The 53301-nt window shown below is 47.3% G+C and overlaps 1 pseudogene across 1 annotated transcript; it reads left to right on the forward strand.

Moving 5' to 3' along the window:
• The first annotated feature begins 1435 nt into the window (after positions 1-1435).
• Positions 1436-52539, forward strand: LOC309858493 (cingulin-like protein 1 pseudogene; annotated as a pseudogene). The gene is made up of 3 exons (XR_014316648.1): positions 1436-1648; positions 51024-51230; positions 52078-52539. The product of XR_014316648.1 is annotated as a cingulin-like protein 1 pseudogene (transcript).
• Positions 52540-53301: the final 762 nt, after the last annotated feature.

Here is a 53301-nt window from a genome sequence, read left to right on the forward strand (position 1 = left end):
AGAAGAAATTGTGGTAGAAGCGGCAGCCTGAGGGAAGAGAACAGGCACGGACTGTCTTTGAACTGCAACGCCAAAGAGAATTTTAAGGAGATGGCGTGCAGGGGGGTGGGTCAAAGAAGGGTCGAGAAGAATGAGGACTGGGATGAAGCCTGGATGTGGTGATTAAGAGGTCACTATGACCTTGGAGGGGGCAGTCTTAGTGCATTAGGATCCAAAGCCATATAGCAAGAGATGGAGGAGTGACTCGGTGGTCAAGAAGTATAGTGAACAGAAATTACACTTTCAGGAAGTTTCATGGAAAAGCTTGTTTTTGTTTTGTTTTGTTGCCTTTGACCCAGGGGATTCTTATGCCCTGAGGAAAAGGACATAGATCCAAGAAACAGAGGAGAACAGAATGACAGAAGAAAGATCACTGATGGGGGCGCCTGGGTGGCTCAGTCAGTTGAGCTGCCTTCAGCTCAGGTCATGATCCCAGGGTCCTGGGATCGAGCCCTGCATGGGGCTCCCTGCTCGGCAGGAAGCCTGCTTCTCCCTCTCCCACTTCCCCTGCTTGTGTTCCCTCTCTCGCTGCATCTCTCTCTGTCTAATGAATAAATAAACATCTTTAAAAAAAAATCACTGATGGAGGAAAGCCTTGGAGCAGGCTGGCGAGAGGCAGCTATGTGTGCGTGAAGTGGCTGTGGGTGGAGAGGGCCTGGCGTGCACAGGAGAGCCCGGGTGCCGAGGGAGCTGAGGCAGCTGTGTTGGAGTCCCCGCCCGCAGGAAGAGAGGGTGTCTGGGGCTTGACGAGAGCTCAGTGGGTCTGGGACAAAGATGGTGAAGTAAAAGGAATGCTGAGCTTCTGGCAGGACACACTTGGGTTTAGCTAATGTGATTTGTAGTGGAACTTGTTGCCCCAGTTTTGTGACTTTCTTCGGAAACTCTTGGCAGTTAAGGAGAAGATGGGAGTGTTGCACCTGCTCAGAGCAGGGAGTGGGACAGGGGGAGAAGGGGCGGAGTCAGCCCCAGTCCCAGGACCGTGGGTCGCCGGGGTGGTGTGGAGGCAGGGAGGCCGGCCCGTCAGCATGGCCCCCACTGAAGCGACAGCACGCAAAAGCCCATGGACTGCAAGGGCGACAGACCTTTCACTGCACAGGAAGGAAAGGAGGTGGAGAAGGCATACGTGCCCCTTCAAAATAATGAAAATGGAATCATTTTCCCTTTTTCTCTCTCAAATTAAATCAAACTCAAAAAGCCATGACAGACAAATCGAGGGCATGATGGCCTCAAAGGAGTGAAAGGGAGAGGGGGCGATGGTCCAGAGTGCTGGGTGGTGTGGGGAGGAGAGAGTCGGAGGATGGCTAGGGAGTAGGGCAGCCCAGGCTGGGGAGGACCTGCATGGCCCTCAGCGAAGAGGTTTAATCCTCACCTCCCCTTCCATGCTTCCTCTCTCCAGGAACTCCTACAGGCAAAACAGGATCTTCAGGATCTGCTCATCGCCAAGGAGGAGCAGGAGGAGCTCTTGAGGAAGCGGGAGCGGGAGCTCACCGCCCTGAAGGGAGCCCTGAAGGAAGAGGTCTCCAGCCACGACCTGGAGATGGACAAGCTGAAGGAGCAGTACGACGCAGAGCTGCAGGCCCTGAGGGAGAGCGTCGAAGAAGCCACCAAGGTGAGGCACCACGCCAGGTCTGGCCAGACCCCGGGCATCAGCTTGGGGACAGACAAAGGGGCAAGACCACCTCGCCCACACCCGTGCCAGTCGTTTTCCATTACACAGTGAAGCTCAGTTTCATCAGATCATGGAAACAGAGCTTGGCAGGGCTGCTGTTGACCATCTTGAGTCTGTGAATCTAAAAATTGTTACATGGGTGATGCTTTCACTCGAGGTGAGATTTGGAGGCCCATGCGCCAGCCTCTCGCAGAACCCAGAGCTGGACCCCTCCGGCTGCGCCTCAGGGTCAGCGACCCGGGGCACCGTGTGGCTTTGCTAATGGGGCAGGGTGGCAGGCTGGGCCCAGATTTCTGGACTCCATCCCTGCCCCTGCCTTGGCCGGTTCCTTTTGACACGGGACGCCTCCCGTTGCACAGTTCAGGTTCTTTTCTCAGCAGAGTTCCATGAGGGCTAATGGGCTGAATTGTCCAAACCCTCGCAAGATAATTCTTCTCTTAATTGAATTCTTGGCTCCTGCGAATAGATTGAAAAATTATGTTGAGGTCTTTTGAAGGGGAATATGCTCCGAAATACCATGCCGTCTTAAAGGAACGAGAGAAATGACAGAGCATGAAGTTTTTAGAGTCTTTGCAATGCACAGGTTAGAGATGTGAGGAAAGAACTCTTGATGTTGTTGCTGTGTCCTCCTGTGACGGTGACAGCAACAGCTCTGAGGGAGTAGGGCCCCCTCTCTCCCTGAAGTTCCATAGTGATTCACTGGTTTTCAATTACGGCATGGTAATTGCAAATGACAAGAAGTGAAAGATGGTTTTGTTTGTTATAACAATAAAAAGTCTGGGAAATAGTCTGTTTGGGGTTGTTATAACCGAGACTGTTTTTTTAAAGCTCTTCTCGGTGATTTGCCTTAGTTTTTGTTTTTTTGGTTCTTGTTTTGTTTTGTTTTGTTCTTTTGCTTTTTCTGAGATATGCTTTAGTTTGGGGGAGAAGATGGAAACTGATTTAATTTTTTGTTGCTTTGAGAGGATGTGTGTGTGTTTTCCCATCTTCAGTTCTTTCTGGGCAGCCGCCTGGTGTCCTCACTCCAGGCTTTTCTGGGCTGTTGTTTCTTGGGGGACATGCTAGGAGGCTACTGAGTAAGATGATTCTTCTTTGAACCCGGCGTGTGTCCACCACCTCCAGACCTTGCATCAAAGCTCAAGTTAACATGGGTGATAATGAAGGGTATTTGAGGAGGGAGTTTGGGGCATGTTTATAGTGATTTAAATATAAGGATAGTTAAGCTTGTGCCACACCTGGGAGGCAAGGGGTTTTGTTAGAAGCTTCTGCGTCCTCTCAGAGACACTGGAAGTGGGGAAGGGAAGCAGGGTAGGTGAGTGGAACGGAGATAATCTGTAGAAACCTTGCCTGTTGCATTTTTACCCTTCCAAAGGTCAGTACTGGATGTTAATTTACAGCATTTTCATTATGTCTGTTCGAGAAAGATAACTTCATTGACCTGTACCGGTCTGTGAAAGAAGTAACAGGTGAGTTCACCAAGATGCCTGTCGTGGGCAGAGAACATAGGGTTTCTGAGCGCCTGGAAACCCACACAAAGGGGTTCCCTGTAGCATCCAAAGGGGTGCATGCCAGCTTTGCCCCAGGTCATTTTCTACAAGGTTTTTGGCATCTTTTCCTGAAAGGACAAATCTGATCATGTCAGCCTTTGCCCAAAAGCTCTCTTGGCTCACCATTGCCCCAGACATAAGTTCAAAATTGTTAGTGTAGTAGGTCCTTTCTCTGCCTAACCCTGCCTCCAGAAAACTCCATATTATTTTAGTCCTTTCAACTCTGTGCACATGTGGACTGACTTCCTTCCAATTTTCTGCCTGACCATCTTCTCATCCCTTAAGACCCTCCCCAAGTGTCCTTTCCCCTGTGATGGTGACTGGGTACCTCCCTCCTCTCGGTGGGGTTAGTGGCACCCTTCCATAGGGTTTTGGTAGCTCCCTGCTTATTCCTCTGCTGTAGTTTATAACATACCATGTTGTAATTCATCCTGTCTACTGACTTTACTAGACTCTGAGCTTCTTCAGCCAGGGGTCATTTTTATCCCCTCTATTTTTTTCTCTAGAGTGGGAGTGGCAAACCCAAGTACCTCAGGGCCCAAAAGGGACATAAATAAGTGGGCCTCTGGGTGTGTTGTTGGGGTAATAGTAGGGCACGGTGGAGACCTTGGCAAACTAGGAAGTGTGTAGGGTCTTTGCTATAGGGTCAGTTGCTTCTACGCTGCTGTTGAAAGTTGTTAGTCAAGGGATCCTGGGCCCATGTTGCAATCTCTCTCTCTCTCTCTCTTTTAAAGAAGCCAGATATCTGGATGTTGATGTGAGATTTCCTGGCTTTTAAATCAGTAGGAAGAGAATGATAGGGGCCAAGCTCAACCCATCAGCACATTGACTGCATGTGTGTGATCCTTGTCTCTTGAGTTTAGCACAGTGACTGGCACACAGCTACATCTGTGTGATGTCTGATGAGTGAAAGTAAATGGAAGACAAATTCTCCTCTTAAGTAGATTATCAGTCCCTGTGGCATGGTTCCTGTTGGGTTTTCTTCAATGGTGATGTGGAAGGTCTTTTAAGAAACCCTGCTATGACTCTGTGAATCTCTGTACCTTGCTTTTGTGTTTCCATGCAGTTTCTTAAAGAGCATCACGATTGTCTCTTTGCGGCAGTTAGCGTTTACTTCTGAAGGTGGTTGCTGAACAAATGTGACAGAATCATATCTAATGGAAAAAATTACGTCAGTCTAGTGGACAGAAGCTGCCTTTTTATTAAATGATTTACATGTGGGTATCTAGAATAGAATTTTAAGATTATTTTATAACAGAATTTTAAGATTATTCTATTAACTACTTGGAGGAGAGTGAATTAAATATATTCTTAAATATATTTTTAAACTTGGTAGAGTGTCTCTTAAATGTGTGTGTGCACAAGCCTTTAACCTTTTCTTGCCCTAGGTGAGGGACTCCTACCACCACTGTGACTAAAAGACTTACTTGGTAAGTCTTAGGAGGCAGCCCGACTGTCTGGCATTAGTGTTTCTGATTTTTGCCAATGTCCTGGGGCCTAAAACCCCTTAAGTGCTATCTTATAGTTGTCAAATAACAAATATTTCATCCTGGCCTGAGCTTGAGCACTTAAAGTTTTACATTACTGTGACAATTGGTGAAAACTGTTAGGTTCTGTTACAGACATTTTACAGGTATTCCAAATAGGTACTCTGTAAGAGTGGTTTGTGTAGACTTAAGCAGCTACGCCTTTTTAAGAACAGGTTGACTGCTTCCCGGACGAGAACTCACAAGTGCTGTGGTTTGGGGGGATTTCCTCAAGCAGAATGAAGCAGATCTTTCCCTCCAAGCCGTGGTGGTCTGGGTCCCTGGGTGAGCTACTTGAGTTCTCCTCCCGTAGGGAGCTGGATCTTCATGTCTGTTGGAAAGGTGGGTTCTGTCAAAGGACATTCTTTCAAAGGACCTTTAAGGACTTTGACACCATATTTCCTGACATACTCTTTGGGTTATAAGGCTTGTTCTAGTTTTGAAAAGGAGATGTCCTTTCTGTCCTTGAGTCTGTGGCCTTGGCTGGGACCGAAGCGAAGAAACGGGCAGGGAGTGGGGTTGGGAGTGACTGCTGTCTGAGAGAAAAATGAAGCGCGTCTAGCGCATTAGTTTCTCCTTCCCACCTGCAACTCCTTGTGCAAAAGAGAAGGGCAAATGGTTTAGTGCTTTCAGGTTTTCTAGAGAGTGGGCTCCGCTCAAATGTCCAGTTCCTCCACGAAAGGCCCCTGGTTGCTTCTTGGGCCTTACCATTTCCAGGGACCTGTGAATGCTGGACATTTTGTCCTGGGTTTTATCTCCCCCGTCATACTCAGGACTGTCGTCATTTCCCATTTGGCATTCCTCATGTGTGTGGCATTTACTTGGAGGTCAGTAAACGTTTGTGGATCACAGGAATAAACAGACAAAAGGGGAGATTCCCTTTGAGTCCTGACAGTCCTAAGATGTTAGAGTGTTTTGGGGTCTCATGGATGAATTCGAATGGTTTCTTGTGGAAATGACTAAATCTTGTCTGTGGGGAGCACTGTCATCATGTTAGTGTCGATCTTCGAAGGACTAATATGTGTCTAAAAGACACAAGGCTTTTGAGGGTGTTGAAGGAGCCACTTTTAATTTTTTATTTTTTATAAAGGTTTTTTTTTTTTTTTTTAAGATTTTGTTTATTCATTTGACAGGAAGAGATCACAAGTAGGCAGAGAGGCAGGCAGAGAGAGAGAGGAGGAAGCAGGCTCCCCGCTGAGCAGAGAGCACGACATGGGGCTCGATCCCAGGACCCTGAGATCATGACCAGAGCCAAAGGCAGAGGCTTTAACTCACTGAGCCACCCAGGCGCCCTGCCACTTTTATTTTTGTATTGTATGGTATGACTTCTGGGCCAGGAGGCTGTTTTATGACCCCAACAGACAGGTTAAGCGACAGCTACCTCACTTGTGAGTGGATGAGTGGATGAGGGGAAGCGGAGGGACGATGAAGATGTGTGGCCGACTGCCACCGTCCTTCACTTATCCATTTGTATCATTTGTAAATCGAGCATTTACAGATTTACTTACCGAACCATGGCCAAGTGCAAGGTGTTATGAAGGTTATGAAGATAAATCAGATAAATGTACCTTCCAGAAGACTGTAGGGGGGAGGAGTAACACTCGAGCTGACTACAGAGGAGGAAAGAGCAGATGCCCCAGACATCAAGTGCAGTAGGAGGTGGCCTGTGCTCAGGAGAGGCAGCGTGTAGGGGAACGTGAGTGGTGTTCGAGTGTGGAGGCCAAGCACGCCCGAGGTACTGAGTCCAGCATATTCAGCACCTCGTAGGTGGGAAAATGCAACGCGGGTTTGGGCTGGAACCTTGTGGAACAATGCAAGTTAAGATGGGTACGGATTAAAAGAGACTTTGGAGAGGCAGAGTCCCAGATCCAACACGTGGACCATATTTGGATCCCAATTCAAACAAACCAATAGCAAATACACACACACACACACACACACACACACACACACACTTGAAATCATTGGAGTTGGGGCGCCTGGGTGGCTCATTGGGTTAAAGCTTCTGCCTCCGGCTCGGGTCATGATCCCAGGGTGGAGTCCCGCATCAGGCTCTCTGCTCAGCAGGGAGCCTGCTTCCCCCTCTCTCTGCCTGCCTCTCTGTCTTCTTGTGATCTCCGTCTGTCAAATAAATAAATAAAATCTTAAAAAAAAAAAAGAAAGGAAATCACTGGAGTCATTTAAACACTGTTTCTTTATTTAAGGATTTCAAGAAATAAAGTAACCAAAAGTTTTAGGGGTGACAATAGTGTTATTCTTTTTAAGAGTCCATTATCTTTTAAGGAAATTTACCAAAGTATTTTTAGGTGCGATGGTAGGCTGTCTGGAGAATTTGCTTTAAAATAATCCACTTGGGGAAAAGTACGTGGAGGTGTGGAGGAAACAAGATTAGTCGTGTGTTGCTATGTATCAAAGCTGCGTGATGGGTAAGGAGCTAATTCTACTATGTGCTCTACTTTTGCTAATGTTTAAAATTTTTTATAATAACACACATTTTTGGGTTTGTGTGTGTGTGTGTGTGTGTGTGTGTGTTTTAAGAACACAAAAAGACTTTAAGATAGAAAAGGTGAGGTGGAGAGGGATAGGAGAACTCATTGAATGCCTCAATGCCATGACACCTGAGTGGTTTTCAGTTGGGGAGGGCACATTTACTTGGTGTTTGTTCTAGGGACCTAGGACAGGCTTTCCTAGCCACTCCACGAGGGTGGGGGCCACTCCTGGCAGACCGGGAAGGCTTCGGGTAGGAGAGGTGGGGGATGACGCAAGTGCAGAGACGTGAGGACAAGCAGCCAGGTCCAGGAACAGGAGAGCAGGCACAAGAGCACTGGATTTGGTTTAATGAATGATATATTTGAGAAACTTCTAGAAACAACCTGTTTTTGCATTTACATATTTATATACAGATCTCTGTGCTTTCATTTTGTTTCGCTCCCTAGAGTGTCTGTCATTCTAACATTAAGTCCACGTTTTAAATTTTATAACGCTTACATCAATTTTATTCAAACTCAGTAATGTCGCAACTTTTTCTCGCCTCCAAAGCTGCCCTCAAATTATGACTTCGTGTTTGTGTTTCACCGAACAATCTGGAAATGTCGCTCAGTCTTACAAAAAGGAAGACATGCTTCAGTGCCTTTCCTGTGTCATTTCTAGATTTTTATTCCCTCTTTTCTTACAACCTGTAAACTGTTTCTTTGAAAGCAAAAGGTTGGGCCCCCTGGGTGCTTCAGTGGGTTGAGCATCTGCCTTCTGCTCAGGTCATGATATCAGGTTCCTGGGATCGAGCCCCGCATTGGGCTCTTTGCTGGGTGGGGAACCTGCTTCTCCCTCTCTCTCTGCCTACTTGTGATCTCTCTCTCTCTCTCTGAGAAGTAAAGAAAGAAATAAATAAATAATAAAATAAAAGCAAAAGGTCAGCAGAGGGTCAGATGGCAAAACCACTGCTAATCTCAGGATCAATGGAATTGCCTCCCTTAAAGATAGGGTTGTTTCAGGGGAAAATCTCATTTCTGTTTTCTCCATGGGAGTCAGGATAGTGAGAGAACCTGTAAAAAATCCCTATTTCCTCAGCCTGCTCCCTTCAGGTACTCCGCTCATTCTGCATGACCGCTGTTGAGAACAGAAGTGGCAGGGCTGCACTTGGCTGGGTAAAGGGAAGTATCTCTTTTCCACCGACTCACGTGTGCCCAGGGTGGCCTAGAACTCTCCATCGGCAAAAGTGAAATGGGGAAGATTCAAGGTTATTAAAGGTTAAACAAGATTCAAGTTTAAAGATAAAGATAAAGGTTAAAGATTCAAGGTTAAACAAGGTCTCCTTTCATTTCTCTTCTCTCCAGTTCTTTTTCCTGAAGAAACTACTCTCTTTGTCATTGCATTGCTCTTTTACATTCTGTATTGATTAAAAAGTAGTTGAATAGGGGTGCCTGGGTGTCTCAGTCAGTTAAAAGCCTTCGGCACAGGTCATGATGCCAGGGTCGTGGGATCGAGCCCCGCATCAGCAGGGAGCCTGCTTCCCTCTCTCTCTCTGCCTGCTTGTGATCTCTGTCTCTGCCAAATAAATAAATAAAATCTTAAAAAAAAAAAAAGCTACATAGGAGGCATGGTGTGATGTTCTAGCATGTTTGTTTGGGAACCACGGTGTAAGCCCTAGATGTGCCCCCTCCCCACTGCGATTCTGACCCCAAGTGTGGGGGTCCTTGGTGAACAGGACATCTCTGCACTTCACTCCTGGTGCTTTAACCGAGCTGCCAGATTCACTTGCTGTGTTTGTGCAAGACAGAGTAAGAGTTCCAGAGACAGCCATTCCCTTCTCATCAAACGTGGGAGTATGCTTTTGCGGTGTCAGTCACTGAGAGTTCAGAGGTGGGCGCACCATGGTCTCTAGCTTCGAAGATCGTTTACAGTCTTGTAGGAAGAAAGCCTTGCAGGTAAGAGGATGATGTTTTGGTGCTGTGGTGGAGTCGCAGGCAGGTGGGGCGAGCAGGAAAGTTTTACTGCTTTGGGTGGCAAAATTCAGGAGAGAAGTGGCACGTCCATCCATTCTGTACCTGGACACCCTAAGTGTCTCCTGCGTACCAAATACTTAAGAATTAGAAGTGAAAAAGAGAACTTGCCTCCCCCAGGACCTTTTCAAGCCTTTCTGGACATTAGCATCCCTTAAAGCTGCTATCTTTGTACACAGCAACTTTTAATAAACTCACAGTTGACAATTAGAAATCCTGGACATTTAAATGCCCTAAATGCAAGACCAAGAAAGAACGTTGACCTGGGAGAGGAGCTAAAATAGATTGCATTTATTTAAGGAGTCAATTAGATTCCAGTTGCAGTTAAGATTTCCAGAGGGGAGGACCTCATAAAATAAAGTGGTGGGGCGCCCGAGTGATTAAGTCTCTGCCTTTCGCTTGGGTCACGATCTCAGGGTCCTGGGATTGAGCCCCACATCAGGCTCTCTGCTCAGTGAAGAGTCTGCTGCCCCCCCCCGCCCCGCCCCCTGTCTCTCTGTCTACTTGTGATCTCTCTCTCTGTCAAATAAATAAATAAACAAATAATCTTTAAAAAAAATAAAGTGGTTACAAGGAGGACCTCGATTTCCTGGTTCGGACAGCAGCAGTAACGGAGCTCTTCTCTCGGGAATCACGGGGGGATTTGGCTGCTGCTGTTCTGTGGAGAGCATCCCAGAGCAGGAGGAAGAAATGATGCCAGATTGCATTAGGAAGGTTCCTCACACAGGGATGGGTAGGACATCGGCCAGGCTTTAATGATGATACCTCGAGGCTTCATGGGTGTGGTTAAGCAGGAGGGCGTTTTCCTGCAGCTCCAGTGGGAGGGGTGGTGGAGGTTTCAGGACACCCAGAGCCCTCCGATGACCCAGAAAATCGCAGTGAATTCTCATGCAGTGTGAAGAGAAAGTGTTGAACCTTAATTGGGTGGGGAAGGCAGTAAAAAAAACCTTACCCTGGCCTCAGGAAGGGTGACACAACAGCCTAGTCTACAAGTCATGCTGTCCCTGTCTTGCCTGCCTTGTCCATTTCCCACGTGTACTGAGGCTTGACCAGAGGACGAGGCTCAAGTGATTCAGGAGATGTGACGTTGGCCTCAGTTCCTATACTTGGGAGTGGGTTGTTGATCTAGCCACCCAAGTGTCCCTACAGTTGCATTTTTAATGGGGTTTTTACCTTCCCCTCTCTCTGCTGAGGGGCAGAAAGGGAAAGGAGTAAGATTGTGAGGGCCCCACTTTTGGGGGGGGCGGGTGAGGTTTTGCTCTTTGCCAGTACTAGTTGCTTGGATTTATAGTCTGTGTGTATGAGCAAGTGCATGAGGGTGGATAGGGACCCTGGATTGAAGGGAGAAGTTTGCTCCATGGGTGGTGAGGTTTGTAGGAGGAAAGTTGTCATTTGTTTCTTGTCTGCTAAGGTGGTTGAATGTCTCAGTGCTGGAAATGCCTTCATGCATTTATAGAAGTAGTGAGAATTTCTCTGTGGTGTGCTTGCCTGTCTCCCCAAATGGAAGGAATATTTTGAGGTCTCCGAGGCATCCATAGACGCTACTCGGAGCTCAGGTATGTGAGTGAGACAGGAGCAGTAGCCTCTCACTGAGGGCCAGTAACCAGATGCGTGCCCGGGCATGAATACGGTCAGCCCACGGACTGGGCTGTGTAATGAGAGGGTCTCTTTTCAATAGCAGGGACTGTCGCAGCCACTAGAATATTGCAAGTAGTTAAATCCTTAACATCTGAAAGTAAAAACACTTTAATTTTATTACCAGAAATCCTACTTAATCTGTGTTATACTTTCCCTGATCCTCTATACTCTCTCTGACCCTCTAAACTCTGCCTGATGAACATTTTTCTAAAGACCTGCCAAGATCATTAAGTAGATTTCTACTTGGTGGAAAAATTTGGCACTATTATTTGATCACATTAAGCAGAAAACGGAACATGTCATAAGCTTTAAGTCCATTAGAGAAGGAGCAGTGTGGACACAGAAATAGGTACAACATCCAAACAAACCCGGATATACAAGGCCGTAGTGGTAGCCAGCCTCTGAGATGACCCCCGGTGACCTGGGCTTCCTGGTACTCTTGCCCCTTCGATGTCCCCTCCTGTGTTGAATAGGGGTGATCTGGGTGACCAGTAGGAAATGGTAGAGTCTGACTTCCAAGGCCAGGTTATAAAAGACACTGTAGTTTCTTCCTTGCTTCCTTTTGTGTCACTTTCTCTGGGGGAAGCCAGCAACCATGTTGTCAGGACCCACAGGCAGCCTGTGGGAAGTCCCTTGTGGTAAAGGACTGAGACCCCATCAACAGTCATGTGAGTGCGCCATCTTGGAGCTGGATCCTCTGGCCCCACTCCAGCCTTCAGATGACTGCAGTTTTGGCTAGCATCTTGACTACAATTTCTTTTTCTTTTTTTTTTAAGATTTTATTTATTTATTTGACAGAGAGAGAGAGAGATCACAAGTAGGCAGAGAGGCAGGCAGAGAGAGGGGGAAGCAGGCTCACTGCTGAGCAGAGAGCCCGATGCGGGGCTCGATCCCACGACCCTGAGATCATGACCTGAGCCAAAGACAGAGGCTTAATCCACTGAGCCACCCAGGCGCCCCTTGAATACAATTTCATCAGACAACCCAAGCCAGAGCTCCCCAACCAAGTCACTTCGAGATTCCTTACCTTCAGAAACTCTGTGAGCTAGTAAATGGTTAGTGTTATTTTAGGCTGCTGAGTTCGGGGACAGTGTGGTGTCTAGTAAAAGATACCTAATACCACAGTTTGACAAAGCCATCTCTTCTGTGTCGCTTTTCCTAATAGCTTACTGACTCCAGCAGAAATACAGCACCCTGCCACACTGCTACTCTAATTCTTGTGTCCTTGGACCGTTCCTGTTAAGTCATAGGTCATTCTCTTCAACTGGAAGGAGGGACCATCTTAAACGCTTTATATTTCTGACACTTTGTGGAGTGCTCACTAAGTAGTCTCTGTGTGAATGAATCAGAATGTACCACAGCGAAACAGAATATCAGCTTAAGGAGAGGTCGGGGTTCTCAGTCTGGGTCTGCGATGGACTTCCAGAAGTTTTCTGGTCCTTGTTTTTAATTCCTTTTTATTGTAAATGGAATACCGATCGTATTAATAGAAACAAGCCCAAAATGAATGCATATGTGTATATGCTTGTGCAGGTAGGTATTCAACTTGTCAGGTATTCAATTGCTCAGGAAGGATACAGAGCAGTAAATGGTGATTGCCTTTGGGAACAAGCAGGCGGATGGATTGAGAGGAAAACTCTTTAAAAATTGTGTATAAAACCTTTCATACCGTTTGAGTTGATCCCATGTACAATGAAATGGGGGTACAGATCTGTGCCTCTGCTAGGTGGGACACAGGAACCCCTGAGTTTAGTGGGAAATGATTACTTTTTGTCCCTGGAGTCTCTGTCTCTGCCTTGTCCTTCACCTTCCGTCTGCTGCCAGGGTCCGTGGCTTCGGCGCCCGCGGCTTCCCTTCCATTGGCCCATCTCCTTCTCCGTGGCTGCCGCCGCAGTTCAGCCTCCTTAAGGTCAGCCTGGGTGGTTGGTGATGCTCTTCCTGTTTCCCCTCCTGACTCCGCCCCTCCCCATCACTCCCTCCTGCTGCAGGTGCAGCTGCCCCCCCGCAACCCCCCCCCACGGCTTCCCTCCTGCTACAGAGTGCTGCGTAAGCTGCCTCTCGCCTGCCTTTTACGCCCTGGTCCTCACTTCACCCTTTCTGTGGTGAACCCGGCACCGGTCACACTAAAGCATCTCTGTTGCCTCCAGAAAACTGTGTGTTTCTGTCAAACTCCCGTGCCCCCAGTAGCATTGCTTGCTGCCTCTGGGCCTTTGCTTTGAGGTCCCCTTCAGTAGACAGAGTCGAGACATGGGCTTGGTCTCCACTGCTTAGCAGCAGGGAGATCCTTTTTTGGGGTACCATATTTTATTTTGTAGAGTAACATTGCATTTTTTAAAAAATTCAGTTTCTGTGCACCAGTCAGCAAAATACCCTCAATTTTTCTCCTCCTCTCTATCCTTGTAATTCCTGACCTCTTTGGGAGGTAGTCTGTGTTGGGGGTTCTTAGCTGGGCATGATTCTGCCCACATGCCCTGGGGGACATTTGACTGCGTCTGGAGACAATTTTGGTTGTCACAACCAGGGCAAAGCTGCTGGCATCTGGTGGGTGGAGGCCGAGGATGCTGCTAACCATGTTGCAGTGCTCTGGACAGGCGCCTTCACCATGTGTTACTGTTGAGAGACTGGAATCTGCATGTCTAGTATGGGTGTATGAGTGTGCGCGTGTATAGATTCTTTGCTTTTTACACAGATGAAGGCTGTGTGACCTTAAGCATGGCAGGTGAGTGATGACTGCATCCTTTGGGGCAGACCACATCTGTCATCCCCAGAATCCTCCTCTCTCTATGGGGAAAGCAGTACTAACAGAGCCTGTCTCCCAGAGTCATATGTAGTCTGGCGTCAGTCTGTCTTTTCTGATTTGCTTTCCTTTGTCCTCCTCCTGGACTTGCCCTGTGTCCCCTTGGCCAACCCTTGCCATATGTCCCCTGTTTCAGGTCATGTTAGTTGTCTGTCTCCAATGCCTCTCCTGCCCCAGACCCCCTCCCTGTCTCGGCCAGTTAGAACCCCGCTGTCCCTTTGGACTGAGTTCATATGTCCTCTTCCTGTGGTCTTGTAGCTGCTGCCCTTTTTTTTAAGACCCCCAGAGCCTCTGTCCCTCCGGGAACATGTATCGTTTCGCCTTGCCCATAGCTGTGTATTCACTAGGCATCATGAGAAGTGAAGGCATCCAGCATTTTATTCAGAAATACAAAGGGGCTGACTTTGTCCCATGTAGGTGGGCCAGGAAAAGGGACTTCCCCAAGAGGGCATGAGACATGGACATGTCTTGGGAGCATGAAAGTCAGTGAGGTGACTTCCAGGTGGGAAAGGGCATTCCGGACGGAGGGAACATCCTGAGCTGGAGATAGGACACTCTGCGTTGTTGCCTCCTGAGACTTTTAGGGATACCCGTTTTCCCTGTTTATTTTGGTATCCTCCATGGTCTCACCCTAGGCAACTGATAGATGTGTTTGCGTGTTCACGTACTTCCTTACTCAACAAAATATTTTTGAGGGCTTCTATATTTGCCGTGAATGGATTGAGGCGCATCGTCGGTGGCAGATGGATCCCAGGAGAAAGCCATTGGAGGGGTAGGTGTCCTCTGCAGCGATGAGACGTGACCTAGTGAGTTCTGAGCTACCGATAAAGTCATGTGTTCGTGGTGACCACACGCTCGGATCCTGGAAGTGTGTGTAAGCACAAGTCAGAGGCAGATGTAATGGAAAACTCCTCCTGCCCCAGGGATCACTGGGGAACAGAACTTGTTGCAGCCAGCATTGTTCGGCTGGTTTCATGAGAGACCAAATAAAGGGCAAGATGTCCGTTCCACAGGGTGATTGCAGCAGTTTTCGTCGTGAAGAACAAAGTTAATGCTGTGTTGTCGGCAGCGGGTAGGAGTTGGGTGGGAGAAGGGACTGGGGAGAGGTTGGTTCCTTTCCTGAGAAATTCCAAAGTCGCAGATGGGCCTTATCCTCAGGGAATTACAGACGGAGGGGAAAATATAGCCAAGGGCACATATTTCCCCTTTGAACACTTCTCCTCGTCTTCTTTCTTTTTGTTAAGATTTTTTGTTAAATTTCTGCATATGTTTCTCAAGTGTGTGGTCCAGAGAAGGAATATTGGCTGTGTCTGGATTTAGGGAAACTCTGAGTCCACTTGCGGTTAGAAAAAAGGGCTGGATGTGCATCAGAGACTTTTGGGAACAAGACAGGAGAAAGTCAGGCAAGTAAATGGCAGAGCCCCGAAGAGGTGGCGTTGAGAAGGATCTGAAAGTATGTGGGCAGATGTGGCATAAGAGGATGTGAAAACTTTGTCTTTTCCATCCCTGCGTTGCCCAAGAGCCTAAAGATGTGTGTCCTGCACCAGGAGAAGTGTGGCCAGATGACTAGGCCTCTGATGCCTGCAAATCCAGTTGGAAAGCATGGAGTTCTTCATGGCTTTGGAGCAATAGCCAAAGCATTAAAAAGCTCTGGAAAGTAGGCATCAGGGTTGTCCTCCAGAGTCTGTTCAGGGAAGTCTCTAGAGCCAGCTGGGTTTATAAATAGGACTCCGGACTTGAGTCCAGCATGTGCCAACTCCAAAGGAGCGGTACGCCGTTGGAATCCCACCCGCTCTCTGATCTGCAGGGTCCTCTCTGCCTGGCCAGGTGTTTTCCTTCTTTGTCTTCCTGACTTTGTGCGAGGAGCAGATTCCCACTGCTGCTTTGGGACTTTGTGTCTTGAGGCTCCAAGCTGCTGGGCGCTGATCTGGCCTGCTCAGCTTCCTGCTCCCCATCCTGTTACGACCGGTATCCCTTATAGCCCCAGCTCGCTGCCCTTCCCCGTCTCCGTCTCAGTGCCCTTCCGGGCAGAGGCAGATGCGTGCACTGTGTACCGTGAACTATCTGCTGCTGAACTGGGGAGAAAACGTGGCTGGCAGGTGGTGACCTCTGTGGCTGGCTTGGGCCCCGTGGAGAACCAGGGTTAATGATTTACTGTACCTCTTTGCAGCCACCGATGTTGACCTTGACACAACTCTGGTGGAAGTGAGTCAGAGCCTGGCCTGGCACTGAGCTAACAAAATAATATGACTCAGAAATAACTTCTTGTTGAGAGGTGGCTGCTGTCTCCGTGTTTACAGTGGACATTCATCTACATCGGTCATGACTGTGTCCAGCAGGGGACAACTGTTTGCTCACCATATTCATGGTGTCCATGAGATAAAGATGTCATCCCAGGTCAGGAGACCTGGCTTCATGTGGAGCCACTCCTCCTGCTAAAGAACAAGAGCTACATTGAGAGCTCGGTGGCAAGGCAGGGGGACAGGCTCCCGGCCAGCCTACACCACACAGCCTTCATTTTAAATTCATAGCCCCTTTTCTTCCTTTCTTTTTCCTTCCTTTGTTCCTCCCTCCTCCCTTCCCTTCTTCCTTCCTACCTACCTTTCTTCCCTCCTTTCCTCTTTCCCTTCCTTTTTTAAGATTCCATTTATTTATTTGTCAGAGAGAGAGAGAGAGAGAAAGAGCACAAGCAGAGGGAGAAGCAGGCTCCCCTCCCCACTGAGCAGGGAGCCTGGTGCAGGCTTGAGCCCAGGACTCTGGGACTATGGCCTGAGCTGAAAGTCAACCCTCTGAGCCCTCAGGCGTCCCCAGCCCCATTTCTTGAGCAGGTCTTAATCTTTTACCACAGGTGCTAGGTGAAGGTAGAAATGCGTAAACTTCCTAATGTCAAGTCAAAAAAGCATGCCTGCTTCTAGAGGCACTTTGTTTGGGAGTGGGGGAGCTCTCACTGTAGAATTTGCTCTCTCCCCTCCCTGAAATGAAAGCAACCCAAAGCAATAAAGAAAGTGGGATTAGAAGTTCTAGTTAGCTCTTGGATAAGCCTAGGCTGCTAGCAAATACACGGGGAGCCAGAGGCAGCCTTACGTGTCAGGGAGTGGTCCAAATGACCACGTGTTGGGTCGCACATGGCTCTCTGAAGTAGGAATGCAGTCATTTCCCTATCCAGAGCTGCACGATGCCCTAGACGGTCAGCTGCCCTTCTCCTTCCCCTAGACCTCCAGGAAGGCACCATGATTCGGTTAGAGATGGTCCAAGCACATAGTGTTTGGTTCCTGGTCATACTTTTTCTAGCACACTGGCCAGCAGTCGTCGGCAGCCAACCCACACGGACTCTGTAAATACACATGGACTTCTGGGGAAGGCAGCTGGGCCAAGACGGGAGCGTGTGGAGGATTGGACTGACAAACACAGCAAGCCAGAAAGGAGGAGAGGAGGAAGAGGAAGGACAGGAGCTAGAAGGGGCAGGACCGGGGATGGGGCCAGTGCCCAGCTACAGGGAAAATCAGCATTAGAAACGGGCAAGAGGGACAGTTGTCAGTTGGAAGTGTGATGGGCGCAGTGAGGTGCGGTAGAGGTGGGAAGGAAGAAGGATGGCAGGGGGAGGGGGAGGGGGTGGCGGTGGTGTGGATAGGAAGCTGGGGGCCTGGGAACATCAGGACACGAGAGACAGAGGAGTCGGGAGTTTGAGCCGTGGTCTAGAGGGTAAAGGGAGGAAAAATGGCTCTGAGAGATCCAAGCAGGGCGGCAGAGGATGGAGCCTAAATGAGCTCGGTGCCATCCCGGGCAGGGTTTCTGCCGCAGGGGTACTGGCCCACAGTGATCCTAGGTGCAGAACAGCCGTGTTGGCTGCACTGCTGTGTTAAAAACATGTGGTTACTAAATAAAGGGCTTTGAAAATAAAATGGGAGGTGTGAGAAGCTAGAAGAGGATAAATGGACCTTTTGTCACCCAAGATGGATGACCTCTGCCTCCCGATTGTAGGGACTGTCGGTAGCATTGAGCCTAGGTGTGAAAATGTGCATTGGATTTAAGGTTTTAAAGAGTTCCAAGTGGCATTCATGGGTCTGATGAAGCTAGGCCTGTAGTCCAATAAGTGGTAGCAGTCTCTTTTGGTCTTTGAGCAGGTGTTTAAAGAGACACCCCTGGAAAGATGTCAAAAGAAGAATTTTAATGATTCACACTTAAATAGTCACTTTTAAAAAATTTACACTCCAGCCGAGAATTCATACAGCCTTTTCAAAAGGAGGAGGACACATTCTTGGTTACCAGTGGTCTGTCTGTGAGCTTGAGGCATTGCTCCGTGGGTCTAGGAGCTTGTTCCTACCAGCTGGCTTACGCCCATTTCCCTTCCTCATGAAACCAACTTTCTTTGATATGTTCTCAGAGATTTTTTCTTCCTTCCAAGTCATTTCTTGATGAACAATATTGTAACAGCTTTCCTTTTGTATCTAGACATTATCAGATCAACCAATAGTATCTTATTAGTTCTAAATTTTGCGGGATGGGGCAGTGGATTCCTTGGGATTTTCTTTTTTCTTTTTTTTTTTTTTTAAGATTTTATTTATTTATTTATTTGAGAGAGAGACAGTGAGAGAGAGCATAAGCGAGGAGAAGGTCAGAGGGAGAAGCAGACTCCCCATGGAGCTGGGAGCCCGATGCGGGACTCGATCCCGGGACTCCAGGATCATGACCCTAGCTGAAGGCAGTTGTCCAACCAACTGAGCCACCCAGGCGCCCTCCTTGGGATTTTCTATATTGACAACTACATCATCTGGGTTAGTTTTATTTCTTCCTTTCTGATCTGTATGCTTTTTTTTTTCCTTTTTCCTGCCCTACTATGCTGGCTAACACTTCCACTACTCTGCGGAGGAAGAATGGTGAGCATGGGTATCTTTGCCTTACTCCTGATCTCCTGATCCTAACGGGAAGGCATTCAGTCTTCTACCATTAAATCCAGTGTTATTTATAAGCCTTTTGTAGGTGCTCTTTATCAAGTTTAGGATGTTCCCCTCTAGTCAGAGTTTTCTGGGAGTTTTTATTTTTGTTTGTGGTTTTTATGAATGGGTGTTGCATTGTGTCAAATGCTTTTTCTGCGTCACTGATCTGACCATGTGATTTTTCTGCTGATTTGCAAACATTCAACCAGTCTTGCATTCCAAAATAAATTCCACTTGGTCTTAGTGTTTCATTCTTTTTATATGTTGCTGAATTCTACTAGCTGTTATTTTGTTTAGGATTTCTGTGTCTATACTTGTAAGGGATATTGGTCTATAGTTATGGGTTTTTTTGCGAATATTCTTTTGGTACCATTTTTGTCTGGTTTTGGTTTCACAGGGTAACACTGACCTCATCAAATGAATTAAGAGTGTTTCTTTCTCTTCTGTTTTTTGGAAAACATTGTGTGGAATTCATGTTTATTCTTCTTTAAACACTTAGTGGAATTCTCCAGCAAAACCATGTAGGCCTAGAGATTTCATTTTGAGAATTTTTAAATTATGAATTCAATTTCCTTAATAGGTATGGGACAGGTAAATGATCTGTTTTATCTCGGGTAATCTGTGGTAGTTTATGCTTTCGAAGAATTGGCTTATTTCTTCTGACTTGTCAAATTCACGTAGATAGAGTTGTTTGTAGTGTTCCTATAGTATCCTTTTGATGCTTCCAAGTCTGTGGCAATGCCCTGTTTCAATCTTGATATTACTAATTTGTATTTTATCTTTATTTTCTCATTTTGCCAGAGGTTTGTCAATCTTACTGATCTTTTAAAAGAATCAGCCTTGGGGCGCCTGGGTGGCTCAGTGGGTTAAAGCCTCTGCCTTCGACTCAGGTCATGATCTCAGGGTCCTGGGATCGAGCCCCACATTGGGCTCTCTGCTCAGTGGGGATCCTACTTCCCCCTCTCTCTTTGCCTGCCTCTCTGCCTATTGGTGATTTCTGTCTGTCAAATAAATAAATAAAATCTTAAAAAAAAATCAGCCTTTTGTTTAATTTACTTTTTTCCCTATTGTTTTATGTTTGAAGTTTCATTGATTTCTGCTTTTATCTTTATTATTACCTTCCTTCCGTTTGCTTTGAGTTTATAATGTCCTCCTCTTTCTAGGTTCTTGAGGTGGCAGCTTAGATCAGACTTTTCCTCCTTGAATTTTCCCCTCAGCACAGATTTAGCTGTGTTTCATAAATTTTAATATGTTGTATTTTAATTTTCATTCAGCTAAATGTATTCTTATTTCTTTCTTTCTTTTTTTTTTTTTAAAGATTTATTTATTTATTTGACAGAGAGAGATTACAAGTAGGCAGAGAGAGGCAGGCAGAGAGAGAGAGAGGAGGAAGCAGGCTCCCTGCTGAGCAGAGAGCCCGATGCGGGACTCGATCCCAGGACCCTGAGATCATGACCTGAGCCGAAGGTAGCGGCTTAACCCACTGAGCCACCCAGGCGCCTCTCTTATTTCTTTTCTTTCAGGGTTTTTTGAGTCTTACATTATTTAGAGGTGGGCTATTTAACTTCTAAGTGTTTGGGTATTTTCCTCTTGTCTTTTCTTTTGATAACAGTCGAATTCCATTGTGGTCAAAGAACACACTTGCTCGATTCCACTTGTTTTGAATTTGTTGAGATTTGTTTTATAGCCCAGGTTATGGTTTATCGAGGTATATGCTCCATGAATTCTTGAAAAGAATGTATATTTTACTAGAAAAGGACTTTAAAGATTATTTATTTATTTGAGAGAGAGAGTGAGCGAGCATGAATGAGGGTGGGGGAGTGGGAGAGAGAAAGGGACAAGCAGACTCCCCACTTAGCAGGGAGCCTGACGTGGGCTGTATCCCAGGACCCTGGGATTATGACCTGAGCTGAAGTCAGATACTTAACCCGACTGAGCCATCCAGGTGCCCCAGAAAAGGACTTTAAAATAGTAAATATAGATAAATCTCGGGGTTAAAAATAAATTTTTTCTTTTTCCTGGGCAATGGATTGTTTCTAGTTGGATAAGCCACTCAGCCACTCACAGCCTTAGTTATATCATCAACAGAATGAGAATGCATCCTTTTTATGATTTACAAACCCATCTATATTTGCAAATTAAAATTAAGTGGTAGAGGATATATAAATTATCATATTTGCCATTTTCCCCATTCAGGTATAATTTTAAGGAATTTTTCTGTTTTATAGTTGCTTTAGTAAAAGAAATCTTAGAAAAAGCATGCTTTCAAATAATTTGAATAATGCATAAGAGCATATGATAGGAAAAAATAAATGTTTCTTTTTAAAAATTTTTATTTATTTATTTGACAAAGAGAGATCACAAGTGGGCAGAGAGACAGGCAGAGAGAGAGGAGGAAGCAGGCTCCCCACTGAGCAGAGAGCCTGATGCGGGGCTCGATCTCGGGACCCTGAGATCATGACCTGAGCCCAAAGCAGAGGCTTAACCCACTGAGCCACCCAGGCACCACAAAAATAAATATATGTTTCAGCTCATACTTTTGACAAATGCATATTTTCCTCTCACAATATATCTGGAGTGTCTTTCGGTGAATAAGTGTAGAACATCTGCATTTTCTTTATTGGCAGCAACATAGCTCCCTGGACAATGATTTAGTAAGGGTTTAGCTACCTGCTACCTCTTCTGGTGCCCCAGCCTCATGGAGCTCTAGCCTAGCATTCTCCTTGTAGAGAAATCAAAAAGGTTGCCAAGGTAAGTCAGCAAACCAGGCCAGAATCAGGAGGGCCAGAATTTGAGTTTATGAGTAGCTGAGTCAGGGGACTGGAATCAGAGGTGAGGGCAAATCAGGAGCAGAGCCCAGACTACTTAGACAAGCTGAGAGGATGACCTTTTTGGGTCAGCTGCCTTGTTGATACTACAGGACAGGGTTGGGCTCACTTGTGCTGAAGTCTGAAACTTTATCTCCCACAGGGCTTGGCTACCAGATGTGGCCAAAAAATTTGGCCCAGATCAAGCTTCCCTCCCTCTCCTGTATTAAGTTACCTGTCAGAAAAATGTAAACCAAACCTTAGGGTTCTGTGACTCTGTTTTTCTCTGTGGAAATGGGAATGGTATCATTGCAAGGGTCAGGGAGAGGGTGGGGAAGAAAGAAAGAAGGAGGTGGTTAACTAACAGTGAGTAAAAGAGAAACAGTGTTGAAAAGCAAGAAAGAAGATGGATGCTTCTGGAAGAAGTAAACTGTTATTATCATGATGTGTGCTAGCTTCTAGCTCTCAGGTTAATCTGCCAATCCTCCTCTGCCTCATTTCTACTATCTGAGTCCTTAAACGGGAGTCCCTGCCTGTAGCCATGGTCGGATTGAATGGGTGAGAACAGGTTGTCAGGCGTGACTTTAGACATTCATACCAAATGACCAGATGAATATTGGAGACATTGAAAATCCAGAGGGGTCGAGGTCTTAGCAGAGTGGTAATTGAGTGAATACGTCCATCTAATTTATATTGAGAGTGACCATGTTGAGTTTGAAGGGCCTTTGGGACATCCAAGGAAAGGTCTTTGGCGCAAGAGAGAAACTAGCTGGAGTTACCAATCTTGGTTGGCCCCAATGGGCACTTGAAATAGTTAAATGATCCTAAAGAAGAAGCTGTTTGAATTCTGCCCTAGTTTTATATTCCCACTGTGAGGATGTGTTCTAGAGCTTCTTACTGATGTCACAGCAATTGTAGGCTTGGCCTTGCCTGCCATGCTTGAAGTACTGTAGAGATAATTCATGTCTTTGGCACTGTTTTTCCCAGCACAGTTCAACTGTTTCCTGGTGCAAGCCAAGATTTTAGCAGAGGAAAGCTTTTGAGTGGACAGACTTAAATACAGCACAACCACACTAAACTCTAATTGCACAACACATAGAAAAGACTAAGATCAGATACCCTATATCATGTGCGTGTACTTCAGAGAAGTCGGGTTGAGTTTGGAAATTCATATATATTATGACGATCTGAACCACCACTCCTTGGGGGATGAGTTTTTCAAGATTATAAGTGAGTTCCCAAGAACAGCTTTTCCTTTCTCTTCTTGAGTTTATTTAACCTCCTTAGTTTTCTTTCCCTTGAGTCAACATTACTTTTTTTCAGGTATGCAAAGTCAAAAAAGCTATTAAAGAAGAAATTTGGTTTATTTTTGTTTCTATGGGCAAGAATAATGGTTAGTGGGAATATTTGGCATACTGGCTTAGACTACCTTTTTTTTTTTTTTTTTGCTTGTTTATTCTGTTGGCTGTCTGTCTCATTCTAGACTACATTTAAAAAAATACTAATGTTTTTAGGAATTTGAAGGGGGTGGTATTCTCTGATAATTGGTAATAATATAATTTGTCATTGGGTGTTACCAAATAAATCTGTATACTTTTTGTTCACATGATTTATATTTTTCAGAGGGCCCAAGGTGGGGCCACCTGGGTGGTTCAGTTGGTTAAGCATCTGCCTTTGGCTCAGGTCTTGGTCTGGGGTCCTGGGATCGAGCCCTGAGTGGGGCTTCCTGCTCAGTGGGGAGTCTGCTTCTCCTTCTCCTTTTGCCCCTCCCTGCTCAGCTCATGTGTATGTTCTCTCTCTCAAATAAACAAATAAAATCTTTAAAAAAGAGAGAGAGAGAAGATGGCCCAAGATTGAGGCAGGTATCTATATGGGACTGGGTGATTAGAACTGTGTTTAGTTGCTAGCTTTGTAGATAGTGTTATTGAGAATCTTGCCTGTACTGGCTTCTTCTTATAATGTGCAGGTCTAGAATTAGAGGTCATGTGTCCAAATGAACTAGAGTTAGGTCCAAGTCCAGGTGCTGCCAGGTATGAAAATAAAAGCCTTAAGATAGCCTTTCTTAGGGCACCTGGGTGGCTCAGTGGGTTAAGCCTCTGCCTTCGGCTCAGGTCATGATCTCAGGGTCCTGGGACAGAGCCCCGAGGAGCCTTCTTTCTTCCCTCTCTCTGCCTGCTACTCTGTCTACTTGTGATCTCGGTCTGCCAAATAAATAAATAAAATCTTAAAAAACAAAAATAAAAAAAGAGTCTTCCTTAAAAGAGTCTCCAGTATTCTACAGTCTCTGTGTATACATACAGAGTATATGAAGTGTACAAGTTTTTGTAGCAAAAGATGTTTTCATTTGTTTAGGGTATGTATCTAAGAATGGCATCTTTGTGTCATATAGTAACTCTATGTTTAAATGTTTGAAGAATTGCCAGACTGATCTTCAAAGTAGTTGTGCCATTTTATATTCCCACCAGCAATGTGTGAGGGTTCTAATTTCCTTACATTCTCCCCAGCATTTATTATTATTTATCTTTTGGATTATAGCCAGTGTAACAGTGTGAAATGGCCTGAATTGTGGTTTTGATTTGCATTTCCTGATGACTCATCTTTTCATGTACTGATTGGCCATTTATATGTCTTCTTTGGAGAACTGTCTGTTCAGGTCCTTTGCCCATTTTTGAATTGGATTTTTAAAAAATTATTAAATTGTAATAGTTCTTCGTATATTTCAGATATTAGTCTCTTTTCCAAATATATAATTTGCAGATTTTTCTCTCAGTCTTTGGATCGTCTTTTCACTTTCTTGATGCTGTCCTTGGATAAACAAACGTTTTAAATTTTCATGATGTTGAGTTAATTTGTTGTTGTTGTTACTTGTATCATATCTAAGAAATCATTACCTAAACCAAGGTCATGATGACTTACTCAGCTAAGGGTTGCTTTTTTTTTTTTTTAAGATTTTATTTATTTATTTGACAGAGAACACAAGTAGGTAGAGAGGCAGACAGAGAGAGAGAGGAGGAAGCAGGCTCCCTGCTGAGCAGAGAGCCCGATGCAGGGCTCGATCCCAGGACCCTGAGATCATGACCTGAGCCGAAGGCAGAGGCTTAACCCACTGAGCCACCCAGGCGCCCCTCAGCTAAGGGTTTTATTATTTTAGTTTTATAGTTTTTATAGTTTTGACTCTTACATGTAAGTCTGTGATCCATTTGGACTTAATTTTTGAGGATGGTGTGGGATTAAGGTTCTAATGTCTTTTTTTTTTTTTTTTTTTTGCATGTAGATATCAGGTGTCCCCTCACCATTTGCTGAAGAGGCTGTTTGTACCCTACTGAATGGTCTTAGACCTGTCTGCCCCCATTAAGGTGTACTTCCCAGGCCCCTTACCACCTAAGTTGTTTCCTGGACTTTAGGTTTGGTGATGAGGCCTGGATGTGAGGAAGTTAGAGCATTTCCCCAAAAGAGACTGTTCAAACCAGAAGGGAGTGAGGCAGCACAGGAAAATTCAACTGTTGTGGAAAACAAAGAGTGCCACCTTCCTGACTGTCTGAAGGTCCCATAGGCACATATTTGACCCTGCTCAGCCTGCAACCTTACTGAGGTCCCTTGGATACCTGGAGAGATTCAGTGATGGACACGGTTTCTCTGTGGTTGACTGGGCATTCACAAGTGGGCAGTACTAGGTAGTCAGAGCAGTGGAAAAATAAGGGAGATGAGCTTAAGTAATAGAAAGCAGAGGTTCCTCAGAAGAGCTCTGTGACCTCAGGCACTGAGGTGACCTGAGGAGGGCACTAGATGAACAACTTTGAGGTCCTCTCTTATATTAAAGCTCTCTGTACTGTCTTCGTGCTGGTGTGCTTGAAGATGTTAACATGGTGGGACTTTGCTGTTTAGAAGCCATATTATAAAAACTTACCTGGTAGTGCCAGAAAGTTTGGAAAGACATACACACACACACACACACACACACACACACACACGTACGTTTGGAAAGATACACACACATACACATACGCACGCACACACCGTATTGTTGCAGGTATGGCTAAGGGACTCAGGAGCCAACTGAAAGAGCTCTTGAACGCTTTTGAGCAGTAAGATAAAATAGTATTGGGTATAGAAAATAAATATCCAAGGGTCCATACAAGTATCCATTTATCCATAAACAAATGACTGAATAAATAAATAAATGAGGAAGAATAGACAAATCTCCCTTAGAATTCCAAATAATTTATATAGGTACTTTGCTTTCAGACAGGTCATTTAACTCCCTATCCCCTTAAGTGTGAGCTGTACGTCGTGGCTTCCTTCCACAGAGGACAATGTGGAAAGAGGGAAAAAGAATAACTTTTTTGGGGGGTGAGGGTCCATGGAGAAATGTGACACACACTGGTAATCAAGGTCAACAACAACAGTGATTGATCACGTATACCCTTGGTTTGATGTCATGAGAATGCACTTACTTCTGTTGTCTCCTTCCCCCAAAGCCATAACCCTAGTCTCATTATGTAAAAAGCATCAGACAAATTCCAGTTGAGGGACATTCTGCAAAATATCTGACCTGGACTCTTCAAACCTGGACGGGCTTCAAAAACTAAGGAAAGTCTTGGGGCGCCTGGGTGGCTCAGTGGGTTAAGCCACTGCCTTCGGCTCAGGTCATGATCTCAGGGTCCTGGGATCGAGTCCCGCATCGGGCTCTCTGCTCGGCAGGGAGCCTGCTTCCCTCTCTCTCTCTCTCTCTGCCTGCCTCTCCATCTACTTGTGATTTCTCTCTGTCAAATAAATAAATAAAATCTTAAAAAAAAAAAAAAAAAAAAAAAAAACTAAGGAAAGTCTTTGCAACTGTCCCAACCAAGAGGCCCTAAGGAGACAGGATGTTATGTGGTATCCTCCGTAGAACCCTGGAACGGAAAAGGGGCATTAAGTAAAAACTAAGGAAAACTAAATAAAGTATGGACTTCTGTTAATAATAATAATAATAATAATAATAATGGATCAATACTGGGTCATTAATTATGACAAGTGTACCATACTAATAAGAGATGCAATCTTAGAGGAAACTGAGTATGGGGTCTATGGGACCTTTAAATTAGCTAAGTAGCCTTTCTCTGATCTGAAACTGTTCTGAAAAATAGATTTTATTTGACAAAGTAAACCTACCTGGGGAAATCTCCTAACACCCAGTTCAGCACCTGTTCCTTGAGGTCCTCCTGAACCACCTCTTTTTGATGGCACAACTTTCTCCATTGCTCGCCCCGTGCACCTCTGTTAGCTCTCTTGCACATTGCACTGTGGTTAACGCACCCTTGTCCACCCCGCTAGACCATGCCCTCCTCGTTCATGTTTATGCACCCTCTCCGGCACACAGCAGGCACTCACAGGTTTGTTAGCTGATGCAATGAACGGTTGAGCATCAGAACAAATACTTCATGGATCTACCGTGTGCACGACTGTTTGCTGTACTTATGGTCCTTGTACCCAGAGGTGCCCACATCGTGGCCAAGAGGGAGAAGAGGAATGGATACCGATGCCATGATGCAGTAAGAGAAATGTCTGCTCTTTCTGCCTTCAAGCCCAGTTAAATTCACAATGAGATGCTCTTGGTAAAAGTGCTCTCAAAAATGGGGTTCATCCTGAGTGGGGTTCACATGGTACCGGTGACACCAACTCTCCCCTCCCCACCGCACCAGCTTCCTGCCCAGGGATTCTCCTAAAGAGGCTTTATTTCTTCATTTAAGACTTTCACTCTGTGACATCCACAGGCAGGAGAACTAAATCCGAAGACTTCGATTTCTCAGACTGATAAGGGCAGAATGAAGGAGAGCTGGCAGGCAGGAAGATAGGCACCCCTTCATGGAGGACTAAGAAGGTCTGACCCTCTTAGTGGTCCCAGAATATGAAATAGGTCTGATCTGATTTCCTTCCTCAGAGGCATCACACACATTTCAGAAGACCACTTGCAATTTTACTAAATAGCACAGTGCAGATACTAAGGGTGGCCAGGCTCGCATTTGGAAGGGAAATTTCCCTAAGCAATAGCTTTGCAACTTTGTTTACATTCTGATATATTTTATAGGATGATTCTGATACCACTCACAAAAGCATGTATGATAAGATTAAAAAACTATAGGAAATAGAAATTCAAATAGAGTTAATCCTGGGGAAACTGGAGACCAAATAGAGCCCACCTATGTTGTCTAGAGATCCCTGAGATTCCTGGTGGTCAGAGTGAAAAAAGAAACGTGATCAACCTCATGATGTTTGCTGTTCATACTGAGGTAAAAACGGGGAAGTAAAGCTTCTTTTGACATATAGTTTTGAAAATTATACCTACATTTCTTTCCTAGCCCAGAGTTTTGGGAACCCTGAGCAGAGAAAGAGGACAGATGCTAAGATCCACACATGCCTGCTCTCATTTGTACTGGCTTTAGGCTCACCTGTGACTGAGAGAGAAATCAGTCATTGCCCTGGAGCTCGAACAGCCCTTGTGGTAAGGGCATTGTATTTCCAGATTGACTTTGACACTGAGAATTATGGTAGCACATTTGTCTTTCTGCTCTGGTGGGAGAAGGGGACCAGTCAAGCAGGCAGATGTGGGTTTGAGTATTTGTGATTCTGAGATCTGGTTTAATATCAGGAAAAAAGACAAGAAAAGGAAGTAGATTAGACTAGAACTAATGCTTTTAATAATGAATTCATGATTTTAAATTTGCAATGACTTTCATGGCAATAAAGGTCAATTATGTTGATCCTTTTGTCCTTTGGAAAATAATAAACATCTGAGTAAGAGCTGAAGATAGAGGTAATCCCGGAAAGTCATAGAAAACTCACAGAAGTCATGTGCTTTATCTTTTAACAGGGTTACTAGGCAAGGAGATTGGGGTTACAGAGAGATTTGGAAGGCGTTGCCTAGTGATAGATGACAGGATTCTTGGCCCTGTTCTGTGAACTTGTTTTCCATGACCAGAAAACCTAGAGCAGACAGAGAGAGCCCAACTACTAGACCATGGATTCCAAATGATCTCAACAGGCAGAGGCAAAGGATTAAAAATAAGCTTGACTAAACTGAAAAGAGGTAAAATGACACCTCTTGTTTCTTTTTTCTTCATTTTTGGGGATTAAGTGTAGAATGGAGGATTGAAAGCTCTGGAGGCCTGCTGAAGGACCATAAGCTCCACTGCGTCAACCCTGGTGCGGACACAGATAGCCTCACATGCGTTAAGTAAGCACACCGTCAAACTCCAGAATCCTCCAAAGCACCACTTGCTGGATGCAGTGAGGTTGTGAAGTCTGGACTTCTGTTCTTGCCCTCTGCTGTGGTTATCACAGGCGCTTAGTAATTTTCCCCACTCGGGGGTGTTCGGCAAGTGGCAAAAATCTATGGAGTTCAGTTGTTCATAGGACACTGTTCCAGGCATGGTGACTGAGAAGAAAACTGAGACGTGGTCTCCATCTCCAAGAAACGCAGACTTCTGTCCTCAGTCTGTGCAGGGGAAATCTGAAATCGTCGGCCACGGTTGGGCTCCCCCAGACTCAGAAGAGTAAGAGAAATGGTAACCACTCAGAGATGTAGGAAGCACCGGTTGGGGATACCAACCTGAAAATCGCTTAAATCTTACAAGTCAAGAAAGCTCCAAAGACCATCCTTTTTATAGGCCTGTGCTCTTGCCATGGAACAATTTTACATTTATAGGCTCATCTAGTGACTTACTGTTTTAAAGGCGTAGCCGTCACGTGAATATTTGTAACTGCATAATGTGCAAGTGAGAAGGCTCTGTGTTCCGAACTGGAGGCCAAAAAGCTTTATTTATGATGGAAATACAAAGAATTCTCTTTATTCTTTCCTCATCTCTAGGTTCCTGCCATGGTTTTGTTAAGTCCAGGGTGTGAAAGAGCTCGTCTCGGCCTCTGTCCCATCTCTTGGTCTTTTTTTCCCCCATCTGCACCCAGACTCAGCATTTCACACTCCTCACTCATGAGCGGCTTATAATAAATGACTCGTGTAGACGATTAGGCCTTTAAAAATAGTAATACAAAATTAAGAAGCATTAGGAAGGATGGATTTTATTTTGGGAAAGGCCCCAATCCCGTGAACTTTCTGTTCTTTTTGTTTGGGCCTAAATGGGCCTGATTCTTTATTTTAGACTAATTGCAAACTGGTGTGTGTTATATTTTCCATCCCAGAGCAACTGTATTATGTGTTTCTCTGTTCGTTCCTGAACTCCGGCCACTGGTGATGGTACGCTGCGTTCAGCCGGCACCCCATCCAACAGATTTTGGCCAAGGGTGTTCCCTGGAAACCTGAGTGTCTAGGCATGAGCTCACACACTGGCACTTTTGCCATCCCTCTGAGTATCTCCGTGTGCTTCTTGTAGAATGCTGATTGTAAAGGCAGAAGGTAGCTCCTCTTCTTTGTAGGTAGTCGCTTTCTCTTTGCTCTTTTCTTAGGGATTTATCACCCATTGGTAATATAAAAGGAGCTGTGGGGTGCCTGGGTGGCTCAGGGGGTTAAGCCTCTGCCTTCAGCTCAGGTCATGGTCTCAGGGTCCTGGGATTGAGTCCTGAATCGGGCTCTCTGCTCAGCGGGGAACCTGCTTCCTCCTCTCTCTCTGCCTGCCTTCCTCTCTGCCTACTTGTGCTCTCTCACTCTCTGCCAAATAAATAAATAAAATCTTCGGGCGCCTGGGTGGCTCAGTGGGTTAAGCCTCTGCCTTCGGCTCGGGTCATGATCTCAGGGTCCTGGGATCGAGCCCCGCATTGGGCTCTCTGCTCAGCGGGGGAGCCTGCTTCTCCCTCTCTCTCTGCCTGCCTCTCTGCCTGCTTGTGATCTCTCTCTCCATCAAATAAATAAATTACAAAAAAAAAAAAAAAAAGAGGAGCTGTGAAGATGGTTGTCATCACTTCAAAATTCTTTGAGGAAGGGTCTTTTTTTTTTTTTTTTAACATCCTCTCAGGGGCTTTGTAGGTTAGAGAATCAGCTAGGTGATACCCTGTGTGCCATGAACCATGGACCTTCCCTGTTGTCTCTAGAGGAGGTTTTTCCTGCAAAGCCCCAGAAACCAGTTGTCAGCAGCTCATTTGCATTATATCATTAATAGTCTTCTTGCTTTGTCAGTCAGCTTGTGACCACTAGGATTACCTCGTGTTGGTCTCATTACCAGCTTCCTCGTGGATTGTAAAACGCAGTGACTCTGAGACTGCTGCCAGTTCTCATGCCTTGAGGATGTTTTGACCTGTCTTCGTAGAAGGCCTCCCTTCCGTGTCAAGAATTCCTCATGCCAATTACCTCCCGCTTTCTTTAAAACCAAACTTACTGTATAACCTGAATTTCTGGTTTTATGCCTTGGTGACTCTCAGAAAGGGCTTTACTTTGGCCTTTTGACCTAGGAGCACCGCCAAGGAGAGAAGGAAAGGATTATGGTGATATCAGCCTTCAGAACGGTCAGTCTGTCTGGGAAAATACGAAAGTAGAGCCAGCCTCCTGTCCTCAGGTTCCGCGTGTTACAGCATCGACGAGCGGTTCTGGGGGAGGTGCTTATAAACACCAAGAAAGAGAGTTAAGCCAGTGCCCGTTGTTTTGGGAAACGTTTAATGTCACTTGGATGACGACCAGCATTATTTTTCCTGGTATAGACTGACTTCAGTTTAAAGTCTTCAGGTCCCGTTCTGTTGCAGCTTCGGTTAATGGCACGTGAAGGGTGAGGGAGTTTGGAAGGCATCTATTTTCCTAGGAAAGCGTAACTTTGGAAGCATCTAAAGTAACTAATTGACAAGAAAAATGAAAGCATATTTCTGGAAGGCCAAGAATGTCTTAGCAATCCAGATAAATGTTGCTTGTAGAAGCAACACTGATAACCAGGAGTGACCGTGGAGGGAAGCCTCCTGAGCTCTGGGGAGTGGAGATAAGATAAACGGGGGAGAGACGAGAGGAGGAAATGTGTGTTTTTAGGGAAAATATTCACAGGGTTGACTAACGTGTAATTGGATACACTCCCAAAGGCAGCAAGTATATTCAAAAAGAGAGACCAAACCCAAACCACCCACTTTCTTCTTTGTGGGGTCTTAAAACCAAAATGTGACTATTTCCAAGAAAATGGTTCTAATTATCCATGGAATTGTCCACCCAACCGACCGAGAGTTATGTTTGACCCAACGTTTGGGTTTAATACAGTCCTCCACTCCCTAACAGGTCCCTTTTGTAGAGGAATTACCAAGGCGCTCAAAAAAGCGGTCGGTGGCCTGGGGCCTCTATTCAGGTAGACCCAGTTTGGACCCTGGGCGTGGATGATTTGGGGCATGTCGCTTAACTAGTCTGTGCCCTGGTTTTCCCATCCGTCGAATGGGGACGAGAGCAGAGCCGCAGAGCTGTGGTGAGGGTGCTGTTGGATCGTTGACTGCACGGTCCTTGGCACTCTGCACATGCGACAGATGGACGCCGGCAGGCCAGGGAGGAGAGGAGAGGGGAGGCCTGGGCAAGGATTGCCGTACAGGGGAGTGGGCTGCACTTTTGGTGTGAGCGGCTCCCCAGCAATCACAGTGGCAGCAGATATCCCGGCCCCACAGGCTGCTTGGTTAGGTCCACCTGGGGTGGCAGTGGAAACAGAAGGGCAGGGAGTGCTGTGCCCAGTGGCCACAGGTCCCCGTGGGTGCCCGGCACAGCCAGTGACTTCAAACAGAGGGTGCCGGTGACCGCATCAGCCCCGCAGGAAGGAACGTCTTGTGCAAGAGGGCCTCTTTGTTTGCCCTGGTGTGTGCGTACCTCATCTGCCCTGGCAGGCGGAACCAGCTGTTTGCTTTTGTGGAACAAAGAACAGGCCTGGTGAGACTGGGGGCTGGGAAGTGGAGGGGTGGGAGCGGTTCCTGATGGGATTCCTCTTGGCTAAATCTTGGAGGAGTGTCTGGACTGTGTCTCCCTGCGGATAGGGAGCAGACCGAAGACACGTACACACATGCTTGAACTTGGAAACAGCCAAGTCAAAGCCCGCAGTAAAGGGTCACGTGGGACCTGATCCCTCTTAATCTAGGCTTCTTATTCTGCCTCAAGAGGAATATTACGGAGGACAGGGGCCAGCCATAGAGTGGGATCAGAGAGAGGCTTGCAGTTTCCAGAAATGGGGCGGTTCCACTGGAGCAGGAGGGTTAGGAAGGGCGAGGCATGGGGCAGGCCCCAAGGAGTCTGCACACCACAGCTTTCATCTCCGGACCACCGGGATCTGGGTGTGTGCACCATGCAGCAGAGACGGAGGCTGGCCCACGTACGCACATGGGGGAGGGCGGCCCCCAGGCTCCCCTGATGTAATTGAGCCCTGCTGACCTACAGGGAGAGGTTCACTTCTCACTTGGGAGCACTAGGCTTTGTGCTAGAGGAGATGGTTTAACAGTCTCCTAGAGCAGAATCAAGCAGGAAGCAGCCAGCCATGGCTGGCTTCCTTGCCTTGGTGTGCACAGCCTTTCCCTTCCCTTCTCTGTGTGGCACTGAGCACTTTGCAGCTTTACTGGCTCACCCAGGTGGAGTTAAGTCTCCCGTGCCTCCCATAGCATCACACTTGGTTTCTGTCTGCACTACAGAGTATACTGTATTGTACTTTCTTTCTCACGTCATATGCTCTTGCCTCCCATTGATTGCTTCAGTGTGTGTGTGTGTGTGTGTGTGTGTGTGTGTGTATGGAATTTTGAGTGTTTATTTTGGGCCAGACACTATACTAATCCTTCTGAGCAAAAGTGGACATGTGCTCCTTGCTCTCCGAAGGTGTACAGCCCACTGGGAGAGAATATACAAGGATAAAAAAAAAAAAAAAAAATTGTATAAGTAGATGAAAATTGCAACTTTGTGACAAGTGACAAGGCTCATGGAGGGGAGGGGCCAGGATTTGACCTAGGCTGAAGGGTTAGGGACAGTTTCCTTGAGGAAGTGATGATTGGGCTGAGTACGAGCTAATGTTTTGGGGAGGTAGAGTCATCCAGGCAGAGGTGCAAAGGCCCTGGGGTAGGAGCAAACATGGTTTAAAAAGGCCAGTGGAAGGATGGGGTGAGTGAGGAGGAATGTGAGATGTGATGGGTCTGGGAAGGTAGGTAGACCATGGAAGCCCTGTGAGCCAAGTTAAGAAGATTTGCTATTTGTTTTTGTCTTTCTCCTTAAGAGCATGGGAAAGCCATTGAAACATTTAAGCAGGGGATTCAAAACACTCTCTCCTGCCCTCATGTGTGGGGGATAGATTGGAAAGAGCAAAAGAGGGGCTGTGGGCACACCAGCCAGGAAGGAGGTTTCTGCTGTTGTTCAGGAAGGAAATGGTGACAGCTTAGACTGGCATGGTGGCAGGAGGGATGGAGAGCAGAGGACAGAGAAGAGACAAATTTGAGGAGTCCCGAGATAAAGTTCTAAATGGCTTTTCTTATTATAGGACTTCTCCAAACCTTTAATATGTGGGCTATGGTTACCCAAGAAAGGACTCAGCTGTAAGAATTTCTCAGATTATATGCCGACAAAAGTTGTTTTTTCCCCCCAAAGAATTTTCCACAGTAGTTTGGTTTATAGACTACTTTGGGAGAAATGCCGTATTACATAGCTCTTTTTTTTTTTTTTTTTTTTAATTTAAAGATCTTATTTATTTATTTAACAGAGAGAGATCACAAGTAGATGGAGAGGCAGGCAGAGAGAGAGAGAGAGAGAGAGGTAGAAGGAAGCAGGCTCCCTGCTGAGCAGAGAGCCCGACGTGGGACTCGATCCCAGGACCCTGAGACCATGACTCGAGCCAAAGGCAGCGGCTTTAACCCACTGAACCACCCAGGTGCCCCATAGCTCTCTTTTGGACGGTACTTTTTGAAGAGGGCTCTACATCCTCTTCAGAGATCTGTCCTCCGAGACACGGAGTGGAGAGTGGGGTCTGATACAGGGTTTGGAGTCTCGGGCAAAGTCAGTTGAATTCAGGCTGAGATCTGGAAGCCAGGCTAGGAGTTTGAATTCAGTTTGTTCTATGTCAGCTGAGCTGAGCTGAGCTCTGTGGTGGTGGAGGATCGTTTGGGCAAAGCCCGTCTGGAAGACATACCGTAGAAGAGTGGAGTGGGGCCTTGAGTGTTAGAACCAGGTGTCTTCGTTTTCCAGACGCCAGGAGGTAAGAGCCTGGCCTTGGTGGGTGAGGGGAGGGATGGGGGGAAAAACCACATCGTTTAGGTTGAGAAGGAAACAGAAGGATGTGTTTCTTTGTACCCTTTCTCCTTGGTGACTGTCTGCTTGGGGGCAGGAGGCCGAAACAGAGTCTTTTCTGTGTTTTTCTGAGGCCAGATGGACACAGGACTGTCTTGGACTGCTTGGGTTCCCAGGCCGTGCTAGAGGGAAGGTGTGTGTTCACCTTGTCCTTGTCAAGGGCAGGAGAGGTACGACCAAGGTTAATAGATAATGCTGAGTCCACCGACTTCCCACCACGGCGGAAATTCCACTGTGTGACTTGAAACACGTCACTTAACCTCTCCAGGTCCTGGTTTGCTCATTTGGAAAATGAGTGGCTACAAGATGTCAGACCCTTTCCAAGCTGAACCTTTTAGCCATTTCAAGGAACTGAAAATTCATTTTTTTCTTAAAAAATTTTTTTTTTATATTCCAATATAGTTAACATATAGTGTTTTATTAGTTTCAGATATAAAATACCGTGAGTTATTCAACATTTTCATCAAACACCTGGTACCCGTCAGACAGGTGCCCTCCTTAATCCCCACATCCATTCTCCCCACTCCAAATCCCCCAGCCCACTGCCCCTCTGCTCCCTTCTGGTAACCACCAGTTTGTTCTCTATAGTTAAGAGTTTGGTTTTTTGGTTTGTCTCTTTTTCTTTGTTTGTTTTGTTTCTTAAATTCTACATTTGAGTGGAATCATGTGATGTTTGTCTTTCTCTGACTTAGTTCACTTAGCATCATACCTGTTAAATCCATTTAAGATTCACTAATTAGGAGAATCACTTATCAGGTTAAGCAGACGCAGTGCCTCTCAGAACTTACAATTTTGTGCAAAAATTCAGATTGAGAATGGGGCCTTTGTGAAAACTGTGAGGAGTATCCAGTTCACACATTCCTTTGAAATTCAGGCATTTTTCCTGAGGCAGAGTCAGTGCCGAGAAGCAGGCTTGAGTCAGGACAGGTCTCTTAGTAATGCAAAGGTAAACTGTACCCTAATGAAGGAATCTGCTAATTGGGGCCTCTGTTTAGGAAAGGAAGGTGCTAAAAATTTATTTTTATGCAGGGTGTTTGGGAGGATTTTCTCATGGCAACATTGTTATAAATCTGGGGTTAGGTTCTCAGGTCAGATAACAAAAGTTGATGTAGCACATGACAGCGGAGGTAGTGTACATTAATGATAAAAAAGCGATATAAAATAAATGTGCATTGGGGCAGTGTGTGTGTTGATGACTGCCATCAGATACAAATATACTTAGACACTGAAGAACAGAGAGAACCAATTGATTCATTGAACTTGAATTTGAGTGCAGTGTGTGCCAGGCACGGGGGTGGGCCCAGATGGAGATGCAGGCCCTCCCTACCTGCCAGGGGCTCACGATGGAGTCTTAAGTCTGTTGGGCTTTCAAGTCAGGTCTCCTGGGATTATATCCTGGCTCGACTGCTTTCTAGCCTTGAAACCGTAAGCAGGTTACTTGACCTCTTAGTGTCTCCATTTCCTTGCTTCTAAGTAAAGGAGTTGACAGTGTCTGGCTCAGGAGGGGAGGGGTCATGTAGGAGTTGAGTGAGATGCCCTGGGAATGGCCCAGTGTCAGCAGAGAGCGAGGGCTCAGTACATGCTGTTGTGCCTGTCTGGCCCGGGGCCTTGTCCTGTGGGATGCCACCAGCAGCTCACTTGGGGCCACTGAGGAATTGGGCCTCTGGTCCAGTTCCTCAGGCCTAGCCCTGGAACGGGATGGGGTGGAGGGTGTGGGCCATAAAAAGAGAGAAATATGGAAGGGAAAGGAGACTAAGGGAAAAAGAGTCCTTTTTCCCTTCAGAAAACTTACAAGCAAAGAGAACAGTGTTGGGGTGACAGGGTGAGCTCTGGGGCTGTCTGAGAAATACTGGGGAGCCAGAGGGGTGGTGGAGATGCCCTGGTGGGGTGGGGAAGTGGAAAGGGGCTAGGAGCCAAAGAAGAGATGAGAGCAGGAGTGGAGCTCCTGCGGGGACATCCCGACGGTCACCGTGGGTCCTAGCAGTGTTGCTCACAGGGGTTCCAGGGTGGGGTCTCATGGGTGTCTGTCTGTAGGTTTCCAGGTGGTGGAAGCTTTCTCTGGCTTGTGGGCTTGAGTAAGCACCCATTTCCTCTTTGGCCTCTGTGCAGACCTGTATCTGGGAGGGATCCGGCTGTTTTATTTCCTGTAAGACTTTGTCTCTGGAGCCTGGGGTATCTGGTAATCAGGGGGACAACGGGCCAGACTCTTCAGGGAGCATTATTTTGATTTGGGGACCCACACTTGAAAGAGTACTTGATACCGTGCCCCAGTGGGTGAGGACGGACCTTTGAAAGTTTAGCCTGAAGAAGAAGGGGCAGGAGAGAGTGGTGTGAGGGAGGTATGCAGCTTCACATGTTGGAACCGCTGTCATCGTGAGGAAGGACTGTATCATTCTTGGTTGGTCCCAGTGACGTGTAGGAACGTAGATATCATCAGCTCAGCATGAAGATGTTTTCATGGCTGAGAGCTGTCAGAAAACGGAAGGGCCCGCTTTGAGAGGCAGTGTGTTTCCAGCCCCTGGAAGCTGAGACTGATGGCTGCTTATCTGCTAGACACATGGCGGGGGTAGACAGAGACGGGGGGTATTGGAGATTCAGATAGGGCTTTGAACCAGAGAAATTGGGTGTCTCAAATAGTGCTGACATTGTACCACTTTATGAGTCAGATATGAACGAATGAATAATATCCAGGTCTGTTTTAACTTATCTGGAGAAATGGAAACTTTGGTGGGCCAGAGAGAGGAAATAAACTTGATCTGCCCTGCAGGCGCCATGTTCTTAATCACAGAGACAGACGCGGTCTTGGAGGCCATGAGACCGTCGTGCTCACAACCCTCTCTTCAGGCTGTGATTACTTATATTTCATTTTGTTTTAAACAAAATTTCTATTTTATTTATTTATTTGAGAGAGAGGAGGGAACACAAGCAGGGGGAGAGGGAGAGGGAGAAGCAGGCTTCCTGCTGAGCAGGGAGCCTGATGCGGGGCTGGATCCCAGGACCCTGGCACCATGACCTGAGCCCAAGGCAGAGGCTTAACCCACTGAGCCATCCAGCCGTCCCATGATTACTTATATTTTAATTGTGAACATGTTTAATGCATTTGTGGCACATTAAACTCTTTAAGAATGGCACTGTGCCCCCTACGTACAACTCGTGTAATTATCCAGTGTAGTCCCTCAGTGGGTGTGCTTAAATCCATAAATGATTGTCTTGCCCTAGATGTTTGATGGCTGTGGAAAGGAGGCTCAGGGGAGCTTGTGACTTGCCCCAGGTTGAACAGCAGGCAAGGGGCTGCCCTGGGACCAGGCTGCCGGCTCCGTCCTGCCTCCAGCATTCCTTCCATGTAGGCCACTCTCCGAGCCTTCTGAGAATCTGGGATGTGTCAGGACCCACGGTAGCATTTCATTGAGTCACTGTCCATGGACACAGCTCTCAGGACCCTCCAAGTGTTTGGCCGGGACTCTGGTGGCAAATGGCAGATTGTCCTCGGTGTGTGGCCAGTTGTTCTAAGAGCCTCGCTTGAGTGCTATGTTGACGCTCGCGCAGAGAGGGCCCGCCAGGCTCCCTCTCTGAATTTTCAGTGGGAGCCCCGGGGAGGGACCTCCCCTGACCAGTGCGCAGATCTTTGTGGATAATGTTCAAGGTGACTTCTCAAATTCATAGGTCACCTGGGCTGGTGAGGGAACTTCAGGGGGCAGTTCGGTAGGTCTCCAAGTTCAGAGTCCCTAGCAGAAGCAGTGCTTGTGCTCTGGTAAATGGCAACCAGTGGGTTGGCTGGGGCTGGGGGACGAGGCCAGTGCCCAGAGAGCAACTGGGAGTCCAGGGCAGAAGGCCGGTCAAGGACTGGGCCTTCCAGGCACCGGGGGTCACAGCCTCCCTGGCCCTCGGTGCACTAGGGCTCCCTTGGGACAGGCTGGAGGAAGGTGGGGTAGTCTCACTTTCTGAGCAGCTGCCCCTAGACCCACTCACACGGAGCCCTTGCGGCCACCCTGAGAGTAGGCACAGCACTACTCGCCCATTTTGCAGAGCAGGAAGCAGAGGCTCCGGGTGCAGCACAGCTGGTAAGTGGTCAGAGCAGGGCGAAGACAATGGTGTGTGGGTCACTACGTTCTCTGCTGTTTCTTTAGTGCATACTGCATGGCTGGCCACATGCTGTGTTCTTCACATTCGTGACCTTTCATCCCCACCATGACCTCGTGTGCCGGGTAATAGAATTGCCAGGTCAAAGTTGGAAACACTGCAGATCCGTTCAGGGCCAATGGACTGGCTCAGAGTCCCGTGGCCATGGGTGGCAGGGTCAAGATTTGAACTCAAGTCTGCCTGACTCCAGAAGCCCATGATCTTTCCTTGTGACAGCCCCATGGGCTCTTTAGGATGAAGCTTGTCCTAGACCTAGAGTTTTCTTCTCTGGGGACTGGAGACGGGCAGGCTGAACCTGTACGTAGTAGGGCTTTCCCTGATGTGATCGGCTGAGTTATGTTGCAATAACCACATCTCAGGGGCTTAACGAAGAAAAGTCTATCTCTTGCTCGTGTTACATTCCTCCTGGGGGTCATGGCAGGGTGTGGGTGGAGGTTGGCTCATCAGAGTTATTGGGGGACCCTGGCCCGTGATTGCTGCAGCAGTGGGAGGGGCATTTGTGGATCAGGAAGTGGCTCTTAGAGCTGGGACCTGGCCAGCTTTTCTGACAGGAAAGGTGACATTTTGTTCTCTCTTTACGCTGGCGAGTGAGAGTCGTGCCAGCAGCCATGGCTCAGAGATAGTTGGTCTGAGGGGAAGGAGGCCAGAAACTCACCACGCCTCCTTCAAGCCTCTGTCGTGAAGGAAATCTGCGATTTCTGTTCTATAACTTCTGGGTGGTACATACTCACTCTTTCCTGGACACTGCTGTTTATACAGTGACTGGTGTTTGGACACTTGGCACCATTATTTTTCATTTTCCCTGATCCGGGCAGTGAATGGATCCATAACACACCACCCTTGCTTGTAAGAAAACCAAACCGTGATTCAGAGAAGTTGTTATTGGCGCCAAAACTCTGAGTGGGCTGGTGACCCTAGCACCTGGATTAGGACATCCCCCTTTGGCTGTGCTCCCTCTGCTTGTGAGAGCTGGCTGCCGACCCCGGCAGGCGGGCCCGCAGGGAAGGGCCCGGGGATCCTGCGTAGGCTTGATAGCAGCTCAGTCTGCTCAGCCCTGTCCCAGGAAACAGGCAACATCTTTGAAGGAGGAAATAAATAAAGGTCATCCTTGTCGTATGTCTTAATCCTGGCTATTGTGGGAACCAGCCTCAAAGCTTGGGGAGAGTTTTGGTCGAGCCAGTTGCTTTTCTTTGTCCTGTCCCTCCCTGTTCAGCTACAGAAATGGGGGACAAAGGGAGAAGAGGACAATTCTCTGCATGGAAATTTGGTTTAGCTTGGGGGCTAGAAGAGGCACATATGGGAACGGTCATCTGATTGAGAGTTCTTGGTCTAAGAATTTTTATTCAAAATTTTTAAATGGAGTGATTTCTCCAATTTCAGGTTAATCCTTTCCGTATGTGTAGAAGTACGGTAGCAGCAAAATGGAAAAGTTGAAGGCTCAGCGTTCATAGTAACTAGATTTCTGGGAAGGGAACAGTATAGAACTGTGAATGCAATTAGGACCTACTGGCTTCTAGATTGAGCCTTTGGTTAATCTCGGAGGGTCGCGGTAACTCTGCCTTGGCAATGCTCTGGAGAACCTGCTTGTTTATCTTCTCTCTTTAAAAATCCTGTTCAACCTGTTGGGCATGTGTGTGTTGACAGCGAGCTGATTTTAACCATTTGGAAAGCTGTCTGGCCTGTCGGTGACAAAATAACTGGGTGCTTTTTTCCTGCCCCTCCCCTCCCCCCCAATATTTTCCTGGTGACACAGAACTCTAGGTGCATGGCGCCGGGTGGGGGCAGTCCCGTCGGCCAGCTAGCAGCTCCTCGCAGGAACAGCCACACGGCGGGAGGATGTTGGGTTCCATAAACAAGAACTGCTACTTGCTGGTTCTGAGATCACCTTAGACAGCGGCCCTCAGGATGAGGGAAGTGGTGTCTTATAAATATGACGTGAGGCTCCTTTTATACCCTGAAAACTGAGAGGACCCAGGGACGCTGGGGAAAATTTTGTAAGAACTTTCTAAGGAGTGGTATAAAACATGAATAAAGGCAAAAGCATAATTAAAAGCTATAGCCTGGGGCACCTGGGTGGCTCAGTGGGTTAAGCAGCTGCCTTCCGCTCACGTCATGATCCCAGAGTCCTGGGATCAAGTCTTGCGTGGGGCTCTCTGCTCAGCGGGGAGTCAGCTTCTCCTTCTGCCCCTCCCCCCACCTGTGCATTCACGCTCCCCATCTCTCTCAAATAAATAAATAAAATCTTACAAAAATTAAAAAAAAAAAACAAAAACCAAAAGTTTATAACCTAAGGCTCTTTTAGAGAAGTCCTTGAAACTCCTTGCATGATATGACTGCATATTCCTTTCTCCTCCCACTGGCTTTAAATCAGGGTGGGTGGGTGTGTGGACATCGCCAAACCCCACAGTTGCCAGGTATCAATCTTCTCCTTTCTCTGGGTGAATGAAGCTGCTGCTGTACTTGGAAGAACCTTAGAAGCAGGTAGCAGAGATCAGAGACAGGGATTTGAAGCTGGATATAACTCCTGGTTGTGTGACTTTGGGTTACCTGAATTTACTATTTTTTTTTTAAATTTTATTTATTTGTCAGAGAGAGAGCAAGAGAACGAGCAAGCACAAGCAGGGGGAGCAGTAGGGAGAAGGAGAAGCGGGGAGGAAGCTCATCAGGGAGCCTGATGCAGGGCTCGATCCCAGGACTCTGGGATCATGACCTGAGCCAAAGGCAGGTGTTTAACCAACGGAACCACCCAGGCTCCCCTTGGCTACCTGAACTTAATGTGCAGCTGTCATTGATCCAATTCTTACCGTGCGCCCAGGGCATCGCTCTTGCTTGGAGCAATGCCCCCTTCGTGATTAGAACAACAGGAAAACCAAGCTTAGAGAGGAGCAAGAGGGGCTGGGTCAGGTCAGCTGATGCCAAGGCCAGAATTCTTTTTCTTTTGTTTTTATTAACATATCACTCACCTAGCGTGAAATTCAGCATTTTCACTCTTTTAGAATGTACAGTCCATGACGTCTATGTATTCACAAGGTTGGGCACCCATAGCTACTGTCCCTCACCCCCAGGTGAAGCAGCCCCCTTACATCATCTGAATCCCCCCTTCCCTGGTCCTTTGGCAATCACTAGTCTACTCTCTTTCTCTGTGGATTTGCCCGTTCTGGACCTTTCCTCTCAGTGCAATCATACCGTATGTCAAAGCCTAAACTGGTGAGCATGTAGCTTTTTGGGAAAAGCACTTGACCTATTTGGGGGCCGAGTATTTTTATCAGAGGTGTTTTTATCCCCATCTTGCGTATCTCTCTAGGCTTGTTGCGTGGCTTAAATGAGAACCTATGTCAAATGCATTCTGTGAACAAATGTGAGGTATTTTATTAGTGTAACTTGTGTCTGGGACCTGTGTCTGCATGACAGGCCATGTCTGAGAGCAAATCTTGCAGGTTTCTTAAGTATTTAAAGGGAATTATATTGACTTACTTCACAAGAATATTGTGAAGAAAACCAGGGATATTTTTAACCTCTGTAATCACACAGTTACGTAGAGAAAACTGGGTAATTGAATCTGTTGAAAAGGGAGTATCTTTGAGGTGGTTTGGTAAGAAAGAAGACTACCACCAGGGCAGTGAGAAAAACAGGATATAAATGGTATCTTCTTTAAATATAATACATTGAAACTCGGTGAGTCAAAGCAATGAAGTGGCACTTTGTTCCACTCCGTGGCCAGAAGTTGCCCGCCTTTGGATAAGGGTCCTCACGGCCAGAAGCCAGGGTACAGACACCGGTAAAAAGGATCTGAGATTAGCTGGCAGCCTTTGCAAAAATGAAATTGAAGCATGATGTTAAATGAGTAAAGCCTCTGGAATTCTTGAATTCCACGATTGCCTGATGACTGCCCCAGTTTCTTCAAGTTCATTCTAGAATCCCAGACTGTGAGAGCTGGCGGGACACTGGAATGAGCCCAATCATGAACAAGAGAGCCAACGGCAGGCCGACGAAGTTAAAGGACTGGCCTGAGTGCCTTACAGAGCGAACTGTTAGCGGAGTCTGGTCCAGAATCCACATCTTCTAACCGCTGTGCCTGCTGTTGGCATCAGCACTTCCTTGAAGATATTTGGGGTTCGGATAATGAGCACCCTCAACTTCTCCACTGTTCCCTTTGCCACATGGGTTCCTGTGTCACTCGTGTGCTGCTCCCTTGCCAAAACACAAACAAACCTCTCACGGTGGAGTCCAACTGTATAACCGATTCTGTTCTGAACCGCAGATACATGGGAAAGGAATGCTGTTGGCATTTGGGAAATGTAGTGAGAGAATTTTCGGAAGCTCTGATGTAGAGCAGGGATTTAAGAGATGGTGTTTTTCCGTGGCTCAACCCCACTCTGCCCAAAATATGGTAAGTAGGCAGAGTCAGCGAGGAAGAAGGGAAACCCCATCACTCTCCGTGAGTGTAGGGATGCCCGCTTTTTCAAGCTTCTCTATCTCTTACCTTGTTTTAATTTTCTGACCTATTCAGAGCTAATGTTACTTGTTACACTTCTTTAATGGTGTGAACTGAGCTCAGAGGGGTCAAAGGTTTGCATAAGTCCCATTGTGGGCTGGCTGCAAAGCCTGCAGTCACGTCCAAGTTACCTGATGGCCCATGCTGGGCCCTGGAATCAGAGCAGGAAGCTCAGAGGACTTGAACAGCTGAGGCCTATGCTGTGGACCTCCATAGGAATGCCCCAAGGTCACAACAGCTTCTCCTCTGTCTTAACCTCACCACTCAGAGTGAGATCTTTGGCATTCACTGGAGGTTTGTTAGAAATGCAGAATCCGGGGTGCCTGGGTGGCTCAGTGGGTTAAGCCTCTGCCTTCAGCTCAGGTCATGATCTCAGAGTCCTGGGATCGAGTCCTGTATCAGGCTGTCTGCTCAGCAGGGAGCCTGCTCCCCCCACCCCCGCCTGCCTTTCTGCCTACTATGATCTCTGTCTGTCAAATGAATAAATAAAATCTTAAAAAAAAAAAAGAAAGAAAAGAAATGCAGAATCCCAGGCTTCCCGAGTCAGAGTGAGCTTTTCTCGAGAATCCCCAGGTAAGTCTGAGGCTGAGGCAAGTGTAAAGTCCTGGCTTGGAGGCTTTACATCATGGAAATTCACGGACAACAAGGGAAAGAGATGAAATGAGAGGCTGATGACTACAATGTATGCTGCTTAGTTGTTGCTCCTGTGAGGGGGATGCTGAGGACGCCACACAGGGGACCCGGTTCTCCTACATTCCAAGTGAGAAAGGGACTGGTTGTTTGGGCCCCAGGTGCTCCCTGGGGAGGTGAAAGTGGACGTCCACAGCTGTGATGGTGAAAAGGCAGGAACCTCCAGCAGATGGCCTGACCCAGGGGCCACTCTGGGTCGCCGTTGGCTGAGATCCCGCAGCCTCAAAACACGGGAGTGTGGGGGCGGCCAGTGGCGTGGAACAGGCAGACCAACATTCCATTGCCTGGGCTCCTGGCCTCCATGCCTCAGGGGTTTTCACTCGTTCAGCAAAACAGGGAGACAGAAAAGGGACAAAAGCTTGCTATGCCAGAGGCCTTGTTAATTAGTAAAGCCCGCTATGACCACGTGTTAGGTCTGCTCTCGCCAAGCCAGGAGTGAACCCGTCCACACGGTGTCTGTTCCTGCAAGGAAAGTGCATCAGCGCCTTTGGATCAGAACAAACACGCAGGCGTGGCTTTTTCTGCCTCTGTTTGGGAATTTTGTGCTCGTCACGGATAAAAGTTTCCTGTGGCTCCAGAGGACATGTGAGCATTTCTAAATGTGGGCTTTAACTCATGGAAATGGGCCAATTTATAAGCGAGTCATTTGCAGTGAATGGTGGTACCTGGCAAAAACTGGGATTTTGCCTTTTTTTTTTTTTTTTTTTTTGTGATACAGTTGTATGTCCTTTCCTCCCCTTTTAAATAGTAATTGGAGCATATGTTTAAAAGTCAACTATTTTGAAAGTAGTGGAAATTCAGCACACTGAAACATGCTGTTTGTCTATTTTTGAAAAATTTCCTTCGTTGCCATTAGTTTAGCAGACCATCCTCGACTGGAAATGAGGCTAAGTTTTTAATGAATTAGCCAACCAAGAAACCTGATTTGCCCTTGGAATGAGAGAAGGGTCCAGTGCAGTTGTCCTGGAAAGACCACTAGAAGATCTCAGGTCTCTCTTTGGGGAAATATAGGCTTATGACATGTAGCTGCCCGAAACGTGCAGGTTGTGGTTGGAAGCCAAGTTTGAGGATTTAGAACCCCAGTAAGCGAACTGTGCCAAGTCCTGCCCTTTGGGGAACATACGTGGGTTTCGTTGGCGTGGTAATCCTGTCAGTCCTCTACGAGGACTCCTGCCTCGTAGTGACAACCGTGAACCAGGAGGTAGCTTCATCCGCTTTTGTCAAGTCAGAGAAGCAAGGCTCTGTGAGGCTAAAAGATGCTTTGCAGCGGAATGGGCACAGCCTGGGTTTGCATCTGCTCTCGCCAACCAAGAACTCCTTCCCGAGAACTCCTTTCTTGAGGTGGTTTACGTCTGCTTTAGGTGGGTTGAGACAGGCGTACGTGGAGGGGCTTGCTGAGGAGGAGAGGGCTCAGCACAGCTGCAGGGGAGACGTGGTCCCTCTTCCAGAGCACCATGGGCACTGGATCTTAATATAAAAAGAGGCCTGGAATAGAATGAAACACACCGTGGTGTCAGAGGCAAAATGTTATATGCAGTTTTGTTGGAAAAACCCAAACCTTGAAAGGCAGTTCTCTGCAGCCCCTTGGATGTCTGTCATCAGCCCACATTGGATATCTCTCCCTTCGGGTTGCTGGGTGGGAATTTTGGAGATGTGCTCACATAAGCGCAACTCCTGGGCCATCTGGGCCTTTTCCACTCTGCCAGCTATATGTGGTGAAAAGGAATTTCTGAGCTATGTAAACCCGCGTGGGAGATCTCGTTGGCTCTCCGCTGTTTGTACAGCTGCTCCCGGGGCTTCGGCTCCGCTATCTCTCAGGGCCCAGACGTATCTGCGAATGTGTCGGGGAAGGGTTCCTCACGGCTGGAGGAGGCGAAAACTGGGCTAGGGAGGCGGTTGCCCTCCCAAGTGCCTGTGGGCATGGATAGTCTCTTCCAAGAAAATGAGTATTTATTTTTTAAAAATGTAATATCTCTTGAAGTTCCATAGTTCAAGAGTTACAAGAAAGTTTGCAATGGATTATATCCCTGTCCTTTCCATAACACTGCTTCCCTTCCTTACGGCCAGCCCGTGCTACCCGTTTCTCGGGTAGCCGGGGGATGACCTAGTTATCTCCCATTGCCTTCCTTTTATGTAAACCTCCCTTCTGTGTCCCGTTCTGTCCCTTGTGTTTTCCTCACTTCCTCGTTCCTTTATTTTTTTCCACCGCACAGCTTATCATTGAACTGATGTAACTTGTTTAACAAATGCCCCATCAGTTGGATTTAGTTCAGCTCAATCCTTTGCTATTATAATGCCACAGTTTATCATCTTGTTTCTGTGGCACTTTGCACACATGTAGGATGAGTGCGAGAAGAGGAGGTATGGAGTCACGGGCAATATACGTTATAATTTTGATTAATACTACCACATTGCCCCCCCCCCCCCAGGACCTTATACCAGTTTCCAGCCCCCCTCCCTCACCCCCAGCTGTGGCACGAGGAGAACCTCTGACCTCACACCACCCACCGCCTTCTGACCTTGGCCGCCTGAAAGGTGAAGAGATGATCTCAGTGCCATTTTAAGGGATGGTCCAGTCTTGACAAACAACAGAACATAGCACATCTGCTACTTTTGCCCTTGTGGTGATGACTACAAGGTGCTTCCAAACTTTTGGAGTGGCAGAGGAATTTGAGTTGGGTTTTTTTTGTTTTTTTGTTTTCTTGATTTTATTTATTTCTCAGAGGGAGAAAGAGAGAGAAAGCACAAGCAGGGGGAAGTGGCAGGCAGAGGGAGAGGGAGAAGCAGATTCCCTGCTGAGCAAGGAGCCTGATGTGGGACTTGATCCCAGGACCCTGGATCATGACCTGAGCCGAAGGCAGATGCTTAACCCACTGAGCCACCCAGGTGTCCCTTAGAGTTGGTTTTTGCTGACACTTTGTGACTGCTTGCTGGAATGAATAATAGTTAAAAATTTGATGGACATTGGGAGGGTATGTGCTATGGTGAGTGCTGTGAAGTATATAAGCCTGATGATTCACAGACTTGTACCCCTGGGGCTAATAAGACATCAGATGTTAATTTTTTAAAAAGCAGATGTTACACTAGTAATGTGATAACGGCTAAATGAATCTTTAGAGATGGTGAGCTCCTTAGTTTACTAATGCTGTAACAGCCGCTGTAGTCTTGTTGCAGACAGACAGGACTTTAGATCAAAGGCTCATAGGAACTTGAGCGAGGTCAGCAGTACTGTCTCTGCTGATCTCGTCCTGAGTCAGTCCTTACCGGCTCTGGGCCCTGTAGAGCTCTGCTGCCCTTCACCCCATTCCTGAGACACAGGAGTAAGCATTTGGAAAAGGTGATGCCTAGGCCAAGGCTCAGAGTTGGAAGGGGGTGCTTTAGGAGGTCCTCAAGACCAGTTTTGTTTCCTCTGCTGGGAAGTCATGGAGGACTTGCCTTGAACAAAGGGATATGATGGGGATCAGGTATGGTTGCCAGAAAAGGAAGTTGGGCCTATGGACTTGATATAAAATAGAGGCCTGGGTGTATATGGGGCGTGGGACACAGGGATGGGGAGGGGTTCTAGAAAAGTATGCTAACAGATATTTGTTAACATAATGTAGTCTTCCCCTCTAGGAAGATGCAGAGGAAAACATACTGTCACTTGACAGTGCGTGCAAACGGGACTCAGCCTCTCCGTCCACGCAGAGCCCCTGGAGGCACACCCAGCCTGTGTTACTGAAGGCTGACCCTGGAGCAGAGCCCCACTGCCCCGCTTGGCCATTCCCTTGCCCGGCCGATCCTCCCGGCCTGAACTCCCTCAGGCCTCAGGAGGGGCGTCCACCACTTGAGATCGGAGAGTATACCAAGTCCTAGACATCACACACAGCGTCAGGGGGCCAGTTAGGCCCCAATGCAGGTCACACCAGACGTGGTTTTCAGAGATTTCTGGGTGAACAAGAGAGCAGTGACTGCATGCGTGTGCTCATACACCGGCTGGAATGTGCAGCCTGCTCTTCCTCTCCCTGGTGCCTCAGGACCTCAGACTACCGAGGTCGGCACCTCGCCTCTCCCCTCTCTCCTGACTCTGTAGCCCGGGTTCCTTTGTCTTCCACTGGCTGTGTTGAGACATACTTCTTATGACATATAAGTCACCTGTTTCAAGTATGTCCCTAGAGTTGCGTTGCCATCACCACTGTCAATTTTTTTGCTTTTAGATTTTATTCATTTATTTGAGAGAGAGAGCATGAGAGGAAAGAAGGTCAGAGGGAGAAGCAGACTCCCCGTGGAGCTGGGAGCCTGATGCGGGACTCGATCCCAGGACCCCGGGATCATGACCCAAGCCAAAGGCAGATGCTTAACCGACTGAGCCACATGGGCGCCCCAAGCCTAACATTTCCAAGATTCATCCGTGTTGTAGTGTGGGTCAGTACCTCATCCGTTATGTGGATATACTGCATTTTGTTTGCCCTTTTATCCCTCGCTGGATCGTTGGGTTGTTTCCGCTCTTCGGCTGTCAGGCATAATGCTGCTGTGATGTACTGTGCAAGCTTTTGTGTGGCCCGTGTTTCCATTTCCCTTAGGTATACACTGAGAGTGGAACTGCTGGGTCATGTAGCTCTGTTTAACTTTGTGAGGAACTGCCAAACTATTTCGCGAAGTGGCGGCGCCGTTTCACACTCGCACCAGCAATGTGTAAGGTTCCCGAGTTCTCCTCAACCGTTGCTGTTATCTTCCTGATTGGGTGCGAAGTGGCACCTCGTTATGGTTTTGATTTGCATTTCCTGATGACTGATAACGTTGAGCATCTTTTTAGGTGCTCCTAGGACTTTTGTAGCTCTTCTTTGGAAAGGGGCTGACTCACGTCCTTTTGCCCCCACCTTTTTTTTTTTTTTTTTAAGGAGAGGGACTGCGCATGTGCATGGGGGCAGGGGAGGAGCAGAGGTGGCAGAGAGAGGAGAGACTCTTAAGCAGGCTCCATGCCTAGCACAGAGCCTGACGCAGGGCTTAATTTCATGACCTGAATTGAAACTAAGAGTCTGATGCTTAACCAACTGAGCCTCCCAGGTGCCCCTCTTTGCCCATTTTTTAATTGGGTTCTCTTTTTATTATTGAAGAATTTTAAAAATATATTCTAGATATGAGCCCTTTATCAGATAGAGGGTTTATAACTGTTTTCTCTCATTCTTTGGGTTGTCTTTTCACTTTCTGATGGTCTCACTGGTAGCCCTAAAGTGCTTAACTTTTCGTTGTTTCTGCTTGTGCTTTTGGGATGGCATCTAAGACTTTGCCTTACCCAAGGTCACACATATTTACCCCCATGTTTTCTTTTAAGGATTTTATAGTTTTAAGTCTTACATGTAGGTCTGTGATCCATTTTGAGTTAGTTTTTGTGTTTGGTGTAAGGAAAGGGGGTCGATTTCATCTTTTTGCCTGTGAATATCCGGCTGCCCCACCCTTTGCTGAAGACTTCTTGGCCCATCGAATTTTCTTGATGCCCTTGTTGAAAATCAATCGACTGTAAATGTTGGATTTGCTTGGGGGCTCTCCGTTCTGTCCCACTGAATTGTAGGTTTATTCTAACGCCAGTGCCTTGCTGTCTTATAACTCTAGCTTTGTAGTCTCATGCTTTAATGGGAAAGTTAGGGCAGGCATGGGCAACCTAGACTTTTCTTTTTCCTTCCCTGGTCTGACCAGTTATCGGATTCTTTGGATCCTTCCTCAGGCTTTCAACCACACTTTATTTCTCTTTGTTCATCTTGCTGGTTTCGGTAGGAAAGGATGCCCTAGTGGTCCTGAGAACCCTTAGTGGTCGGGCGCTTGAGTTTTCTCCTTTAGGACACCAGCTGTGTTCTGACCCAGTGGCTTGACTGTGATGGGTGTTCCCAGATGAATAGAATTAAACATTTGCGTTCGAAAAGATGCTCTGTTTTCTGAAATTCTCTAACTGGTTAAGTTCAGGATAATATAGCTTACTGTCAAGAGATTTAAAGATCTTTCTGGAAGGCTATGCAAGCAAACAAGCAGTTCCTGCAGATAGCTCTCCCCAGGGGCATGACATAACTTTCAAAGCCAACGCTTGTCCTCACTGGGCCTTCCCTTCCTTGTAGGCATCTGCACCGCTATTCCGTGAGGATCTGATTTGCTGACGTTGGCCTCTTTAGAATAGTGTAGAAATGGGAGGCGAGAGATCTTCTGGGAGAAGTGGAATTCTGGACAAGGCCATTTATCACTTCATTACTAAGCCCCCCCAAAAAAACCCAAAAAACAAAGCCCAGGCAACATTGGGAATCAGCAGTAACCACACTGTAATTGTCGCCATGTCTTTCTGTTAGGAATTTTGGGCAGCCCAGAGCTCATTTTCAGAAGATGGTGCCCAGAGCTTGCACGAGGACCTCTATCATAATTCAAGTGAATTTTAATTTCTGTTTTGTATTGGACCTTAAAAAACTGTAAACAGAAACCGTCCTTCATCCAGAACTTCCGCCAAGGGGCCCTGCCCGTGGTGAGGGGTCAGGGGTGTGGACTTGGCAGAAGGCAGTACTCCCAAGAACAGGTTCTGGAATTGGTCTTCCCAGGTGCACTTCCTCCTAAGTGACCTTGGGCGAGTTCCTCATCTATCCAAGTCTTCGTTTCTTTGTCTCTAAAACGGTGATAGTACCCGTGGCCTAGAGTTCCTTAAAAGCTTGAAGTCCCGTGTCAAAGACTTAATGCAGGTAAAGGTGATGACAGTTTTCTGTACAGGGCTAGGGAGTGAATATTTGAGGCTTTGCAGCACCAGGGGCCTTCCCTTGCCGGCGTTGGGCTCTCCCCGCTCCGCGGCTATGGCGTGGAAGCTGCCACAGGCGGCGTGCTCACCAGCATACGTGGCGATGCTCCAGGAACACGTTATTTTTAATAACAGGTGACGTGCTGGACTTGGCCTCCAGGCTCTAGCATGTCGATCCCTGGCTGCGCACAGGGCCTGGCACATCGCGGGTTTTTAATAAATGCCAGCCGTGCTCGCAGCCGGGGACAGCCCCTTGACGGCGGTTCCCGCGTGCCCCCGATCCGTGTCTTTAACAGAACGTCGAGGTCCTGGCCAGTCGGAGCAGCGCGTCAGAGCAGAGCCAGCAGGGGGCTGAAATGCACGTGAAGGCTCTGCAGGAGGAGAACGAGAAGCTGCGGGGCAGCATCGAGGAGCTGGAGCAGCGCGTCACCAGCCTGCGCGAGCAGATTGCCGACATGAAGGGCGACGAGGCCCGAGCAAAGGAAATGCTCAAGAAGTGCGAGGTAAAGCTCTCTGGGCCCCCCACCCAGGTCTGGCTGCTGCAGATCCTTCCTTTTTCTTGTGTCTGTGGATTTGGAAATGCAAGGGGATTTACTATCACGATTTAGTAGGAAAGGTGGAAGCAATGGTGACCACATCGTCTCGGCAGCCCCTTTCTGCTGTTCCTCTGTGATGGCATAAATGGGAGGTGAGCTTGTCGAGGAGGTGGGAATGGGGCTGATGAGGTCAGAGTGGGGAACACCAGCGTCCCCGCTCACCCAGACGTCAGGCACCCTCCACTTTTTGACACTGGTCCTAATACCACCATCAGACATTGTCACGCACGGTAACTTTTTCTTCTTTAACACATAGTTGGCGGATTTTGAAGCCGCACCAGTTTGCACCAATTACTTAGTTTGCCGGGTCTCTCGAAGTGGGAGGCTGTTAGCAAGAGACCCTCGCACAGGGGGCAGTGAGAGCTCGCACCGGCAGTCCAAGAGGGGACAAAAGCAGTGTAAGGGGAGACGTGTTCCAACAGGGGTTCGCCAAATGCTCCTTCATCAGAATCACCTGGAAGCCTTTTCCAGAACTGTGTGTGCCCACGTCCATTCCATACCTGCTCTTTCCGAAGCTCTGAACGTGAGGCTGGATATGTATTTTCAGTCACGCCCATGATTCACACGTTCACCTCTGGCGGAATAGGGAGCTGTAGTCGGGCACACACATCTGAGAGCATACCTGTCGTGTGCCACCTTGGGCCCGCTGCTGTCTGTGTCCTTGGATGTCTCCCACATTCCTTTCACGCCCCCGAGCCCGCTCTCTAGGCACAACATGCATCCGTGTGCACTCTGACCCCGTGCGTCATTGCAGAGTGAAAGCCGGCAATTAGAGGAGGCCCTCGTGCAGGCAAGAAAGGAAGAGAGAGAAGCCGTATCAGCCAGAAGGACCCTGGAGAGCGAGCTGGAAGACGCGCAGGTAAACACAGCTGTTGTCTTTACTCCTCAGGAAAGACGCCGGAGAAGCAGCATGGGACAGCCATGGATAGATCGCCGGGTCCTTTCCTTGCAGGGAGTTTCCTGTAGTAAGAACCACACTGGGTTTCAGACCCTCAGTCTAGAGCTGTGGTTCTTAACCGGGGGACATCTGGCAATGTCTGGTGACATTTTCTCTTGTCACAGCCAGGGACACGCTCCCAGCGTCCAGTGGGCAGGGCTGGGCTGCTGCTGAAGGTGTTACAAAGACCAGGACGGCCCCCGCAGCCGTGATTATCTTGCCCCCAAGGGCAGAGGTGCCGAGGTGGAGAAACCCTGGTGTAGACATTAAAGAGCTTGACAGCTTTCCAGAGATAAAATATGAATTGTGCGAGAAGGCTGGCAGGCTCGGTCCCCGAGGCAGTGTGGAGTCAGCTCTCTGGCAGAAGCCAATTTCCTCTCTCCTCTGGGCAAGCATACTCCACACAGTGCGGTCCTTCAGAACAGCTATTAAAAGCAGGGGGAAGTCGGTTTTTTTTTTTTGAAACTAGATAGCTATCTGTATTCGTAATCAGTAGATTCTTAGAAAATTAGCTTTTCCCATTTGAAGGTTACCAAGATTGTAGGAAGTACATTCCAAAAAAAAAAAAAAAAAAAAAAAGTCTGCCCTGAAGTTCTAAAATGAGTTTGCACAGAGACCTCAGTGGGATGCAGGTATGTCCTTCCTCCTACCCTCTCCGGCCTTTAAAGAACCAGCACCAAGCACTCCTCAGGCCGCTTCTGAGGAGGCCAAAGCCAGTAATTCTGTGCTGTTGTCAAAGACGAGATTGTTAACGTTTTCCATGAGAACTGTTGGATGGGGAAGGGGCATATGAAAAAGATTAGGGGCTGACAAAGCGGTCAGGGTTCAGATTTGAAAATCTGCCTAATGCCTGATTGCAGCTCAGACTCAGTCCCAGCTTCCGTTTGACCAAGCCTCTCATTCCTGTGAGCGTGGGCACACCTGCCACTCGGATTGTTAACAGGAACTAACAGGAGCCTTCCTCAGTCATACAGGAAAAGGCTCTGTGTCTTGACAGACGGTGGTCTTCAAGCTCAAGGGTACGACTCACTATACCTCACT

This window comes from Mustela nivalis (genome assembly GCF_964662115.1).
Source record: "Mustela nivalis genome assembly, contig: HAP1_SCAFFOLD_2635, whole genome shotgun sequence".
Classification (NCBI taxonomy): domain Eukaryota; kingdom Metazoa; phylum Chordata; class Mammalia; order Carnivora; family Mustelidae; genus Mustela; species Mustela nivalis.